Consider the following 67,220-nt stretch of genomic DNA (forward strand, 5'->3'; position numbering starts at 1 on the left):
GATGTCACCATGCTGGGTCACCTTGCAGGCTGGACACCAGTGGGAACAGAGAAGTGAGTCGGATGAGCTGTAGGACACGGCCCCATTAGTGGATAGTGCTCTGGTGGGTGATGGTCAGTGTTAACACCTACTTCCCAGGCTGGGAAAGGCCATTTTACATCATAGGTGCAGTCTCAGAAGTCACTCAGACCCAAGTTCAAATCCTAGCTCTGCTATTTACTGGATCTTTGACTTCGGATAAATCATTTTATCTTTTTGAACCTTGACTTCCTCATCAGGAAAATGGGGGTAATAATAACCCCTATAGATCTCTTCAAGTGCTGTGGTGAGGATTCAATGAGACTGTATATGTAAAACTCATAGCATAATGCCTGACACTTGTAAAAGCTGAAAAAATGGAAGCCTGATATCTTATTCTTATCATTAATATTATTACTGAATGTAAAAGTACCTGATACAGCAGGTTCAATGTTAACTCCCTTTCCTTTGAAAGGAGGGTTTTGTGATTGTAACAGTTATCTATTGCTGCATAACAAGCATCCCCACATTTAAGAGGCCTAATACAACATTTTATTGTCTGTCAGGGTTTGTGTGGGTTAGGAATTTGGGGATGGGTCTATCTGGGCAGTTCTGGCTCAGGTCTTTCAGGGGTTGCAATCAGAGAGTGGCTGTGGCTGAAGTAGCTGAGAACTGCCTGGACGATTCTCTTTCTTCATGAAACCTCAGGGCCCTTCCATGTCATCTCTCCATGTAAGTTGGTTTCTGGGCTTCCTTAAGGTGTAGCAGCCTCAGGGCAGGTGGACTGCTGACATGGCAGCTCAGGGTACCAGCACAAGGGCTTCGGGGAACAAGGCAGAAGCTGTCCTTGCCTTTTATGGCCGACCTGTAGAAGTGATACTATGTGATATTGTACCACTTCCACCGTAGTCACAGGTCCACCCAGATTCGAGGGGAAGGAGTAGAGACCCCACATCTCCATGAGAGGTATGTCAAGGTCAAATTGTCAGAAGAGTCCATGTGAGATGAGAGATCTTGATGTGACTCCATTGGAAAATAATACCTGCCACAGTGCCTTACTCCACGCAGTTGACTAATGGTGGCCATTTAGGCGGTACAATGAGCAGCGGGAGAAGTGGGCTATATTTTGGGGCTAGGGAGGAGACGAGACCCTCCAAACATCTGTGAGCTGGTTCTGTCCCCAGCCTCTTACAAATAAGCCCCAAACCAAGAAAACTAAATAATAGCTAGTTACTGAAGAGTTGCATGTACACGCAGTGCCCGTGGACTTGCCTCCTTTAACAGCCCTCTGGCCTCAAGGCTACAGTCCCCTCCATTTGACAGTGGAGGAATACTGAGGTTCAGGGAGATGAAGAGGCCTGCCCCAAGGCACCCCCAGGCAGGGACAGAGCCAGAATTTGCACCCAGGTCTCCGCGACCCCGATCGAGTCCCCTTCACTACCACAGGCCAAAGGACAGGCCAAGCATCTGGACACGCAGACCCCCATGGAGGAGGTCAGGGTGTGGGCTGCAGCTCCAGGCATGGTGCAAGCACCTGGGAAGAGCAAGAGCAGAAGCTGGAAAGCTCGAGGGGCAGCTTGAAAGAGGAAAGAGAGAGAATCAGAGCTTCCCGTCTTAGTCCGAGAGGCCCAAAGACTTGGAGGGGAACTTGCAGGCATCTGAGCCTCACCTTTAACCAACGCAAAGCTCCTCTCGACCATGGCCACCCCGGGCAAAAGTCCCATGGCCCCTGGAGCGGGTGTAGCCCAGTGGTTGAGTACCTGCCTCGCGTGTATGAGGTCCCCGGTTCAATCCCTGGTACCTTCTAAAGATAAAGTCCCATAGCCCCCACTTAACCCCCACTCCTAAGAGTTAATGCATAAGGGGTGCAGGGTTTCTGTTTGTGGCGATGCTAAAAAAGTTCTGGTAATGGATGGTGGTGAATGAGACAAATCCCACTGAATGCATGGGAGCCAGTGAGATGGAAAGTTTATGTTGCATGTATTTAAAAAAAAGAAAGACTAAAGAGAACGACAATTAAGTGCAATACATGATCATGGACTGGATCTAATAATGGAGAAGAAAATCCCCAAAAGGATGCAATTGGGAGAACTGGGGAAAAAAAAAAAAAGGAATATAGGTTGTATACTTTATGTCAATGTTAAGTTTCTTCAACTCAATAACTGTATTTATGAGGTTAAGTGAATATCCTTGTTCTTAGGAAATATTCGTGGAAGTAATGTGTTCAAGAAGCATGATGTACATACCCTACTCTCAAATGTTTAGAAGATAGAAAGAAAAAAGTTACACAGATGTAACAAATGTGACAACATGTTAAAATTTGGCAAATCTGGGTATCTGGGTAGGGGGTATTGGTTTGGCTATGTATTTTTGCAAGTGTCCTGCAAGTTTGAAATTATTTCAAAATAAAAAGTTAAATAAATAAAACACCACCCACAGATGGAGTGCCCATTACCTCACAAGGCAGTATAATTAACAGCTAAATAGTTGTGAGGAAATTTTTTCATTGGCATTGCTGAGAGAATCTCAATTGGAATAATCTTTCTGAAAAGTCATTTAGCAATTGATAAGTATCCATTTTAAGGACCTTATAAACACAGTTTCCCTTTGATGCACCAATGCTGCTACTGGAGATTTTCTGAGGTAAATAAGATTTGGAAAATGCTCTAAGCACGATAATATTTATTGCAATGGTCTTCTCAGTTGTGCAGAAATCTGGAAATAAGCTTAATGTCCAACATTAGGGGATTGGGCGAATTATTTAGGATACCTCCTATGAAACATTACTATGTAGCCATTTAACATCTTGTTTCAGTGACCTTAAAACTACTCAAATTATTCTACGTGAAAAGATATCATTTAAACCCATATACACAGTGTAATTCCAATTATATTTTTAAAATCATGTATTTATATATTTGTGTGGAAAACAGTCCAGAAAGGCATTCATTGATCCAATGCGCTCTGGGGTAATTTGTTGTGGTTACTTGTATTTTCTACTTCATCAATGATGAACTAGTGATGCTTTTTATCTTAGAATCAGTGGAATGTTTTCTGTTTCAGTTACTTATTGCCGGGTAACAAACCACCCCAAAATTAGTAGCCTAAGACAACAGTCATTTAACCCGTCTTGAGAGTCTGTGGGTCATCCGGGTCTCACCTGGGTTCCCTCAAGCAGCTGCACCCAGCCGCCAGGTGCGCTGAGGTCGGGGCTCAAGCTGGGCCCCCTGGACTCTGGTTTTGCATCTGGACTTCTTTACAGCACGGAGGTCTCAGGGCAGCTTTTCGAGAGGGTAAGTGTTGGCGCTGCGAAGTCTCTTGAGGGGTAACCTCAGAAGTCATGTGACGTCCCTTCTTCCTTATCCTGTTGGTCAAAGCAAGTGACAAGGCCAGCCAGGTTTGGGGGGGGGGGCGGGGAGAGCCAAGAATTGTGGCATTATTTAATCCAGTGCGATTTCTTGGTTTTGCCTTTTTCTTTTTTCCTTTTCTCCCTTTCCCCTCCCCCTCCTTCCTCTCCTTCCCCTCCTCCTTCTGCTTCACCGAGATGAAATCTGCTTTTCTAGAATTTACCCACCTGACTTCCAGCACTACCTCAGGAAGGCACTTGAGACGATCTGTGTTGTGCAGAAGTGAGAACACTTAACAATTGAGCGAAGGGCTGAGACCAGAGGCCAGTCCATCCCAGCTTCTTGACTTCCTTCCTGGTCTCTCCCCCTCCAGCATCCCTCTCTTGGAGGAGAGCTGATTAATCATCTCCACCAAGATATTCCAGACACCTTTGTATTTGCTTGCTTAGTTTCCCTGCCCTACCCCAGATGGCTCCCTCGTCTGTCTGCTCATTGTCTACTTGCTGTCTCTGCTTGTTGTGTCTGCTGGTCTTCTTTAGGAGGCACTGGGAACTGAACCTGGGACCTCCCATGTGGGAGGTGGGTGCCCAACCGCTTGAGCCACATCTGCTCCCTGCTCACCGTGTCTGCTCATCATCAGCTTGTTGGTCAGCTCATCTTCTTTAGGAGGCACTGAGAGCCAAACCCAGGACCTCCCATGTGGGAGGCAGGTGCCCAACTGCTTGAGCAGCATCTGCTCCCCTGTTTTAAAAATGTTTTCTTGTGGAACATATCGTTCATACAAAAGAGGGAATAAAATAGTAGTTATTTACGGTTTAAAGAAAAATAACCGACGGCAGACTTGGCCCAGTGGTTAGGGCGTCCGTCTACCACATGGGAGGTCTGCGGTTCAAACCCCAGGCCTCCTTGACCCGTGTGGAGCTGGCCCATGAGCAGTGATGATGCGCGCAAGGAGTGCCCTGCCACGCAGGGGTGTCCCCACGTAGGGGAGCCCCACGCGCAAGGAGTGTGCCCCATAAGGAGAGCCACCCAGCGTGAAAGAAAGTGCAGCCTGCCCAGGAATGGTGCCGCACACAGAGAGAGTTGACACAACAAGATGACGCAACAGAAAGAGACACAGATTCCCGTGCCGCTGACAACAGAAGCGGACAAAGAAGAAGATGCAGCAAATAGACACAGAGAACAGACAACTGGGGCGGGGGGGGGGGGGGGGCAAAATAAATAAATAAATCTTAAAAAAAAAAAAGATAAAAGAAAAATAACCAACACAAAGTACCCTCCACCCAGGTTAACAGAACTTCTCCAGTACCTTGGCAGCCCTGAAATCACCACCAACCTGATGTTTTTGTTAATCATTCCTCACTATATGTATAAAACTGCATAAATGTATATATCTACCTACCACTAGTACATATTCTGCAATAATGCCTTGTTTTGTTTTGCCTGTTCTTGAACTTTATATGAATTAAACAGTATTCTATACGCTCTTTTGTGTTTTGCTTCTTTCTTTCAACTTCCTGTATGTGTGTGTGTGATTCATCCCAGCTGCGGCATGTGATCGGAGATCACTCGTTTTCATTGCTGTGGATAGTTCCTTGTAGGCCTGTCCCTTGGCATAGCCATTTTTCTGTTGATGGACACGTGGGTTGTTTCCTGGTTTTGCTACAGAGGACACTTTTCCGCGTCTTCTGGCACACGTGTATACCAGAATTTCTCCAGGGCGTAAACCTGGGAGTGGAACTGCTTGTGCATGAGCAAGGAGCAAGATGGGAGAGGTGTCACAATCATTTTCTTAATGCGTGATTGTCTCATTTCGTTTGTCATAACGAGCATGGCTTTCTTTTGTTGTTTGAAGAACATCGAGGCATTTTTTAAAATCTGAAAAACAACAAAATTAAACAATCAGTTGATCAGTTCTGCCCTCTGCCCCTTTCTAGGTGCCTGCTACACCCTCACCCGGCCCCTGCCCTGGCCCCGTAATCAATCAGGATCAGGTGTGTGAAATACATACAGGAATTCTAACTTCGATTTAATTTTTACCAAAAATGAGCTCACAGTATTCACAGTTCTCTGGAACTTGCATTTTTTTATCTTGTTCATTTTGCATGGGTGTCCCTCCTGCCTGGTCAGCACTGGGTGGGCCCCACTGCTGTGACAGCATTGTCCCAAGCACACAGCCTTTAGTGCCCTGCCTTTGACCCTGCCCTTGGGCACGTCTAAAACTTTCTTGGTGACACTTGCTTCGTATTCCGCAGGATGGAGGCGCCTTGACTTCTCAGCCTCCCCCTGGCTGAAGAGCATTTGCTTTGCTTCTAGATTTCACCCCTTACAAAGAATGGTCCCTCCGCACCCTGGTAGATGCGTCCTTCTGTACAGGTGTCTTTATTTCCGAAGGCTGGAACCCCACCAAAGGCCATGTATGTTTTGCAGTGTCAGCAGACTCTGGCACACCTTCCTTAAAAGGCTTAGCAATTCATGCCCCACCCAGGAAGTAGCCAGTTCCCTGCATCCTCACCAGCACCCAATGGTGACAATTTTGGTAACATTTTTCCCACTCGATGGGTCCTGATTGGGAAAGAAATAATAATAACAACCACAATAAAACCCAAAACCCAAAGCTTTCCTCATCATTGCTCCCATTTGTAGTCCTTCCCTGCTGGCTGACAAGTTTTCCACCGCCTAACAGCTGTTGGCATTTTCTTTTGCACGAGTTGCCTGCTTAGGCTCGTTGAGTCTTTTTCCATGGGCCTGTTTCCTTTCAAATAGTTTTTGGTAAGACCGTGCGTGTTAGCGTGACTCTCATCTGCGGTGGGTATTATTTTTAGGTCTTTGATCAGCGAGATGGGCGGCCCCTACTCCCTGGAGGGTGACCTCGGGCAGGTCTCCCCTCCTCTCCTGCTCTGGTTTTCCCTCTTTAAAACGGGGCTAGGGGTCTCCAGGAGCTCTTAGGATGCCGGGAAGGTAGAAAGGGGCATGAGGCGTACGTGCAAAGCACCCGTACACACAGGGCTCCCAGGTAGGGGCTGGGCCTCGGGACCCGGGGCACGTCCACAAGGACACACAATCCCTTGGGGGCAGACCCTGCACAGCCAGGCAGCTGGTCACGCCTGAGGCACGGCCAGGGGGGACGGGGAGGGTCAAAGACCGCCTTCTGGGGCAATGCTGCCACAGCAGTGGGACCCCCTCGTGCTGCCGCGGCAGTCGCAGCGCAGAGCTGGGCATTCTCTGTCTGGGAGTCCTTGTCTTCTCCACCCGGCCGGTGGCCTTGGACCGTGGGCCCTCAAAAACTGGCCCAAGGGAAGCGGACGTGGCTCAACTGATAGAGCATCTGCCTACCACATGAAGGGGCCAGGGTTTGATCCCCAGGGCTTCCCGGCCCATGTGGTGAGCTGGCCCACACGCAGTGCTAACGCGTGCAAGAAATGCCGTTCCATGCAGGGGCGCCCCCAGCAAGGAGAGCCACCCTGCATGAAAAAAGCACAGCCCGCCCAGGAATGGTGCCGCACACACGCTGAGCGCAGAGGCAGCAAGATGACATAACAAAAAAGAGACGCAGTTTCCCAGGGCCACCGAGGGTGCAAGCAGACACAGAAGAACACCCAGCGAGTGGACAGAGAGCAGACAACAGGGGTGAGGCGGGGAAGGGGAGAGAAATAAATCTTAAAAAAAAAACTGGGCTAGGGAGGAGCAGGGCGGCCAGCGGGAGGTGGACAGGCCGGATACTAGGCCTGAGGTCCACCCCTTTGTCCACAGCTGGGAGCAAGCCGAGGGGTCTGAGAAGGTGGCCTAAGGGGGCCGGGGGGTGGGCCTTCCATGGTGCTGGGCACCTCACAACCCTCTCGACTGCATCACATGGTAGGCACGGTTACTGTGCCCGCCTACTGGGCCCAGGGTGCTGAGATCCCATTACCACCACCACAAACCATGGGAAGTGATGAAGGAGGAACTGGATCCAAGCGTGTCTGACTCCCCGCCTCCACGCTCTGAACAATTAGCCCACACTGTCCGGTTAATGACACCTGATTGGTGATTCTTCAGTCCACAGTGGGAACACCTGTGACCAAACGTCAATAGGAAGTGGCTCCCAGAATTCCCTATGGGGCAGCCTTTGACAAAATAGTGCGCTTAGAAGGCATTGATGCTAATGAGTGATATTTACTGAGCACCTGCTAAGTTCCAAGTACTGTGCAAGAGTAGGTCCTGTTGCTGGCCTCTTTATACAGGTGGGTAAACTGAGGCACAGAATGGGGTAAGTCCAGGACCACTCTGTTATCTCATGCCACCACCCCCCTCCCTCACTGGCCTCCCATCTGTCCTTCCAACATTGTCAAGCTCTTTCCCTCCTCCAGGCTTCCAGGCTTGCTGTTCCCCAGGTTTCCCCGTGGCTGCCTCTTCCTCCCCAGGACTCCCAGCTCTGTGTCTTCATGCATTTACGACTCTCTGAAGCCACCACTGTTTCTAAACCTGTCCCTGTGTGCGTTGTCTTCCTCTGCTGGAAGGTGAGCTCCATGGGGGCAGGGGCTTTTGCCCGTCATTCCCTGCCATGTCCCCTAGCCCACATCAGAGCCTGGCATGTAGTTAAATGCCAGGTTTGGCAAGCTTCCTGAAGGAGCCCGGGGCCAGCCCCTCACACCCAGGGGACACTGTTCTAGCAGACCTCCTGGCCTTGACCTGGCCTATCTCCAGAGAGAAGGGGGTCTCTAGAACTGAGAAAAGCCAAACCAAACTCCAGAAGCACTTTTTGTCCAGACCCCTGAGCATCTGCCAGATTCAGGTGCGACCCCCCCCCCTTCGCCCCCCCTTATCTGAAGTAACCTCATCAGAAGGTTCTCACACCCACAGGAATGGATTAAATTAAGGACATGGTCTTCTGGGGGCCCTAACACCCAGCCACCACAAGCAGCACACTCAAGTTTTTAAACTGTGTATTTCTATCTCCTCAGTGTACCTATAACTTGCATTTCTCTCACGGCAAATGAAGTTGAGCATCTTTTCATAAATTTAAGGCCCATGTTCTCATTTTCTAAAAAATCATCTGTTCATGTCTTTTGCCCATTTTTCTACCTGGTTTTAGATTTTTTTCCTCAAATGTTAGGAATTCTTCATATATTAGGGTAATTAGCCTTTTGTTCGTGATATACTGCAAATATTTTCTGTTAGTTGTCTTTTGACTTTGGTTGTGCTGTTTTCTGAGATGCAAAAGATTTTTTAAAATAGAAGTTAAATGTATTAATCTTTTTATTACGTCTGGGTTTTGAGTCATACTTAGAAAGGGTTTTTCCACCCTTATTCCCCCTTATTTTCTCTGAGTACTTAGTTTCATTTTTCATGTTTATATTCTGATCTATTAGGAGTTTATTCTTGTGCATAATGTAAGGAATGGTTAGTGAATCAGAACGAAGGAAAGGGAGAGGAAGAAAAGAAAGGATAAAGAGGAGTTTTGGGACAACTGGAAAAAATTGAAAAAAGGTCCTATATTAGATAATAGTATTAACAATGATAGAGTTGATATGTCTCAACATCTTCAATCAATTCTCATGCTTGGGAAGCAGATTTGACTCAACTGAGTGTCCGCCTGCCACATGGGAGGTCCAGGGTTCAAACCCAGGGCCTCCTGATCCATGTGAGCTGGCCACGTGTAGTGCTGATGCAAAACCCAGGGCCTCCTGATCCATGTGAGCTGGCCACGTGTAGTGCTGATGCACGCAAGGAGTGCCGAGCCACTCGGGAGTGACCCCCGCGTAGGGGTGCCCCACGCACAAGGAGTGCACCCCATAAGGAGAGCCGCCCAGCACGAAAAAACTGCATCCTGCCCAGGAGTGGCACCGCACACGCAGAGTGCTGACACAGCAAGATGATGCAACAAAGACAGATTCCTGGTGCTGCTGACCAGAATATAAGTGGACATGGAAGAACACACAGCGAATGAACACAGAGAGCAGACAACTGGGGTGGGGGGGAGGGAGGGCGGGGAAGAGAAATAAATAAAAAAATAAATCTTTAAAAAAAAATTCTCATGCTTTAGCAAAGAAGCATGAGAGAAAGGGAGATTAATCAAATGTGGCAATATATTAGCAATTGATGACAGGTACGTGGGTATTTATTCCATTGTTTTTGTAATTTTTTCTAGGAGTCCTTAGGTTTGCAAAACTGCAAAATAAAAAGTTCTGCTTCAAGTGATAAGGTTTGCTGGGCTTGCGCGGGTGGAACAGGACGCCCGGGCTCTTTAAACTTGGCCCCGCCCCTATACCTCATCCTGGGCCCCGCCCACCCCAGAAAAGCTCGGCTTAGGCCGGGCGTCTCCCTCTAGGCTCCGCCCCCTTCTGCCCTGGCCCCGCCCCCGGCACGCAAGGCCCGGTCGGGAGAGGCGGGGCGGAATCACAGTCATGTGATCCGGCGAGGCGGGGCGCGGCCGCAGTCACGTGAGCCCGCGGGCGGGGCGCGGTATTTAGTCACGTGATCCGGGCGGGGCGGGGCGCAGTCGCAGTCACGTGATCCCGACCGGGGCCGTCTGCTCCGCGCCTTCATGGTGGCCCCAATGTACGGTTCCCCGGGCGGCCGCCTGGCCCGGGCGCCGGCCCTCCTGGTCGGGCTCTTCCTGTGCGGCCTGGCGGGCGCGATCCCGGCCGCGGAGGGCCGCTGGGGACCGGATGGGCCGGCGCCGCCCGCCTCCCGCAGCCGCTCGGTGCTCCTGAACGCCACCACGGGCCAGCTGCGCCTGGTGGACGGCCGCCACCCTGACGCCGTGGCCTGGGCCAACCTCACCAACGCCATCCGCGAGACCGGGTAAGGGTTGGCCCGACCTCGCGCGGGGTCGGCTGGAGGAGAGGGGGCGTGGGCTCCGGGCCTCCCTGCCGGAGGTGGCAGTTCCCCGATGGGGCCTGCCTCTTGCCCGGTGACAGCGCCCTTGTCCCCCTGAGGGTCAGTTCCCTGGCTCCGAGGCTGCAGAACCCCGATCTGGACCAGGTCTCTGGTTGGGGAGGGGCCAGGCCCGTGCCTCCAGCCGGGGTGAGGGTACCACAGTCCTTCTAGAGGCCAGTTACCCTCCTTCAAGACTGCAGTGCCTCCATCGGGACCAGGTCCCTGGCTGAGGGTCATAAGCCACTCCCATCGGCCGGGGATCAGCCTTCTTCCATTGACTTCGGTCCCCTACCCCACAGAGGCCAGCCCCCTGAGGCACCCCCCCCCCCAGGTGAAGGGTGATAGGGCTTCAAGGGACTCTCACTTCTTTGGTTGTAGCTTGCCCAATGGGTGCCAGCCCACTGCCTCTGATACTCTTATACTCCAGAACTGGAGTATCAGAACTGAGCCTGGTTTCTAGGCAGATCTGAAAGCAGAGGGTCCCTAAATTCACAGACCCAGAGAGGATCCTCGCTAGGGCTCTGCTCCTCCCTGCCTTGGCCAGATACTTAGCACGAAACTAGTGCTGTGTACTTGGCTGTCACCACTGCTGTGTCACAGGGACCCAGGCTGTTGCTCTGGTGTGAGACTCTCACCTAACTCCATTGCCTGTCCAGGCTTCCATTTCCCTACTTGTGGCCCAGATATTCAGGATGCGCTGTGGCTGAGAGGTCGTGGGAAGGACGGGGCACCTGTCAGGCCTGAGCCCATTCATTCATTTGTTCACTCATTATTCTAGTGCTTGGCTTGGGGTCACAGAGCTGAGCAAGGGGGACGGGGCACTGCCCAGTGCAGGAAATAGATTCAGTGTCAGAAGAGAACCCGGAGCTAGTGGGTGGGGAGGACCAGCAGGGTCCAGCCCTAGACCCGGGCTGTGCTGGGGGGGCCCCCCTCCTGGGCCCATCCCAGTGCTCAGAGTGCATTGCCTCCTCCAGCAGGCATGGCCCCTTCTGCTACAGCCCTCCTCCGTGTTCCTGCAGGCATTAGGGAGACACAGGACACTGCGGGCACCCCTTTTCTGGTGCTTTATGGCACTTGGGGGGTATTAGAACGGACAGATGGGAGATTTGGGGGGAAGGGATTTGCTGCAGACCTAGGAGCTGGGAGGGGCTAATCTGGGAAGGCTCCCAGGGGGAGGAAGTCACAGAGCAGCTGGCTTCTAGAGAGGGAACCTGAGCCCTGTGGCTGGCTGCGGAGGTGGCTGACTCCGCAGTCGGGTGCCCCATTGTCTGCTGACTCACTCTTGTTTTCAGTCCTGCCTAGCACAGCCAAGAGGGCATGTCTGTCAGTTCTCTGCCTGGTGGAGTGAGACCCTGTGTGGGCAGGGAGCTTTGGCCCTCGGAGGGCCCCCCCCGGACTGAGTTGCCCTTGAACATGGAGAACAGGGACGTGGAGAGAAGGCTTTCTTGAGTGGAATGGGAACCTCCCCTATGCCAGGTGTACCTGAAAGGCAAGCGTTGCTGGCAAATGCCACCTGCTAGATCTGGGTTTCCTGAGGACTCAGGCAAAATGGAGAGAAACTTCAAAATGAGTCATCCCGGTTGCTGTTTGGAATTAGGTGGCACACAAGGCATGCTCCAACAAAGGCAGTGACTAGGTACTCAGGTGGTTTATTTTCCATAGTAACATTTCCAGCCGTTTAGAATGGGAGATGGGATGTGGAAAGTAAAAGCCCTATCCCATCCCCCCCTCTGTTCTTGCTGTGTGACCTCGGGCAAGTGATTTCATCTCTCTGAGCCTCTGTCCCCACATCTGTCAATTGGGAAGAATAAACCCATATCTTGGGTTCGAGACACTGGAGAACACGTGACACGGTCAGCAGAGTGCCTGGCGGCTACTGTTATTTGCCATAGGGGAGCCAACTCCTGAACCCCATGGTTCCATCCTGCTGGCCCCAGCATCCTTTGCTTTAGGACACTCAGCACTTGGCCTTCCTTCTTGTACTTTCCCTCTTTTTTTCTTCTGGGCAAGCACCTTCTTAAACTTCAAAACTGTGAGCAGCTGTCACTTCTTCTGTGGAGACTTCCCCGGTGACTCAGCCAGCAATGCGCTCCTCAGGCAGCTCCTTGGCATAGTAGTTTCCCCGTTATGTCACCATCTGTTTACCTGCATTCCTCTTGCCCCTGACCATGAGCTTCATGTGTCCTTCCTCCTCCTCTGCCCTCAGCAGGCGACCAGTAGGCTTGAAGGATCGGGTGCGGGTAACTGATAGCCTTCTTCCCAGGAGAGTCTTCTCTTCGGCAGAGCTGTTCCTGCCCCGGAGCCTTTCTGTGGCTTTTTAGCCAACTTCCTGTGAGACAGCCCTGGCTGAGCCTGGCCCTTCCCTGTTCTGTAGCTTCTTCAAGGTGCCTTTAAGTGTCTTCCTCCGCCCTCATTTTTTTAAATAGAAATTGCCTTAAAAAATGCTTCCCCCTCAGTCATAGAAGCTACAGGGTGAATATTTTGTCTCTGGAGCAGGAATGTGAAATCCAGAAGCTTACAAGAAAAGATGGATGGATTTGGCTAACTTCTCTGTGGCAAAAACAAAAGCAAAAATCAGTTAAGAGGAGTGGATGTGGGTCAAGCAGTTGAGCGCCTGCTTCCCACATGGCAGGTTCTGGGTTCAGTTTCTGGTGCATCCTAAAAACAAGACAAAAACAAACAACAAGCAAACTAATGAAACGACCAACTCAGGGGAGCTGATGTGGCTCAGTGGTTGAGTGCTGGCTTCCCATGTATGAGGTCCTGGGTTCAAGTAAATCACAAAGATGTTTTCAATTTTAGTCATGAACAAAGGGCTAATCTGTATCTAGAGGAATTTCACTGGTCAATAAGAAAAGGTCAAAAACAAAAACCCAGTAGAGAAAAATGGGTAAAGAATACAAGCCAAAGAAGTATAAATCACAAAATAAGAAAAGACATGTAGCTTAAACTAAAGGATTAATTTTAATTAAACAAGGTAAAATTTTAAACTATCATCTTGGCAAAGGTAAAAAGGATTGCCTGCTATCTAACTTAAAATGCCCTCCTATCAAACAGGGGCTCATATATTGTAGAGAGGCAGTATATACCCCACTGTACTCTCAAGATTGGCAGCGTTGGAATCAGTTGGGGGCTAGTTAGAAATGCAGAGTCTCGGGCCCTACCCCAGACCTCCAGAATCAGAATTTGCCTTTTAACAAGGTCCTCTGGTGATCTGTAAGCCCAGCGGAGTCTGAGAAGGGCTTCTTAGAGGAGGAGTGGGAGCCTGTCTACCTGGAGTTGTGTGCTGGCTCTGCCTTTTGCAAGCTCTGTGACCTTCAGGCAAGTATACCAGCTAGTAATGGGCAACGGTGCTGTGTAACAAAAGAGATGAGTACAACTATTTGGGGAGGCTGCTTGGCAATGTCCGTTGCAGTTTAAAATGTGTGTCTGACATAGCAGTTCCTCTTTCAGGGATTTGGCCTGACGAGTGCACAAAGACAGACAGACGTCTGTGTGAGCAGCTGATGCGCACTGCTTTGGTTTTCACGGTTGGAAGCCGGCTTGCGTGTCGAGCCTGAGGCCCGGCTTGGCGAGGGCCCCTGCCGCTGACCCAGCCCGTCCCCCTCTCTCCAGGTGGGCCTTTCTGGAGGTCAGCACCAGCGGCGACTACAATGACAGCCTGCAGGCCTACGCAGCGGGCGTGGTGGAGGCCGCCGTGTCTGAGGAGGTAAGGCTGCCACGGGGGCGCCCCCCCACCTGCTCCCCAGGGGCCTTGCGGGGGCCCAAGGCACGTGCATGCCGGGCCTGCCGCCACCCCCGCTGCCTGCTCTCCATCTCGCCGGGGGAAGAAAGGCTTTTAAAAATGACGTTTTGTACAATTAGATACATATAAAAATACACAACGTTTTGTAACGTGTGACACACAGTCGTAAAATGAAGCCTTCTGCTCCCCTGTCCCTCCACCTCCCAGGGGCACCCTCCCCCTTAAATGAGGTGACGGTCTTTCCTCCACTTCTTATTTGTGTTTATTGAGCTGTAATGCACCATACAATTCACTGAAAGTGGACAGTTAGTAGTTTCTCGTCTGTTCGTAAGGTTGTGCAACCCTCGCCACTAAGTCCAGAACATTTTCCTCACCCTGGAAAGACCCCCCGTTCCCATCAGCAGTACCCCCATTCCCCTCCCCCCGCCCCGTAACCACTAACCTATTTTCTGTCTCTCTGGATTTACCTGTTCTGGACATTTCAAATAAATGGCTTAGTTTGCATAGCATGATGTCTTCAGAGTTCATCCCCTTGTTAGCATGAGTCCAAACTCTGCATTCCTCTCTACGGCCGAGGGGTTCTCTGTAGCGTGGAGAGACCACATTTGGCTGATCCGTTTGTCCGTCGATGGGCACTTGGGTTGTTTCCCCACCTTCGCTTTTTGTAAACTAGTTTTACTACGTGCGTATACCTTCCTAAACAACGTACTGTTTTGCTTTCCTTGGTTTTGAGCTTGATGAGAATGATAGTCCTCGATACCGGCAGTTGTATCAGCCCCTCTCCCGAGGGCGGCAGAGGGAACCGGGCCCCTTTGGAAAGCAATCTGGCGTTAACGTGGACTGGACGCACACGCGCCCCGGGCCCGGCGCTCCCCCTCCTCAGCCGTGTGCACGCACGTGACCAGGGGTGTGCCCGGATGTTCAGCGCGGCCCACGCGCACACCCCGGTGCCGCCAGCAGCGGGAGGGGTAGAGAGGCCGCGGCGCCACGCAGTGGGCCCCGAGCGAGCCCCGGTGGACCTTGGCTGCGTAGTGGCGAGCTGCAGGAAGCCTGTTGCAGAGGGCAGCCTGCAGCCCCACCCCCTTCTAGAAGCCTCGCCCCCACCCCGGGACCAGTCGTGGTCTGGATGCCCTCCCGGCACGCTTAGAGCCCGGGCAGGTGGGCAGATGCTGGGCAGGGCCGGTGCTGTGCGGGGTGCTCGGCGGCGAGGGAGGTGAGTCCACCTCAAGGGGCTCGCAGCCCGTGGGGGACACTGAGGCAAGGGCAGGAGAGGCGCTCGCATGAGGACTCGTGGGCCCGCAGGCCAGGCCTTGCCCCTCCCACGGGACGGTGGGAAGGCTGAGGCTCAGAGAGGTGCGGGCCCTGCCCCAGGCCACACAGCTGCTCGGCAGAGCGGTCAGGATTCGAGCCTGCGTCTGTCCGACCAAGGCCCTGCCCCTCCCTGGTTTGCTCTGCCACCCCCTGCCCCTGGGCTGCTCGTGGCCGTTGTGTCTTGCCCCAGCTGTGTTCTCCGTGCCCAATGCAGAGCCTGGTACAGGCCAGGCACTCAGGAAATGCTGGTGGAAGTGGCCGAAGGCTGCGCAGAGGAGGTGGTGTTTCACTGGGGCCTCAAGGGCTGGGCAGAACAGGGCGCACTCACCAGGGTGGCGAGGGAGCCAGCCCTTGAGCCAGCAATCCCAGGCGGTGGGTGCTGCCACCGTCCCCTTGTGTCGGGGATATTTCCAGTGGGGTGAGGGTGTGGCCGGGAGTTGCCCTCCAACCTTAGTCCAGGGAGCTCAGCGTTTTGGGAACTTAAAACTCCACATCCTTGGGGAGTGGATGTAGCCCAGGTGGTTGAGCGCCTGCTTCCCATGAACAAAGTCCCAGGTTCAATCCCAGGTGATCCTAAAAACAAAGCAAGCAAACCAGCCAACTCAGGAGAGCCGACGCAGCTCAGTGGTTCAGCGCTGGCTTCCCACATCCGAGGTCTTGGCATCCCCCCCCAAGAAATCCACATCCTTATGTGGTTTCACATCTCTGCTTTCCTTTCATTCCTGGGTCACCTCAAGAGAGTTACTCTCCTTCCCGTGCCTTGGTTTCCTCTGCTGTACAGTGGGATAGTGACAGTAAAGCCTGCTTCGTGGGCCTGCACGTGCCCGTCACATAAAGCACACCCTCTGGGTAGTGGCTCTAGGCCACGGAGGCCCCTCTGTAGACTGGCACTGTCACCTGACCTTGCCTCCACGGCCGGACTGGGCGTGTGTCACTCCGTGCCAGGCTGGGCTGGGCCCCCTGGTGCTCCCGCAGCAGCTGCCGGGTCCGTGGGGGCAGGCCGGCCACCGAGGGGGGCCTCCTTCGCAGATCTGGGGTTGGCTCTGGCGGTGGGGTGAGCAGGCTAGCCCAGGCTCGCTTACGTGGCCCCCAGAGCCGGGCCTCCCGCAGCCGGGCACAGGGACGTTTGCTGCTGTTCACCGCTGTGACCTCAGTCATTAGAACTGACACATAGTAGGTGCTCAGAAATGTTAGCTGGCCGACCGAGTGGATGCGCGTATGGGTTGGGGGTCCTCCCTGGTAACAGAAGGGGCATTGTCTAGAAGAGACTTTGGATGCCTAAGGCTTCTGGAGGCAGGGGCCTTCCAGAGGTGCTGGGTCCTGGCAGCAGGTGGGGGCTGCGTGGCAAGAAGGCCTCTCTGGGGACGGAAGGCACCATGGCGGCCTCACCAGGAGGCCTCGGCTCTTTGGGGACCCCGAGGGGGGTGAGGGCCCCGAGGCTGAGCGGGGCGCCGGCGGGGGCCTGGGGGCCGGGCGCGGCGCTGGGCCCCGGCCCCGCCCTTGCCCACCGCCGCTGCCCCACAGCTCATCTACATGCACTGGATGAACACGGCGGTGAACTACTGCGGCCCCTTCAAGTACGAGGCCGGCTACTGCGAGAGGCTCAAGCGCTTCCTGGAGGCCAACCTGGAGTGGATGCAGAGGGAGATGGCGCTGAGCCCGCACGACGCCTACTGGCACCAGGTGGGCACGGCCGCCGCGCTCAGCGGCCCGGGGAGGGGGCTGCTTCGGGGCCTGGCCCCTCCGTGGCGGCCGGCACCCCGACTCCCGCTCCTCTCGGCCGGCCCTTGGGTCTGTCCAGCTGTCCAGTCGCTCGTTTCCGTCATCATCTCCCTCCCTCCTGGCTGACCTGCCGGTCATCTGTCTGGCGAGTCTCCCCCTGTCCGTCCTTCCGTCCGTTGACCTGACTCTCCTCCAGCCGTGCCTCCTAGTCCACTTGTCCGCCCAGCCCATCCTGCCTTCCCGCTCTCGAAGGCTAGACATGTAGTTCATTGTTAGCCCACTATTTTACTTGCACATAAGGGAAATCACTTGAAAGATTGCTTGCTTTAATAAGCTGAAAGAATATTTTTAAAAGAAGACATGGGGAGAAAAAGGAAAAGAGCAACAAAGTTTGAGCACAGAAAATATAATGGTGCAATTATAAAAACGTTCTGTCATGAATTGTGACAAATCCTTTCGTAACAAATGTTACAAATACCAATTGTAACACTAAGGCAAATTATTAGTAATAGGGTGGTATGTGAGAACTGTGTATCTTATGTGTGATTTTTCTGGAAACCTACAACTTCTCTCACAAAAAAGTTAAAAAGTTAGGGCACAGTTTATTTTCCTTTCCCTCCCTTGGGCGAGCTGCTGATTAGCTGGCGGCTAACGGAGGGGCCCCACGCAGAGCGTCGTGCCTTCGGGCCGCTGATAGGTCCTCCAAGAAAAAAGCCATTTATTTATGGACTCCCTGAAAACCCTCGGGTTTAACTGAAGTTCTGGCGACCGGCTCTCGGTGTCCGTTAGCGCCTGCCCCGGCTTAGGTCAGGTTTGCTCGTTTCTTCAGTAGCGTTCACCGCTGCCCGCCCGTCCATCTACGCAGACCCTTACGAGGGCAGGCTGTGCCCCCCCGTGCGTCCCTCCACCGCCCCTCTGCACCTGGCTGCTCTGCTCGCCGACCCCCCCGCCCGCGCGCGCCATCTGCATCCGGCACCCACCTGCCTCTCCAAGCCCACTGTCCGCCCTCCCATGCGCCCACCCTGTCGCTGCGCCCTGTTTGGTTGCCTGTCTCTTGTCTGCCCGTTTTCCTTCTGAGAGCTCCCTCCCGCCCGCCTTCCCAGCCATCCCTCCCACCCTCCCCTCCGCTCCGGTCCCACTGTCTTTCCTGTGGTCTTTCCTGGCGGCCGTCTGTGTGTCTCCCGTTCTGCCCCGTGTCTGCCTTGATGCAGCAGGTCTGCTCGCCACCCCTCCCTGTCCAAGGGGAGACGAAGCCCCTTCCCTTCCTCCGCCATCCCCCCCCGCCCCCTTCAGCCCCCTCTCCTGTGCTCCGCCTCCCTGACCTTCTTCCGTCCTTGAACGGGCTGGGTTACGGCCCATCGCAGGGCTTCCCAGCACGCTCTGCTTTCTGCCTGGAGCCCTCTGCCCCCTGCACTCGGCCCGCCCAGCTCCTGCTTATCCTCTCCTGCCCCCGCGCTTCCCTGCAGTTCTTAACATGCTCCCTCTGACGGGGTACTCAGAGCCTGCCTTTTCCTTTCCAGCTCCACCGGGAGCTCCCGGGCAAGGAGCACGTCGGGTCCGTTCACTGCTGTACCCCAGTGCCTGGCTCAGTGCCTGGCGCAAAGCGGGCCCTTTGTAAATGGTGGTTGAATCTGTAGAGAGAGGAACGAGCCCATCTTGTTATCCATCCCCTCCCTGCACCAGACTGGACGTCTGTCCCTCTCTGTTCCCTCCCAGCCACATAGCCGATGGCTTCTCTGTCCTCCCCTTCTATTAATTTAGCAACTCCCCATCAATCCAGTCTCACCCCTCTGTCTGTCCGTCCCTCCCTCTTGCAGCTGCTTATTAAGAGCCACGGCCTTGTGAGGGACTTGTCGATGACACTGCATGGTTACAGGATGTCGAGGCAGAACCTTGACAATGGGGAGAAGGCAGCAACATGGGGCAGGTGCCCCGAGGCAGCGGTGCAGCCAGAACCTCCTCCGAACAGCGGTGCACTTGGCCAGGGGCCAGGGCGGGCTGGAAGGCTTCCTGGAGGAGGTGGCTTTTGAGCTGGGCTCTTACATGGGGAAGATTTAGAGTGGTATAGGGCAGGGAGCCTAGACTAATTAGCTCGAGGCAGGAAGGGGCTTGGCACGGAGCGCCGTGTGGTGGCACAGGGGGCCAGTGCCCCCGGAGCTGGCGCGTGCCCCGCGGTCTCTCCCGTTCTGTCTGGAGCCCCAGGCGCGGGCCCCTTCCCTGGAGGAGAAGGTGTGCGCCGCTGGACGGGCCTCACCTGCCTCTGCGCCGCCCCCAGGTGCGGCTGACCCTGCTGCAGCTGAAAGGCCTGGAGGACAGCTACGAGGGCCGCGTCACCTTCCCGGCGGGGAAGTTCACCTTCAAACCCCTGGGGTTCCTGTAAGTGCCGCCCGGGCGGGCGGGGCGGGGGCGAGGGCCGCGTCCCCCAGGCCGGCTCGGCGCCCCGAGCCTCGGCTCCCTGCTCGGGGCGGTGGCTGTGCTGCGGCCCCCCAGCAGGCCCGGTCACTGCCGGCTGTCCCGCCCTCCGCAGCCTGCTGCAGATCTCCGGGGACCTGGAGGACCTGGAGCCGGCCCTGAACAAGTCGAAGGCCAGGCGCACCCTGGGCTCGGGCTCCTGCTCCGCGCTCGTCAAGCTGCTGCCCGGCCAGCGGGACCTCCTGGTGGCCCACAACACCTGGAACTCCTACCAGCACATGCTGCGCGTCGTCAAGAAGTACGCGTTCCAGTTCCACGAGGGCCCCCGAGGTGGGTGGCTGAGGGCGTGTGCGTGCGCACGCGTGTGTGTGCGTGTGTGTGCGTGCGTGCGTGCATGTGTGTGTGGTTGGGGCAGGACGGGGGGCGAGGAGGTGCGTGTACGTGTGTGTGGATGGGGTAGGGGACGAGGTGCGTGCGTGTATGTGTGTGTGGCAGGAGGGTGGGCCTTGGCACCCTGCCCACCTCCCTCCCTCGCACACACTGGGGTCACGGTCGGCCGCTCGGACGTCATCTCATTTCTTACGTGGCTGTTGCCTTTCATCTTTTATTTCACAAGGTGTATCAGTTAGCTATTGTTGCATTCAACCCGAAGGGTATCGGGAATGAAAGACGAGAGAGAAGGGATCAGGGGATCTGCAAGTCAGTGCCGACAGCCAAGTGTGTTTCTGCTCAGCTGCATGCTATAGAGCAAGCTTGCATACCGAAAGCCCATAAAGCAGAGACTGGTTTGTTGTTATCGTTAGAAACAGAGACAGGCCTTAACTCTTCAAAGCAACTTTGTTCTTTCCACTAAACTGGCCTGTTGACCCAACAGATCTTAACCAGAGACACTCCTGTCCTGTCGACCAAGGGAGTCTCAACAAAGAACATTCTTTTCTTATTCTGTTTCCTGGGTTACATCATACCTTATTTTCTTCAGCCAACAAGTCATTACTTCCTTCAAGCTATTGCTACGTAACAGATCATCCCCAAATTTAAAACAGCCGCCGTTTACCCTCGCTCACACGTCCCTGGGTCAGCTGGTGGCTCTGCTGCTCTGGGCCAGGCTTGGCTGGCCGGGATGGCCGCGTTCGCGTGCTGGGGCTGGCGCTGTCACTGGGGTGGTGGGGGCATCTGAGCTGCATGGTCTTTCATCCTCCAGCAGGCTCGCCCAGGCTCGCTCCTGTGGCATCTGGGCAGGGAACTGGAAGACCTCTTGAGGCCTGGCTGAAACTGCCTTCACATTCTGTTGCCCAAAGTGAGTCACATAACCAGCCCAGCATCAAAGGGTGGGAAAAATAGACCCCAGCACCTGGGGAGAGAGGCTGCAAAGCCACTGTGCCAGTGGGGGCTGTCGGGGAAGGGATGGTAACCATTTTTGCAAACTATCAACTCTGCAAGGAAGGCAGGAACCAGTTCTTCCCGGCAAACGCAGACGCTTGGCAGCTAAGGCTGGCGTCTCCCTGACCCCAGACCCCCGTGTCACCTCCGAGCTTGCTGCCATGTCATGTCTACAGGGACTCCTTGGCCAAGGAGGTGGCGAGAGAGTGGGAGGGTGCATGCCCTCATTCACTGCTCCGGGGAGTCCACGCAGGCACGGCCACTTGGGAGAGGAGTCAGGCTGGCAGCCCGGGACACTCCGGTCTGTCCCTCCCAGGATCCAGTGATTCTCCCGCTTAGGGCTGCCCTAGAGAAACAGCTCTGTCTGCACGGGGGCGTGTACGGGTCAGCAGTTGCGACAGTGGGGTTATTTGGAAATAACCTAATGCCCATTCATTTAAATTTAAGAAAACTTCTCGGTTTACAACGTGTAACATTTATACAGAAAAGTGTGCAGATCCTAAGTGAATTTTTAATCTTTGCACACCGAGCATACCCATGGAGAGCGCCCAGATAGAAGAGAGCCTTGTCAGAAGCTTCCTCCTTCCTCCCGGCGCCCCAGCCACCCCAGGGTAACCTCCGTCCTGAGCTCTACCCGCGGGTATTAGGTCTGCCTGGGCTAGAATGGCGTGCGATTGGAGTCGTGTGGTGTGTGCTCGTCTGGCCTCTTTTGCTCAGGATAGTGCTGTGATAATCAGTCATATGCTATATGTAGCCACAAATCTGTCATCATGGCTGTATAAAAGTATATATTATAATTGTAATACCTTTTAAAAGCCTACATAATTCATACATGCTATAGAAAATTGGAACTTAGAGCAGAACATATAGTGAAAATCACTCCAACATCCCACAAGAGATAATCTCTACAAGCATTCGGTTATGTCTTCTTCTAGACTTTTAAAAAATGCACCTCAATTTTCTGTGTGTTTTATTTCTCTTTATTACAGAGTAATTTGTGAATATATTTTTGCTCACTGTCACAAAGCCATGTAATGCAGATATAGAAATCCATCTTCCTTGCCACCCTCCTTCCCAAATTCCAGGCTCCTCCTAAGAGGAAACCATTTGGGTTTGGATCCATGTACATCTTTTGAATGCACTTACCTGTATTTTTCCTTTGCTTTGCTGTTTTCTGTCTGGTGTATACTTTTTAAACATAAATCGGAATGTACCGTATGGATTCCTTTCAGCGTCCTCCTTTGGCTCAACAGTCCCGTTGGGAGAGTCTCGAGGTTGCCACGTACACTCCAGCACATCCCTTTCCAGCTGCTGGGTGGATTCTCTATGGGGCTGCGTCACTTCTTTTTTTTTCCCACTCTTCCCCATTGGGGATTTGGGCCATGTCCAGGGCTTGGCTGTTTCAGTCAGTGCTGCAGCAAGCAGGGACACGCAGAGCTGTTTCCTAGCAGGAGCACAAGTGTAACAGCCGGGCACATCTAGAATTGCAGTCGCTGGATACCACCAAGTTGCCTCCAAAACGGCTGGACCAGTTTCAGCTCCCACCACCAGTCCGGGGGTGTCTTTCTTTCTCCACAGCCTGGTCAGCACTGGGTCCTGAGGGTGCATTTCTTGCCCTTTGGAGGGGTGATAAATGAGTCAGGTGGCTCTGGTGTTCTTTGGTACTGACTTTATTGAGCTACAGCCTAAACGCACACATTCAGAAAAGTATGAGGGGTTTGGGCAACTGTGTGTACTCGAATGAGCAGCACCCAATAAAGACAGCGAACATTTCCATCACCCCAGGAGGCTCCCCGTGCCCTTGCAGTCATTCTCTCACCCGCCGCCAGGCAACCACTGATCTGATTTCCTTCCCACTGGCTTCGTTTTGCCTGTTCCAGAACTTCATATAAACCCGCTCTAGTTTGTTTTTGTTCCTCGCCCCCCCCCCCCCCACCATGGCTCCCTTTTCTCTTTGCTTGGGTTTTTTTTTTAACTCATTGTTTTGCACTTGTCTGCTCGTTTTCTGCTCGTTGTCTGTTTTTTTTTTTAGGAGGCGACAGGAACCAAATCTGGGATCTCATGTGGGAGGCGGGCTCTCGACTGCTTGATCCACATCTGCTCCCTGCTTGTTTGTTTTTGCTCATTGTCTGCTCATCGTTCTTGCTCATTGTGTGGTCATTGTTTGCTTGTCTTCTTTAGGAGGCACCGGGAACTGAACCCGGGACTTCCCGTGTGGGAAGCAGGTGCTCAACTGCTTGAGCCGCATCTGCTCCCTGAGAACTTTGATATGTGCAAAACGGCCTGGGGTGGTAAATGACAGGAAGGTCCGAGGCCCCAGCCCAGGCCCCCAGCCCGCGCGGCCGGTCTGACCAGCACCCTCCCCCGGGGCCCACTCTCCACAGGGGACGACCGGCTGGTTCCCGGCAACAGCCTGCTCTTCTCGTCCTATCCGGGCACCATCTTCTCCGGCGACGACTTCTACATCCTGAGCAGTGGGCTGGTGAGTGGCCTCACGGCACTCCTCCCCCGGGGGTGCTTGTCACCCAGGGCTGGGTGCTGTGGCGGGGGAGACAGGTGCAGCCTCCACCCGCCATCCCGGGCTGCAGCTCGCCTTCCTGGCGCGCCCCCTGGAGGCCCAGTGGGAAGCCGGCACTTAACCACGGAGACGGCTCCCAAGAAGGCCTTCCTGAAAATGCAGATGACCAGGCCCCCCTGGGGCTTCCCACACCTCCGGCTCTGGGAATACGGCCTGGGGCCCTGCATTGTAACCAGTTCCTCAGCAGCTGCTGCTCTTGGGGCCTTTGGAAATGCCCTTGGCCCCCAGGACCGCCCCAGAGGCCTCGTTTTGTTTCTGAGGATTGAGGAGAAGCCGCCCCCACCCCACCCCACCCCACCCCTTGACCTTGCTCTCTCTCACGCTAACTTCCCTCTTGCTTTCCACAAAACCCCTCTAACCAGGGCAGGTGTTATGAGTAAATGCTGTTTGTGTTCTGATGTTTATCTTTTTTCAGTCCGGGGCCCAAACTTGTTTAGAAATCTGTTCCTGGCACCCCCTCTCCCACAGCCAAGGCAGCAGGCCTTGCAGTTGCCGGGGCAACCACCACAAAAGGGGGGAAGCCTCTTCCGAAAACGCGGGCAGGGGCGCCAGCTCCCTGAGGAGGGCGGGGCCGCGCTCTGTCTCTTCTCTCCCGGCTCGAGGGGAGTGTGGCATTTATTCCCCTCCAACTGTGGAAGGAGGCCCGGGAAGGCCGGGCGGCGGGGAGGGTCCCCGGGAAGGGCCGCTGAAACGACCGGTCCTGCCCAGGCACCTGGCAGCCCAGGCAGGAAGCTTCTCTTAGGGGCCGCTTGAGCTGTCAGGCGCGTTTCCACCTCAGGCTGTGAATTAGCCTGGGCAGTGGGCGAAGCGTTCCTTTCCGGGCACCGTTATTTCAAGGCTTGCTTCTGCAGCGGTCCTTTAAAGAGCCCACTTAGAAAACAGCTAGAACAGAGCAGGAGGGCGACTGCTCTGTATAACAAGGGAGGGAAGGGAAAACGGACTTTGGCCCAGTGGTTAGGGCGTCCGTCTACCATATGGGAGGTCCGCGGTTCAAACCCCGGGCCTCCTTTACCCGTGTGGAACTGGCCATGCGCAGTGCTGATACACGCAAGGAGTGCCGTGCCACGCAAGGGTGTCCCCGCGTGGGGGAGCCCCACGCGCAAGGAGTGCGCCCATGAGGAGAGCCGCCCAGCGTGAAAAGAAAGAGCAGCCTGCCCAGGAATGGCGCCGCCCACACTTCCCGTGCTGCTGACGACAACAGAAGCGGACAAAGAAACAAGACGCAGCAAATAGACACCAAGAACAGACAACCAGGGGAGGGGGGGAAATTAAATAAATAAATAAATCTTTAAAAAAAAAAAAAAAAAAAGGGAGGGAAGATGCTGCCGTCTGCAGGCGCGGAACAAGCAGCTAGGAGTTTGGGGGTTGGGTCGTGGCCCCCCACGTGCCCGCTGTGGCCTGCGGAGTCTCGGCTCCTCGGGCCTCGGTCGAGCGGTCAGCACAGGGACATCACCCGGCCTGTGCTCGGGAGGGCTTTGCGGGCTAGTGGGACGGTGGTTGCAGCCCCTGCCTAAGCTGGGGGACCTAACTGGCTGGGAGATGGTTGGCGTTACTGATTTAAGTTCATTGTGCCTAGAGCAGCTGGTCCGAGTAGACCAGTGATTCTCAGCAGGGTGTAGAGGGGTTGGTCGGCCTTCTAGGAGAACGTATTAGCCTTTCTGGAGGCATATGCATTTGTGCCACAGGCTAACCTTATACTTAGGACCTCCCATGTTGCTAACACGTACAGTGGAAATTCAGGTGCAACAAAGTTGTCTTGGCTGTTAGTTTAGAATGCATGGTTAAGAAGTGCTCACTTAGGAGCTGTGATGGGTACAGTACCGCCACTTGGTGGCAGCACGCCCAGCTGTCACACAGGCCGTCCTCAGGGCAGGGCCCCCTTCTGCTGTCCCGCAGGTGACGCTGGAGACCACCATTGGCAACAACAACCCGGCGCTGTGGAAGTACGTGCGGCCCCGGGGCGGGGTGCTGGAGTGGGTGCGCAACGTGGTGGCCAACCGCTTGGCCGTGGACGGGGACACATGGACAGACACCTTCAAAAGGTTCAACAGCGGCACGTGAGTGGGCTCCTGGCCACCACCTGCACCCCAGCCTCAGACCAGCCTCCCCCTTCACACGCAGGCCTCGGGGCCCTGCGCGGCGACCAGGGCCACGCAGCCCGCGCTGTCGGAGGCCTCGCCGGGCTCAGCGGGCGGGAGGAGCCCCGAGTCTCTCCCTGGGCTAGATGGGGGCAAAGGGGGCTGGAGGAAGGAAGGGGTTTCCCCTCCCGTGCAGGCTCCTCCCAAGGAGGAGAGGCCCCTGGGCCTGGGACAGGAGGGGACCTGGGCAGTGGGGGGCTCAGGCACCAGGAGGGTGGGTGTGGGCCCCTGAGGAGCGACCTTTGCCCTGAGAAGCACTGGGGATCCATGGAATACTCTGAAGCAGGAGAGTAGCCTGACGAGAGCGGTTTGTGGCAGCCTGATTAGGCTGATGGCAGACACCCCCGCTGCCCCCCCCACCCCGCCTTGGGATTGCTGGCTGGGGGGCACGGGGGGCCGGGAGGCTCGGGCAGTGGCTCCGAGCTCTGGGCAGCCCTCCCTCCTGGGCACGGCAGGTACAACAACCAGTGGATGGTGGTGGACTACAAGGCGTTCGTCCCCGGCGCGCCCAGCCCCGGGAGCAAGGTGCTCACCGTCCTGGAGCAGATCCCGTGAGTCGCCTGGGGGGCCTCGAGGCAGCGGGGACAGCCCAGGTGAAGGCCTGCAGGGAGGGGGACAGCAGGACGGTGGGGCTGGCAGGGAGGGCAGCCCTGGCCGGGCACGGCCGCGGGACCTGCCCTCCTGAGCGCCCGCCCCGACTCCTCTCGTCCCAGGGGCATGGTGGTGGTGGCCGACAAGACCGAGGAGCTCTACCGGAAGTCCTACTGGGCCAGCTACAACATCCCGTGCGTGCGCCCGCCCCGCCTCCCGCTGCGGAGCAGTCCTCCCCCGCGCGAGCCCGAGGCCCCCCGCCCCTCCTGTCAGGAAAGGCCTGGCGGTTTTGGGGTGCACCGGTGAAGCGGTGGGGTTGCCAGGCCCCGGTCCTGACCCCCCACGGCCTGCTCGGCTGGCGCCTCCCTGCTGCTCACCGCGCTTTGCCCGAGGTACCTGCTGGTTCCTCGCAGCCGCTGGACGCAGAGGCCACCGTCCCTGTCCCCACTGCCCCAAGGTTCCCGAGCTGGCGAGTGTGGGGCCCGGGTTCAGGCTTCATCTGTGGGGCTGCACAGCCCGGCTGGGCCCCACGAAGCCACCAGCACACACCAGCGACGCAGGCGCTGCTGGCCGGGGCGGCGAGTGACGGCGGCCTGCACGTGCCGGCGCGACGCCCTCCGCCTCCCCGCAGCGGCCCCCCGTGCCGGCCGTGACGCCCCCTGTCCCCACCAGGGCCTTCGAGTCGGTGTTCAATGCCAGCGGGATGCAGGCGCTGGTGGCGCAGTACGGGGACTGGTTTTCCTATGACAGCAGCCCGCGGGCCCAGATCTTCCGGCGGAACCAGTCCCTGGTGCACGACATGGAGTCCATGATCCGGCTCATGAGGTGGGTGCAGCGGGGCCTGGGGTGGGGGGGCATGAGCCCGGAGTCACGTGACCACACCTCGCCCCCTCCCAGAGCGGCCGCCGGCTGCACCAGGGCTCCTGCTGGCTGAGGCCAGCGCCGGCTGTGGGGCCTCACCGTGCAGGGGAGGACACTGAACAGGGGCAGAGCGTCACCCTGTGCTGGGTCCTGCAGGAAGCAGGCCCCAAGCTGCACCCCGCTGTCCCCAGGGAGCGCCCATCTCCCTCGCATACTCACCAATGAAGGGGGTTCAAGGGGAGCTCGCCCAGCCCGGCAGGGGCCCAGGAGGCTTCCCTGAAGGAAGGCCGGCCGAGGAGGGGCCGGGCTGGGGGGCGGGGAGCAGGCTGCTGGCGGGGGCTGGGCCGTGGACACGGGACGCTCCCTCCCGTGGAGGTCTGACGTTCCCTCCTGCCCCCCGCCGGCCCCTGCAGGTACAACGACTTCCTCCACGACCCGCTGTCCCTGTGCCAAGCCTGCAGCCCCCAGCCCAACGGGGAGAACGCCATCTCGGCCCGCTCCGACCTCAACCCCGCCAACGGCTCCTACCCTTTCCAGGCCCTGCGCCAGCGCTCCCACGGGGGCATCGACATGAAGGTGCCGCCCGCCCCCGGGGCCTGGGGACCCGAGGGGGAGGGAATGGGGCTCGGGCCTCCCCGCGGTCGGGGCGGCCGGGCCCCTGTGGCTGGCGCTCAGCTGCCCGCTCTGCCTGGCCCCCAGGTGACTGGCGCTGAGCTGGCCAAGGCCCTGAGCCTGCTGGCGGTCAGCGGCCCCACGTGGGACCAGGTGCCCCCGTTCCAGTGGAGCACGTCGCCCTTCCACGGCCTGCTGCACATGGGCCAGCCTGACCTCTGGAAGTTCTCGCCCGTCGAGGTCCGGTGGGACTGAGGCTACTTCCGCCGCCCGCTGGCCCGTCCTACCCCTGCTGGGGGCCCAGCCCCTGCGGCACCCCGGAAGGAGGGCTGCCAGGGTCACAGGGTCTGGATGATCTGCTCCCAGGGCAGGGCACGCCGTGGGGCCCAGAGCTGAATCGCACTCGCTTTCTCTGCAGACGAGGGGTGTGCCACCCCCGCCTGCCCTGCTCCGCCCCCTGCTCTCTCGGCCTCTCGCTGCTTCTCTGGGTCCCTGACTCAGGGCTGCCGCCCCCTGAGGCTGGGGAGGGGTCCTGGGCCCTGGCTCTGGGGTTCCCACCTGCCAGGCCTTCTGGGCTCTCCCACCTCGTGGCCCCAGCCCCTCGGCTCGCTGGAGAACTGCCTCCTTGCCTCCCCTCTGGGTGGCTTCCTGGAGGAAGAAACTTGAAAACAAATCAAAAACCAAAGTTTCCTGCGACCCTGAGAGTCCCTCTTCCTCCAGGGGCAGGCGGTACCGTCCCACCCCTCCCCCAGCGCCCTCCCCCACTGGCCTGGGGCAGCCCCCCCCAGCTCCCCGCGGGGCCCCAGGCCCCAGGCCCCAGGCTGTGCACATTAAAGGAGAGCGGCCCAGGCCCTTTGCTGTGCTTCTTGGGCCGCGGAGAAGGCAGGCCGGCGCCTTTCTCCTCCCGGGTGCGGGTTCTGCACTGCCCGCCCGTGTGTCTTCTCGTCCATCCCTCCATCCAGGTGTTTCTTGAGCAGCTGTCACGTCCTTGGCCCTGTGCTAGCACCCTGGTAACACCAAGGCCTTCCCAAGTCCAAGACAGAACAGGGGCCCCCCTGCCCAGGCTGACCTGGCCCTGACAGTGCAGGCAAGGCGCACCCAGTGCTCTGGACTGGGGTCAGGGCAGCACACAAGCCCTGGGTTCGAATCCTGTCCCTGCCTCTTGCTAGCTAGGAGGCTTACCTCGTCTGTGAAACGGGCTAAGGATGGGACTAGCATGTCCCTCGTGGGGGGGGGGGGGCACATCTGCTGCCAGGGCGGAGGCTGTGACGCCCACAGGGCCTCACGCTCAGTATTCAGCGAGGCTGGGGGGTTCCCTGATGGTGAGAGGCACAGGAGAGCCCCCCCACCCCCCTGCGAAGTTCACATTTAGCTCGGGGAAACAGAGTAAACAAAATAAACAAATACGTGGTAGTCAGAGGCTGCTCAGTGCTCCGGGGCAAATCCAGCCAGCTCGGGGGCTGGGGCGGGCGCTCCTCCTGCCCCGCGTCTACAGCCCCCGCCGCCCGGGCTCTGGCCACCTGCGGCCTTAGAGACCCGCCTCCTGCTGGCGCAGCCGCCCGCTCCTCAGGCGCTGCCGCTCCCGGGTCCTGCCGCCCAGCACAGCCCTGCCCCGGGCAGGCGCGGGATTCAGGGGGCTTCGGGGCACGCGGGCCCTGGTGGAGGGCACCTCCTGCGTGCGAGGAGCCCGCTGCACCACCACCCGAGGGCAGGGCGTCCAGGAGCCCGTTTGACAGATGGGGGCGCAGAGGCTCGGGGCGGTGCTGGCCCACGACCCGGACGCTGTGGGGAAGGGCAGCTCCAGTGTGGCTCTAGAATGATTTTGGTTCCCCTCTGCCTGCCAGACAGGGGGACGGTCGTCGAGCCAGGGTGGCTCGGAACCGGATGCTGGGGTGCCATGCGGTCACCCCTAGGTGGGCTGCAGCCCGTCCACAGAGGCGGGGTGCCCTGAGGGGGGATCCCCACAGTCCACAGCCTTGGGAGGCAGCTCCAGGCTCTTCCCTGAGGACAGGCTCCAGTCAGCTGGTGGGTGCCAGCCGCAGTGCCCGCTGGGAGCAGAGGTGCCTGGGCCCCCTCTTGGGGGCAGGACGTGGGCTCTGGAAGCAGCCCTCCTCGCAGGACGTGAACTGAGTAGCCTTTCAAGTGTCGCCTACACCCCTCCCCCAGGAGAAATTCTGGGGCCAAGGGGCTGGTTTGGCTTCTCCCTCCCGGCCAGCCTTTCCTGGACTCCCTGCGCCCGGGCTGCTTACCCGCCACGTGCTGGGTGCTGCACGGTCCCTTGACTGGACGGCAGTAAAGGGCTGGTGACCGCTGCGGGCCTTCCACTCCCCGGGAACCTCGGCCCCTGCTTCCGGGCTGGGCCAGGCTGGACACTGCAAGCCGGGGGACATCTGAGGGGGCCCCTTGGGGGCTAGGGTGGTTCTCAAACCAGCCAGTGGACTCGGGCCTCCAGAAAAGTGCCCTGGGGGCTGAGCCAGGTGGCCAGGGGCGTTCCTGAGCAGCAGGGGGACTCTCTAGGCCCTTAACCAAACAATTCCCTTTTCATCTGTCTTATAAGCAGCTGCAGCAAACTTTCACTAGAAGAGAGGGTTCTGCTTTTCAAGGGTTTGTATGACCTTAACTTTAAGTTCCCCTTCTTCACTTCAGACATGAGTGTCCGGTGGGTGTCTGATTTACACACCCCCAGGGATGGGGAGCTCACTACCTCTGCTCCCAAAGTTCTGTGGTTCTGTGCTAGAACCATACTGCTACCGGAAGGAGATCTGCCTCCCAGTAGAGGCGGCTTTGGTCACCCCGCGCCCCTTACTCAGCTCCAGTTCCCTCGCCTGCTTCCCCTGGTGCAAGGATGTCCCTGTGCCCCACCTGCAGGCCAGCTGGGGCCCGGCTCCTGGCCTCCGGGAATGTCCCAGCCTTCCCCACAGCACCCTGAGGGCAGGCGTGGCAGGGCGGAAGGAGAGAAGGAAAGACCGCAAGGCTCTGTGTCTCATAAATACATGTATTTTTATTTTCAGTGAAAAAGTGCGCACATTAGAAAAATGAGTAACGGTGGAGCTGGGCGTCCCAGGAGGAAGGATGCGATGGCGCCTCGCCCCGGGGGGCGGCCCTGTCCACCTTCCCAGGGAGCAAGCCTGGGGCGGGCTCCTGCGGGGACCCGGGCCCCCCACACCCACCCTGCTCTCGGACCTGGCGGGTCACCCGCGGGTGGTCGTCGTCCAAGCAGGGCTGGCTGAGGACGGCGGCCGCAGAGCGGTCACGCCGAGCGGCTCGAGCGGCTCGAGCGGCTCGGGGCCCGGCCCCGCCAGGCACAGGCTCGCTGGCCGCCCGCCTTCCGGCCGCCGCACGGGGCTCCTCCCGGGGAGAGGGGAGCTGCCGGCCACGGGCTCCAGGCCGGCGCGGCGGTGTTTACGGGGAGGCGCTGGGTACAACTCCAGCCCCCAGGGGTGTCCGGGCCGGGGCGCCGGCGGGCCAGGGCGTCTACTGGCGCAGCCCCTTCTTCATGCCCAGCTGCTCCTTGAGGGCCCGCAGCTGCGCCAGGCTGATGTTGCTGCCACCGCAGACGATGACCACGACCGAGGACAGGGGGGCGCAGAGCTTCCCCTCCCCCTGCAGCTTCTGCACCACGTGGCTGTAGACGGCAGCCAGGGCCGCCCCGCAGGCCGGCTCCACCAGGATCTTCTCATCATCTGCCAGGAGAGGGGCGCGGTGAGGGTGGGGGTCCGCACTGCCAGGCCGTTGGTAGAGTTTGGGGCTTTGAGCCATTCGGCCCTCAGCCCTGGCCACAGACTCCTAGACCAAAGCTCCTCTCATCATTTGAGACTGACCGTCCCCAGGCCCAAGCCAGGGCTAACCCTGATAAAAGTGATGGGAATTGCCTGAGCAGTATGTTGAGAAGGATTCTGAGGCATCGTCTGAGCAAGAGTGCTTTGGCTGACCACCCAACTCTTAGGGGAACGGAAGGATTAAGTGGCAGCACAGATTTTCTGTTTGGTTTTCCCAGTCCTATCCTAGGCTGATCACAGAGTATGAGTTCCACCTTCACTAGAGACCCAACTCGGAATCCAACTCTGAGCCCCATTCTTTCCTTTATTACACTGGCTGCCGGGAAGCTCAGAACATTAACACTCATTTTCTTTCTGCCTCTCGCGGCTGTCAGCTTTGCTTCTTCGTTTGTGGCTTTGTCTTTCTGTTTTTAATCATTGCCTTGGATCATCTTTCATTAATGGTGCCTCTCGAGGCAGGGAAGGGGAGGAGGCAGCCCGCAAGGAAAGGTGGGGGACGATGGATCCCTCGGCTCGCGAGCGCCCACCCACGGAGGCGGGGGCCAGCGTCAGGTCTGGAAGGCCCCGGCACGTACCCACGAACTTCTCGATGGCAGCCACGGCCTCCTGGTCGGAGACGACCTCGGAGAAAATGGGGTGCTCCCGGGACAGCTTCAGGGCCTGGGCCCCCACAGTCTTCACCCCCAGGGCTTTGGCAACACTGGGAGGTGGGGTCAGCGGGGAGAGGGGCGGGAAGCGGCGGGGGGGGGGGGGGGGCGGGGGGGGGAGAGAGACAGAAAGATTTGATAAGCGGAGGAGGCCGGCACAGCCGGTGGGAGCTCCCGAGCGCAGGAGGCAGCTGGGAGCCTTTAAGAAGGCCTGGATCGGGGTCTGCATCGGGGTAAAAACTATGAATTCTGTCCAGGTTGAGCCTGTCCAAATACTACGAATTTTGTCCAATTTGTCAACTCAGTCACAAATGTTTGACACTTCTCCCTGCCTTCACCATGCTGCTTAGCACTGCCCGCCTGCCCAAGCCCTGCCCCTTGAGGCTCGGGAGTAAGGCCACCTCCTCCAGGAAGCCCTCCAGAGCTCCCTCCTAAGTGGAATTCGCAAATACGGGCCTCCCGCCCTCCCCCCCAGAGTAATGAACACAGTAGGTACTTGTTGAGAAAATATTGCCAGGCACTTCACAAGCCTTACTTAATTCTCACAACTCTTGCTCTTAGCAACGCAACTTAATGGAAGGGGAACGGGCAGAGAGGGGCACAGTCACTTGCCCAAGGTCACGTGCCTGGGACGCGGTCGTGCGGGAGAGCAAGCAGGACCCGTACGGCGCAGGCACCCGCACCCAGCCTCCGTGGGTGCCCCCCGCCTCGTCCTGGCTCGTCTCCTCCACTCCTCCCCTTCTCGTCCACAAACACGGGCCGGGGCTGCTCGTCCCTCAGCCCGGCCCGAGGCTCACAGGTGGTGCTCAGCAATGATCTCGTCAACCCGGACAAAGCGGGGGCAGAGGCCAACGCGGCAGCTCCAGGGCGCGGGGCTCGGGAAGCCGGAGGAAGCTCCCACCAGGACTCGGTCTCCCCTAGCCGCGGCAGAGACTTGTCTACCCCAAAATCTATTCTGGCTGCTCACATGGATGCCTGGTGTAAAGACATTTCCCAGCTTCCCTTGCACTTAGTTAGACCTTAAGTTCTGGCCAAGGTGCCACAAGTGAAGTATTAAAAGTATTTAAAGAGGCACAGCTTTCTGCCCCTGCCTCCACCTTCCTGCAACATGGAGTGTGGATGTGATTGTTGGTGCTCAAGCAGCCATTTTGGCCATAAGGCAGAAAAGTGAAAAAACCTGAGCCCTTGGCTTCCTGGAGCTGCCATTCTGCCCTGGGCTACCACCTCTACACTCAAAAAAGAATTATATATATATATAAAGAGAGAAGTAAAGCTCAATCTTGTTTAAGGAACTGTCTTTTGGGGCCTCTGTGTAAAGCAGCCAAACCTTCTAATTCTGAACCATCTATCAAAGGTTTGGGGCCAGGAAAAGAACTTGAGAACAGGGATGTTTACTCACCACTCTCTCCCCAGGACCAACCAGCGTCCTGGACAGAGCAGGGGCTCGGTAAAGGGCTGGTGAGTTAGTGAGATGAGTTTTTTAAAACCCTGCCTCAGGGGAACTCAATAAGAGATGATACTTTTAGTGTGAGAAAGCATGGTAAATGATGAAAGAGTCGGCCAGACTTGGGTTCGACTCCCAGCTGTGACACTCCGGGCAGGAGCCCGAAGCTCCTCTTCCCCTACAGTGGGGCTGACGTCCGCGCTGAGGGGCTCCCCGAGGCACCCAGCTACGCACCTGGTGATCTTGGGTAGGGAGACGAGCTTGCCGGCGGCCGTGGCCGCGTGGAAGCTGTGGGCGCCCACGGTCTCCATGGCGATGACAGGCACGTCCCCCCAGCCCACCTCCTGCAGCCCCTGGACCACGCCGCACAGCAGGCCCCCGCCGCCCACCGACAGCACGATGGCACCCGGCTTGGCGCTCAGCGTCTCCTTCAGCTCTTTCACGATGGACGTGTGGCCTTCCCTGGAGGGCGCGGGGAGGGGGCACGGCAGGTCAGAGCTGGGTAGCCGGGCGGGGGTCCCCAGACGTGCCAGCTGGGGTCTGCGCTGGACTGTCCCCGCAGCTGATGGGCCTTGGGACCAGCTCCCACCCCACCCCACCCCGATTCCCATCCACAGCAGCTACATCTCTTTGCCCAGGGGCTTTCTCTGGCCACCTAGTGGCCTGCAAACGTGGCCCCTGGAAGCGTCAGAGTCCCCGAGAGTGGCCCTCAATGGGAGATCGGGGTCAACGCCTAAAGCCCGAGCTCCCCCCTGGGGTGGGGTGCCTGAGTGCCTGCTCCCCGGGGTCGCTGAGGGACCCCTACCCCTACTCCCCTACCAGGTTTCCTGGAATCGCCTCCAAGATAAACTGCTCCCCCTGAAATCCCGGTCTGCAGGGACCCAGCCCAGCCCCCCATGCGCGTGTGTGTGAGCGCGCAGGCGCCGGGCGTGGGCCCGTGTGCGCATGCGCGTGCGCCGCGGGCACGCCACGTGCTTCTCCGTGACGGGCGCACGCCGCGCCCACGCTCCGCAGGACGGCGTGCCCGCGCGCCTTGGCGGCCGACCCCCTGCGCCGGGCGACCCCGCGCCCCACGTACCAGATGAGGGGGTCGTCGAAGGGCGGGATGTAGACCCAGCCCGGGTTGTTCTTCGCCAGGGCCTTGGCCAGCTCGAAGGCCTCGTCCAGCGTCTGCAAGAGCACAGGCGGGGGCTGGGCACCCTGCCGCGCGGACGCGCGCCCCGGCCGCCCCCGGGCCGGCACTCACCTCGCCCACCACCTCCACCATGGCGCCCTCGCTCTCCAGCCGCTTGATGGTGAGGGCGGGCGTGGTGCTGGGCACGACGATGGTGGCGGGGACGCCCAGCTTCCGGGCGGCGTAGGCGGCCGCCATGCCTGCGTTGCCCGCTGCCGGGCCGCCGGGTGGAGAGCGTATCAGGACGGGAGGGTCTGGGGGCCCCAGCCGGGACGGCCCACCCCCGCCGAGGGCTCTGGTCCCGTCCTGGGCCACTGCCAGCCTCCCCCAGAATTGCAAATTGGAAATGCTGCCGAGGGGCCCAGAGAGGCGCAGGGCCCGGCCCGGGGACACACAGCGGAGGAAGGCGGTGGCACGCAGCCGGCAGGGGGCTCACCTGAGGAGCAGACAAAGTGCTCACAGCCGCGCTCGGCCCACTGCGGAGACACGCGGGAGGCGGGGGGGTGAGGGTCACGCTCCGCCTGGGTGAGCGCCTCCCACCTGGACGGCCTGCCCCCGGGATTGCGGTGCGCACCACCCTCTCCTGCCCGCACACGGGGCTTGGGCCGTCCCGGCCTCTCAGACTAGCTTCCCTCCTCCCCAAAGAAGGAAGAGGCCTGGGGGCGCGAAGGAGAGGCAGGGGAGGGGCGGGGCCTGGCAGGGGGTTCGGCGGGGCCCCTCCCGCTCGCTGATGCCCCCCGCACGTGCCCCGCCACGTGGAGGACGGAGGCCTGCCCCCCCCGCCCCGACCGAGGGAGGGGAAGACCCCCTACCGTCTTGCAGAGGTGCCCGATGCCCCGGATCTTGAAGGAGCCGGAAGGCTGGGCGCTGTCCATCTTGAGGTAGACGCTGGTGCCCGCCACCTTGGACAGGGACATGCTGTCGCGGACGGGCGTCTTCACGTGCAGGGGCTCTCCGGAGGCCATTGCTGGGGAGAGGAGGGAGGCCCGGGGGGTCAGCAGAGCGGCCCAGAGCCCGGGCCGTGGGGCCGGGGGCGACCCCTCCGCTCACGTTCCGGGGGCCCGAGGAAAGGCGCGAGGACCGCACCACCAGACCCGGGGTCAAATCCCAGCTCGGCCACTGACTTGCCGCGTGCCTCGGAGGAGTCCCCGCCCCTCCCAGCCTCGGTTTCCTCGCCTGTAAAGTGGGGGTGAGGCTCCCTCACCCCTTTCCTAGACACACTCCAACCTTTGAAAAGCATGAGGGGGAGGTGGGTTTCCAGGAGCTGACATGAATAAGCTGCAAGGCGGTTAAGTGGCGAGAAAAAGGCAGGAGACCAGGTGGAGCCTGTGTGTGCAACAAGGCAGGACACGCACGATTCTCTCCACGGAGAGCTAACCCGTCTGCCACGTGTAAGCCACGTGTAAGCCACGTGCACGCGGGTCTTCTCTGTTCACACGCACAATCCACGTGGTCCCAGCGCTCAGAGCATCTCGGGAAACAGACACAAGGCACTGGCAGGGTGGGGGCGTCCGGGGAGCCCCGGCCTCTGGGCACAGCGTCGCCTTTGTTCTGTTAGTTTTGTTATAGGCCTACGTGGCCTGTTTAAATACGTGCTATTTTGGTTGAAAAACTAACCTTTGGAAAACCTCGTTAGGAAAGACCATCGTTATGATATGCATTTGAAAACTGTTTATAGAGTGGTCACCAATTGCCAGGCCTGGTTTTAAGTTTTGCAGGCATGACCTCCCTGGACCCTTTCAAGAGCCCCAGGGGTGCCTGTGCACCCACCTGTCCTGAGGAAAGAGGCGCGGCCCGAGCCTCTGGGGCAGCCAGCCTGCACCTGCCTATCTCATCTGCTCCTGTCTGATATGCTCGAGAGGCGGGGCCCAGGTTTTCTCGAGGCGGCCCCCAGGGCCTGCGATGGCAATGGAAGTGACGCCCCATGACTTCCCAGCTGGGCCACCTTTATCAGTGGACCCTCCCAATCGTGAGGCCACTGCTGGGGGGGGGGGTGCACTTGGCTCCCCGCCCGAGCCGCTGCACCACTGCTCCCAAGGCCACGGCGCCAAAGATGCAGCCCCCCCCCTCCCCCCGCTCCCCGCTTTCACTCCCGGAACCGAGCTGCCACCCTGCCACGGGCCGAGGCTATGGGCAGGGGCCACAGGCGGGGCGCTGCTGACAGCTCCACTGAGGTCCCAGCCCACAGCCAGTGTCAATGCCGACAGGAGTGGGAGAGCCTTTGAGGTGACCCCAGCCTGAGGACAGGCCCTGAGTGGGAGCTGCTTGGCCGAGCCGCTCGAGCCCCAGAACCATGGCGGATAAGAAACGGCTGTTGTATGCCCTTGAGTTTTGGGGGCCTGTTTGTGACCCAGCATGAAGAGCCAGCCTGTTACAGGGACTGGCCCAAGGTCACGCAGCTGACGCGTGGGGAGCGGGATTTGAACTCAGGCAGTCTGGCTCTAGAGCCAGGCTCTCTGGGACTCCCAGGCGTGGCTCAGGCGTCCTCCGACTCCGGGCGAGTGGGAAGCTGAGGGGACCCAGAGCCTGCCCGTCTCTCCCTGTCCCCTCCCTCCCAACTTGGGCTGAGCCAGAGAAGAGCAGCAGTGGGTGGTTGGGTGAGGGACCCATCTAATCCCCCTCACCCCACCCCAGGAGGCCAGGCCAGGGCCACCACCCACCCCTCCCTCTCCAAGACGCCATCTGGCTCAGACGTCGCCCCTCCCAGGCTGGGCCACATAGCCCTGGGTCAGGAGGAGAGTTGGGGCGGGGCTCCTGGGCACCCCACCGGCCTTGACACCCCCAAATAGGAGACCCCAGTCTGTCTGGATCAGCTGACAGGGCCTGGCAGGGGTCCTCAAACAAGCACCACCTCTCCCCTAGATCTATTGAAGTCAGAGACTGGGGACACCCCAAAACAGGGGCACCTCCAAATCAGCCTGGATTAACTTGGCTCCCAGAGGGTGAGCACTCAGTGGCAAGTAGGAGGAGCCCACCAGGAAGACCCCTTTCGGGTGGTCCTGGAGCCCCTCCCACACCACGCCAGGCGGCCGGACACCGCTGTCTGCCTACGCAGCACCCTGCAGCCAGAGGTCACCCGCCCGTCACTGAGCACATAGTAGGTGCTCAATAAGTACGAACAGTTATTTTGTCTGGGCTGGGTCCATTCAGTGCACTGTCTCATCCCACTGTTCCAACAGTGAGGAAACTGAGGCACCGAGCTGGCTGCGAACCCAGGCAGCCTGGCTCCTGAGAGTCCGTTCACGCCCAGCTGACTCTTTCTAGCTCCCTCCTTTCTCCTGGAGGGTCTCTAAACCCCTGCTGGGCCCCGCACTCCGGGTGTGGGATGGGACAGAGGATGGCAGTGGAGCCACTTACCTGGCAGAGGCAGTCGAGCTGGAGGCTGGGCAGAGCGGGGCAGAGGGGCCGGAGGGCCGGCGTCCACACAGGGCAGAGGGGCTGGAGGGCCGGCGTCCACAGCAGGCAGGGACGGCAGGCAGGCTGTCTTCCGATTTGTCCCAGAAGCTCCCGCACGGGGCTTTATTCCCTGCATCGCCTCCGGGGCAGCCAATGGGGGCCCAGGACCAGGCACGCCCCTGCCGGTCCCGCCCCCTGGCCCGGGGCCTCCAGGAGCGGAGGGGGCAGCTGGCTGCGCTCCTCCCGCTGGCAGCGTCCCCCTGCGCCCCCCCGGCCCCAGCCAGTCTCCCTTCCCCTCCGTCCTCTCCCCTTCCCCGTCCTCTCCCCTTCCCCGTCCTCAGGGACTTTGCCCGCAGAGGGGGCAACACCTACACTGCCAGGACCACATGGCCCTCACGGAGCCCACAAGAATGTGCAGAAAGCCCCTAGCATGCGCTTGGCACACGGTAGGCCTCCAAGAATCAAGAAAAATGCCACTGAACCCCTAGCAAGTGTGAAACCACAGCAGCAGGAGGGTGCTGTTGTTATCTTCATCTTATGACAAGGGAAACCGAGGCAGGGAGGTGGTCACCCCCCAGCATCACAGGGCGATACCAGGGGGCAGCTGGCGTTGGCGCCCGGGCAGCCTGGCTCCCGAGCCTGCAAACCAGGCACGGTTCTTTCCTGCCTTCCCCAGTCTTTCTCTCGCGGGTCGCGTTTGGCATACAGAGGTGGCATCAGGGATGCCACTTGGGAGCCACGCAGGCACAGGTTCAGATCCTGGCTGTGTGTTTGCTGACCGTGTGACCTTGGGCCAGCTTCGCCCCTGTCTCCTCCCTTGTAAAACGGGGGCGATCGTGACCCCTCCCTCCCGGGATTAAATGAGATGCTGCTGTGTTATGTAAGCGAGTGTGCGGGAAGCACTAGCAGTCCCCGTCCTCACCACCGTCATGGGACTAGAGAGGAGGTCGCGCAAATGAACCGTGCCTCGGCCTGGCCAGGCCTCCCTGCCTCAGCGGCGTCTGTCCTGGGCTTGGGAAGGGGTCTGTCTGTCCAAACGTGTGTGTGCACTCGCATGGCCCGGCTGCCTCTCCCCCCGGCCCCGTCAACAAAGCTCTCTTGTCGGGCCAGCCGGGACGAGAATACCGATGAGATGAGGGCAGCCGGGGAGCAAACGGCCGCACAGCCGGCCGGGCCTCGGTGCCGGGCACGCTGTCCCTTCTTGCCGCCCCCTCAGACCTTCTGCCCGCACTTGCAGCCCCCTCCCCAGCGGGCCGTCCACGACGAGTGTTGGGTCACGTTGTGGCAGAGCGGGGCCGCGTGTGACAGAGTGGGGAGCTCACACGTGGACCAGGGCCCCTCGTGTGCACCCGAGTGCATACAGCTGGCACGCGTGTTGCCCCGTGTTTCCCAAACGGGCTCTCGCCCAGCCCTCAAGCGCAGGGGAGTGGGCCTTTTGAGTCCCAGGCTACAGGTGAGGAAGCACGACCAGGTGGGGAGACTCTGGCGGGGGCTGGATGAAAGTGAGGTCACCCAGCTGTGGTGGAATGCAAACACGGGGGGGCTGTGTCCTCCGGTGGGGACCAAGGAAGGGGCGGGGTCCCAAAGGGCACCTGGGCCAGCCTGGTCACATCCAGACGTCTCAGAGTCAGGCTTTTGCCACGGTCGGGGATGGGGCTGAGGGGAGGCAGCTTGTGGGCAGCGTGGGAGTCACCTGTGGGCTGAAGGGCGTCGGGACGCGGTACCTTGGCGAGGGGTGGGTTGGAGCAGGGCGGGGCACGTGGAAGGCACAGTGACCAACTCCTTCCTTAGACTTTTTATTGTCCCATTTGTGTCAACAAGGGGACCTCCCTGTGATTTGAAAAACACTACATTAAACCAGTTCTCTAAGAACCAGAAGTGGGGGAGATAAAATGCATGTCACTGTTTTTGACATCTTGCCTGGGCACACTTTATAGAAGAGCCTTTGGGGGATATACTCCTCATACTACGCAGTTCACCCATTTGACATGTTTCCTTTCAGAACGTTTCTCGTCACCTCAAAAAGAGCCGTTATCCCCATTCCCCCTCCCCCAGCCGCTGGCAACCATGGATCTCCTTTCCGTTCTGGAAGTTCATAGAAGCGCAATCTCGCTCCGTGGGGCCGTTGGTGCCTGGCTCCCTCCCGGAGCTGCGGCGCAGCAAGATCCAGAACTCAGCTCCCTTTTAGGGCTTGTTGGTGCGCCGTGGATGGAGAGAGCGGCTTGTGCACCTGTCCAGCCGCTGGTGGGCACTTGCCGCCTTTACAGAGACCCATGGGGGCCGCTCCCATGGGATCGTGTGCCCTTCACTCAGACGGGAGGACGGAGACCCCACGAGGGCCAGGGGCTGGCCGAGGCCTCCGTGGGGGGCGAATAGAGCAGGACCAGATGGCGCAGTGGCGTGATGGTCTCAGGGGAAGGCTGGCCACTGTCACCGCCCTGGCGACAGGCGTTTCCTGCCCGTGACTCTAGTGTCCAAGACGGGGCTGTTTCCTGAGAGGCCTCGTGGTTGAGAGCATGGACTGGGTGGTTGGACGGGCCCACGTTCCAACCCAGCTTTTGCTGTGTGACCCTGGGCAAGTCAGCTAACCTCTCTGTGCCTCCGTTTCTCCACCTAATACCCACACATGTTAGAGTTATTCTGTGTCTTAATTGACGGAGGCTGTACGGATAGTGGGCATCTAGCTAATGGTGACCTTTTTTTTTTCTCCTGGTGCCCAAGAAGCCATTTGCACCCCCAGTTCTGGGCACTGAAGCACGAGGGGGCTCCTCTCCCGCCCCGGCCGCCTCTGAACCTCGTGGAGCCGGGGAAGAAAGCGGAAATCCTCCGCCCCCCCGAACCCTGGAAAGCCCAGGCCCAAAGCAGAAGGCGAGGGCGGAGCCCGCGGGCACAGGCAAGGGGGCGCGGCCGGGCCCTTGGCCAGCTGCCCCCGGGCCTCGCCCCCCGGGCCCGTGACGTCACCCCTCCCTGGGGACGGCTGGGTCAGCGTGTCCGGGGACAGGAGGTGGCGGTTCTGACAGGTGATTCCCGGGCGCGGGGAACAGGCCGCTCTCGCTCTGTTTGCCTTCCCGGCCGGCACCTCCCGGTCAGCCCAGGGCTCCGGCTTCCAGGCCGCTTCCGGCCGTGCCCCCTGGGGTGGGCACCCCTGGGGATGGCGAGAAGGAGAGGAGCGGCGGCCCGGGGCCTGGCCGGGAAGAAGGGGTCCGAGACCAGGGGTTCTGCGATGGTTCGGTTCCGTCAGCGTCGTCCGGGCTCTCCCGGCCGCCTGGCCGCCTCCCCCAGGTCCACCTCCACACCCGGCTTTGGCTCCCCTGCCCTCACGGTCAAGGCCAGGCTGGAGCCTCTTTGGGGTCCACGGCCCAGCAGCCCCCGAATCAAGCCCTGGGGGAGCCCGGCCTGTTTCCCGCTGGGCTCCGCGAGTCTGTCCACAGCAGCTCTGTCCGTCCAGTCCCCTGCGCCCCAGCTCTGGCGTGCTCGATGCCCCTGTCTCTCACTTTGCCTCGCCAAGCCCTGCTGGCCCGGCCTTCAGACCTGGGACCCGGCCGCTTCCCAGCGCCTTCGCCGCAGCCCCCCGGCCCCAGCCTCCAGGCCTCGGGGCTGGATTCTGGCAGTAGCCCCTTCTGGGGCTCCCTGCTTCCCTCGGGGTTCCCCGACTGTCTGGAAGAATCCTGTCCAACCCATGTCACGTTGCTTCTCCTCTCAAGCCCCTCCCACGGCCCCCGCCTCACTTGGAAGAAAAGCCGAAACCTTGACAGTGACCTCTAAGGCTCTGCTGGGCCTGGCCCGGTTACCTCCCTGCCCTCCTCTCCCCCCTCTTTGCCCCCTCCCACCCTGCTCCAGCCTCAGGGTCCTCCTTGCTGTCCCAGCATAAGGCAGCCACGCCTGCCTCAGGACCTTTGCACCTGCCTTCTGCCTGGCTCGCTCTTCCTTCAGATGCCAAGGGGCTCACCTCCCACGACTATTTTCTTCAATGTCGCCTTTATAGAGAGAACAGCTTTGTTCCCGCTACCTAAAACTGCACAACGTGCTTCTGTTTCTTTCCCTGACACTTGTCATATTATCCCCTATTTCCCTTGTTGTCGCCAGGCTCCCCCCATAGCCTGCAGGCTCAGCAGGACAGGGACTCTGGCCTGTGTTGTCCACTGCTCAATCCCCAGGGCCCGCCGCAGAGCGGGCACTCAGTACACAGTCCTTCATTCACTGCTAAGTGGGCCGAATAAAAAAACTATTGGAGAGCATAAAAATAAGAAGGGAAAACCCCGAGTGGCCACCTACGCTGTGTGAGGACAGGCCGGGGTGTCGCTCAGCCCCTCGCGGGCCTTCCGTGATGATCCCAACTCATCTCGGAAAGTTTCTTGGCTCCAAGTAGGGGCAACCCTCCTTTCCAGGGGGAAGCCCACCCCGGACCCTCAGCCGGCCCCCCTTCCCGGCCGTAAGCCCGGGTCTGTCTGTGCCTCCAGCCATGCGCTGCCTTTACTGCCCAAAATGCAAAAGCTCCTTGTTTGGCCCAAAACGTCCGGGAAGGGCCTCCCACCTGCCGCGTTGCCAGCCCTGACCTCGCCCGCCCCTCGCGTCCCCGCCGTTTCCCACTGCTTTTGCACCCCTCCTTCCCCCGCGCACAGCGTTTTTATTTGGGGGGCCATTCCTCCACATCCCTTATTGCTGGCTAAACCACACGGGGCAGGGGCCAGGGCTGGACGGACAGACGCCTCCTCCCCCTCCCGTGTGCGGCTGGAAAACAGTTTTGTGTTTTTGTGTGTAGGTGTGTTGTGTGTTTTAAGTAAAAAAGATTATACTAAAAAAACCAAAAAACAAAAACCCCCTAAGTGTTCTAAAGATCCAGTAAGGCGCCTCCAGCCCGGTGATGGTCGCTGCGCCCCGAGGTTGTCCCTTCTCTCGCCCACCTGTCCTTGGCACCCTCCACGCCACCTGGCCCCTGTTTGGATAAGGCTCCCCGCCACCCCTCTTCCTCCAGGGAATGGTTCTCAAACCAGGGCAAACCCGGGCGGGGTCTGCCGGGAGACATTTTCGGTTGTCGCAGCTGGGGGTGCTACTGGCGGGCAGTGGGTGGAGGCCCGGGCCGCTGCTCAGCGCCCACGCCGCAGGGACAGCCGCCTCCGCCAGGCACGAGCGGGCCTAAGCGTTCACAGAGCCGAGGCTGGGCAGCTCTGCTGTGGGGTGAAATGGAACGAGGCCGACACCTCCCTTGTCCTCCCCTCTCTGCTTCTATTAATATCACGGAACTTAACCTCCCTTGGACAAAGTGTCCTCCCTGTAAAAGACCTTTGTTTTATATTCAACTGTATGTCAACTAACTCTCCCTCCCCCCAGCAAAAAAGAAGCTCAGTGATTTTTCTCTGGGTCAAAGTGTAGTCACATCTTTTGTTTGTTTTTGTTTTTTTGTCTTTATTTTTTTAATGTTACATTAAAAAAATATGAGGTCCCCATATACCCCCCACCCCCTCACCCCACTCCTCTCCCCATAACAACAACCTCCTCCATCATCATGCGACATTCACTGCACTTGGTGAATACAGCTCTGAGCACCGCTGCACCTCATGGTCAATGGTCCACACCATAGCCCACACTCTCCCCAGTCCACCCAGTGGGCCAGGGGAGGACATACAATGTCTGGTAACTGTCCCTGCAGCACCACCAGGACAACTCCGACCCCCGAAAATGCCCCCACATCACATCTCTTCCTCCCACTCCCTACCCCCAGCAGCCACCATGGCCACTTTCTCCACACCAATGCCACATTTTCTTCGATTACTAATCACAATAGTTCATGAATAGAATATCAGCAAGTCCACTCTAATCCATACTCTATTCCTCCATCCTGTGGACCCTGGAATGGTTGTGTCCACTCCACAGCTATATCAAGAGGGGGCTTAGGCGGCAGACTTGGCCCAGTGGTTAGGGCGTCCGTCTACCACATGGGAGGTCCGTGGTTGAAAACCCGGGGCCTCCTTGACCCGTGTGGAGCTGGCCCATGTGCAGTGCTGATGTGCGCAAGGAGTGCCCTGCCACGCAGGGGTGTCCCCGCGTAGGGGAGCCCCACGCGCAAGGAGTGCGCCCCATAAGGAGAGCCGCCCAGAGCGAAAGAAAGTGCAGCCTGCCCAGGAATGGCGCCACACACATGGAGAAATGACACAAGATGACTGCAGCAAAAAGAAACACAGATTCCCATGCCGCTGACAACAGAAGCGGACAAAAGAAGACGCAGCAAATAGACACAGAGAACAGACAACTTGGGGGGGGGAAGGGGAGAGAAATAAATAAAAATAAATAAATCTTAAAAAAAAAAAAAAGAGGAGGCTTAGATTCCACATGGATGCTGGATAGTGTAGTCACATTTTGTCTAGGTTCTTGATTCTGCTGCAGAAATGAATCTCGAGAGCACGTCGGGTGAGTTAGGCCAGTGATTTACTAAGGTAGGAAAGGAAGCGAAATGGGAGAAAAGGACAGACCATGAGTCCCAGGTAGAGGGAAGGGGCTGATGAGTGATAAAGCAGGTTGATTTACAGACGGCAGTTTCCCATTCTCGATTATACATGCCCAGGTTTTCTTTGCGTGGCCATCGTGGCAGGGGGAACATGGCGCGAGCAGGACACAGAGGGCAGGAGTGGGCACACGGAGGGTAACAGGACAGGCATGGGCACAGGGTGAAGGCAAGAGAGGGCAAGGGAGCGAGAAGGCGTCCTGCTGGCTTTTTATTATTTATTTATTTAAGATTATTTTATTTCTCTCCCCTTCCCATCTGTTGTCTGCTCTGTGTCCGTTCGCTGTGTGTTCTTCTGCCTCTGCTTGCATTATCCGGCGGCACTGGGAAACTGCATCTCTTTTTGCTGCGTCATCTTGCTGCGTCAGCTCTCCGAGTGTGCAGCGCCATTCCTGGGCAGGCTGTGCTTTTTTTTTTCACGCTGGGCGGCTCTCCTTATGGGGTGCACTCTTTGTGCGTGGGGCTCCCCTACACGGGGGTGCCCCTGCACGGCTGGGCACTCCTTGCACACCGCAGCACTGCGTGTGGGCCAGCTCCACACGGGTCAAGGAGGCCCTGGGTTTGAACCCTGGACCTCCCATGTGGTAGGTGGGCGCTCCATCAGTGGAGCCACGGCCGCTTCCCCCTGCTTGTTTTTAAACATTAATTATTCCGCCCCTTTGCTGATGGCGCAGGAGTCCCAGCTGTTCGCTGTTCTGACTGGTCATCCCACCCGTCAATCCCCCAGGAGGGCCCAATGACAGAGTCCTGGGGGAATGTCCGGGGCTTCTCTGGCTTCTGGAGGAAGTCTTGTCCTGAACGGCAGAATCTCGGGAGGGTCTTTCAGCAGCCATCTTGGGTGACTGAGGACATGGGGACTTCTTGCCAGGGTCCAGATCCGCCTATCGGATTTCCTATCCAGCCTGCTTCAGAAGTAAGTCGGTCAAAGCAGGCTTCCCTTGTTTGGGACTTAATTTCCTTAGCCTCTGCCACCCGCGCCGCAGGACTCTGCATTTAGCTGCTTCATTCCGTTCCCTGGCTCCAAGGCAACCTCACGCAATTCGGGGAGACTTTTTGGCTCCCTCCTCCGAAGGTACTGCCTTGCAGCTCCCTGTCACCTCCAAATGTGATAAACAGACTCTTGGTGGGCCCTTATGGCTAAAACCGGCCCTGCCAAAGTCAAGATCCTGGGGTCACAGTGGACCTCCCCCCTTGGGTTTATCGTCAGCCCGTCAATCAACGGGCAGTAGACGGAACTGGCCAGGCCCTACCGAGGAAGGATTTCACCCAAAGCTAAGCAAAATATCAAGGTATTTGCGGCAGACTCTGTGTGCAACAAATGAAGACTTCTTTATTTTCCCCTACCCCAGCTTCAAGTCTTTTAAATCAATTTTATTGGTACATATTAATAAAGCAGACAATTCATCCAAAGTGTCCAATCAATGGTATTTGGTATAAGCACATAGTTGCGCATTCATCACTTCGATCATTAGAGCATTTTCATGATTTCATTAATAAAAAGCAGACAAACAAGTAAACAAGAAAATGCTTCACCTCTCAATCCCATCTCCCTGCCATGACACAGCTGTTCTGGCTATTCTTGCACGATTCACTTATTCAGCAGTTTTATTGAGGTATATCCACAAACCATACGATCCATCCAAAACCAGCTTAAAGTTTATTTCAAGCAGATCCTTGGGCCAATAGGGTCTTTCCCTTCTCCCGCAGGGCGCAGGGCCCTTCCGGGGGCCCAGGCGGGGCCCCTCCCGCCCTTCTCCCCCGCCCCCCTGCCCTCCCTCCCAACTCCACCCTGCCCAGGCCCGCGGTGGCCTTGCCGGAGCTGGGGCCCCGGGAGGCTCTCAGCGTCTTCCCGCCCCCCTTTTGGCCTCAACGATGAAGGACGCCCCCTCTCTTAGTGGGCGGGCGCCGCCCTCGGGGGCAGCAAGCACAGAAGCCTCTGCAGAGCCCCACGCCCCGGGAACGCGCAGGTGCAGGGGCGGCCGCAGCCCACACCCCACGGCGGGTGCCCAGGGGGCACGGGAGGGCCCTGGGCGCCCTCCGAAGGCCAGCCTGCCGAGAGGCCCTTCCCGTCCCGCTGCAGGCCGGGGAAGGGGCGAGGGGGCGAGGGCCGCTAGGGACTGACGGGCGGTCCCTGCTTTCGCCCCTTCCTCATCCAGGGTAGCGCCAGTACCTTCTCCAGCTGCTTCTGTCATCTTCCGGCGTTTCACCATCTACGTCCAAGCTGACCTCCTGATTCCCTCTCTGTTTTTAAACAGATAGGACTTGGGTAAATTGAGCCCTATTTTCACGAGGTTGAAAAAGCCTAACTACTGAAAATTTAAAAAAATAAATAAATAAAAGCCCAACTACCAAAACCATCTCTGAGGAGACTTTCTGCAAAAGCAAATCACCCCTTTTGTTTTTATTTTGTATTGTATTTTCTTGATTTTTCTTTGCAAATAATCTTTTTGTTAAGAGGTATCATTACTTCCCACGACTTTAGCAAGTTTGGGTATGAGGATTTTTTTTTAAAGCTATTTATTTTAGAGTAGCTTTAGATTTACAGAAAAGTAAATCTAAAACAGCAAAAACGGAAAAAAAACTTTTCTATCCCCCACTCCTGTTTACCCTGTGATGATTCTTTAAAATTTCTTATGGTGGTCACATATATTGAAGACTTCCCATTTTAGCCTCCTTTAAGTATTCCCTTCAGTGGTGTTAATTCCATTCACAGTGTTGTGCTGCCCTCAACACCATCTATTACCAGAACTTTCCGTCCCCCCAGCAGAAACTCTGTATCAGTTTCCCCGCTTACCAACACCTGACATCTAAGGAGGTGCATCTGTCACAGCGATTGAGCTGAGACGGATGCACTACACAGTGTAGGGATTCCTTAGTTTTCCCCTGCTGTCATTTTTCTGGTCCTGGTTGCCACCCGGGACCCCATGTGACATTTATCCGCCGGTCTCCTCGGGCTCCTCTTGGCTCTGACAGTCGCTCAGACTTCCTTGCTTTGACCGTTTTGGGGGTGCTGCCTGGGTATTTTGTGGCACGCCGCTCGACGTCGACGGGAATTTGCCCGGTGCGGTTCTCACGATTAGCCTGGGCTTAGGCCCTGGAGCTGCAGCCCCCTTCTCCCCACTTCCCATCAAGGCTCCGGGCTCTCCGTGCGACCCAGGGCTGCTGATGTTGACCTTGAACCCGGCTGAGGTCGTGCTTGCCCGCCTTCTCCTCTGTAAAGCTCCTCTTCTGAGCATGGAATTTTAAAAGTGTCGCATCTCCTGCATGCTATACTCTCCCACTGCTTATTTTGGGTATTTTCTGTCCTGGTTTGACACTTCCCTTTCTGTCTGCATGTGACGGTGGAGAGAGCGTAGTGCCAAAGTATTTTCCAAATCCCCCCGCCCCTGGTGACAGGGGCCCCCAGAGTACAGGTAGGTGCTCTAGCCCAGTGCTGTCCAATACGGTAGGCACGCGCCACCTGTGGCTCTTAAATTAAAATTAACAAAATCAACACTTCAGGTCCTCGGTGCAGAACCACGCCGGGGGCGCATGGCTGCGTCTGGACGGCGCGGAGGGAGAGCCTGTCCACGCTCGCAAAGCCTTCCACCCGGCGCCCCGCTCTCTTTTCATTCTTCTAGTAACTTCCTCTTCCAAAACCACACAAGTAACACATTTTCATTTTAACCAGTGACAAATAAGACGAAGGAAAAAATCTCCCCTAATTCCTCAACCCGCTTCGCCCCCACCCCCCGATAACCAATGCTATCAATATTCTCCAAGGCCTGCGGCGTTCGCTGTTAGACCGCCAACCTGGCACTTCTGATCCGTGGTCTTTAGAAAACACACTGTATATTTCTTTTACTTTTCTCACATAGACTGCATCATGAACATTTCATCAGGTCAGTAGATTTGGATCAAATTTATTCTTTTTAATGGCTGCCTAAAACTCCATGTGGAGGGTATATTATGACTTATTTAACCATTTCCCAAAATTCCAGGGCATCCAAGCTTTCAGGATACTTGCTGCTCTAAACAGCGTTCTAGTAAACACCGCCATACGTTTCTTTTTAGAGAACAAATGCCCCCAAATAAGATTGCTTGGTCAAGGTATCGATATTTATCAAATTGTAATAAATATTGCCAGATCTATTCCCCAAAAGGCAGGAGCAATTCCCAACTACACCAGCAACGTATGGGCATGCCTGTTTCCCTCACACTCATCCGCTCTGGTTGCTACTGCCATTTTGCTTTACAAAATGATTTTGCCAATTTAATAGGTTTTTAAAAAAATGGCATTCTATTCTTGCCCTATTTTGCATTTTTTGATGCTACATCTATAATGCTTTATTGCATTCATTTACAGACAGGTTTAACTGTCCTAGAGGGTGGGAAATGTATCTTATTTGCTCCCATCTCTCTCTAAAGGGCTGAGAGTTTAATGGGGTTGAGTGATGTTTGCTGAATGCGTAAATGAATGGCTTAATTCTCAGTCTGGCTTAGGTAGATCAGAATTTTCTTTGACCCAGGGGGCAGATGTCCAACTATCCCTTCTTTTCTCTGAGCCTCAGTTTCCCCACCCATACAACGGTGAGATGTGGGGTCCTTTAAAGTTTGGGCTTATTTGCTGGGCAGCCCAGGGCTAGTCACTTAACCTTTCTGTGCCACGGCTTCTTCCTTGGTGACTGGGCTCCTTTCGCTTTAGGAGTAAAAAGGGAGGAGGAGCGTCCTCTGTACAAGGGTCTCAAACTCGAATATCTCCCAGAGCCAGGCAGGGGGCTGTTGGGCTTTGGGGGTGCAATAGGGAGAGGTGGGGACAGCGGCAAAAGGATCATGCCCCTCTGCAGAGGACGGTGTGCCTCTCCTTCCCCCCCAGTTTGAGACCCTTTCTGCTCTAGAATGATTTTATTCTTGGCAAAGTCCAAAGAGTCAGAATGTGGCTCAGACACGGTATCCCCTTGGGTGGCAGAAGACCAGGGTCCAGATCCCAGCTGGGTCCCCACGAGCGGGGCTGGGCGCTCGACCGCCCCAGCCCCAGGCCTCCCATCTGTTTATAGAGGCCGAGCATCCGCGGCTGGGAGGCTGGGGACGCAGAGGCCGGGGTCAAGCCCGCACACTGCGCAGGGCGGAATGTCCAGGCTGGAGGCGCCATCCCTCCTCTCCATGTGGATCCCGGTCCTGGGGACAGGAAGGCAGCGGGGTGGGAAGGTGACACGGCCAGCGGGGTGGGAAGGTGACACGGAGCTTAATGAATAACCCCAAGGACTGGCCAGAGCGGGTGTTTGGGAGGCCGAGGTGTCAGGGACAGGGGCTGGCTGACGAACGTGACTCTGGGTGGGGACAGATCAGTGACCCAGGTCCACCTCTCCTGTCGCATCTGCTCGCTGATACGAGCACCCCCCTCCCCACCTCCTCCCCTCCCTGGGGCAAACCAGGAGCTTTGGAGCCCAGCCCAGCCGTGTGCGAGCCTGGACGCTGCCACTGCTGTGTGACCTTGGGAAAGCAGCTTGGCCTCTCTGAGCCTGTGTCCACAATTGCAGGCTTCATTACAATACCCACCTTTCCAGGTGCTTAAAGACTCAGGTGAGATAATTGCGTCAGGTTCCCAGACTTCAGACATTCGGGTGCTGCCTTTGCCATTTTTGTCCCATTGTCACGTCAACTTCTTTAAAAAAACAATAACAGCGGCAGGAAACACAGGTACTTACTGCTGTCCTAAGCGTTTTGCATATATTACCTTAAATAATCCTTACATCAACAAAAAATACTAGCCGTATTTTATCCCCGTGTTGCTGTTGAGGAAGTCAAGGCACGGCTGCTGGTAAGTGGCAGAGCTTGGGTTGGGGCAGAGCTTGGCTGGTGGTCAGCGTTCCAGCCTCTAGTTTGCACCACTGGGTCAACTCCGTGCTGGAAACATTTGCTTAATGTTTACATTTGCTTAACGTTTTACATTTACATAGCCTTTACCTAATAGTTTTCTTTAGACAGACCCCTCTTTAAACTTGATGCCTGGTTTAGCTTCTTCCTAAGCGCGGGGTTTGGTATTATATTATATACGTGACAGGGGCATATACATACATTCCCTCATGCACAAGGAGACGAACACCCAGCTAGCTTAAGGAAGCAAACGCTGGGGCAGGCTGCTGGGCCTGGAGGGACGTGGCCCACGGCAGGCACGCAAGAGGCGCAGCGGCCGTGCTTCCTGCCCAGGCCGGAGCCGAGTGCGAGGCCCGCCTCCTCCGGGAAGCCCAGGCTTGCCCCCCGCCCCCAGCTGCCCCGCGGGGACCTTTTGTCCTCCGTCCTCCAGGAGTTGTCCAGGAGTTGTCCCTGGCTTGCCCCGAGGCCACCTCGGGGCACGAGATGGGCTTCTCCACGCCCGGGTTCCCAGCACCCAGTCCGGGGCAGGACCCCTGCCAAGGAGGAGGGCAGTTTTAATGGCGGGGACGGGATGACCTTGAGGGACCTTAATAAGGCTCGTGGCTGAGCCGTTCAACTTGACCCCAAGGCCCAGGAGTTAAACCTCAAACCCGGGGAGGTGACGCGTAGGCCAAGGAGGACAGATGGGCTGCCGGCTCCCATTTTACAAGCGGGGAAACCGAGGCCCAGCGGCAGACATGCCTGACTCAGCTTCCCCCAGCGAGATGGTGACCAGCTGATCACGTCACCCTCCCTCACCCCAAAGCCTGCTGTGGCTCCCTAGCACCCCTGGATGAAGGGCAGGCTCTGAATTGGCACAGGGCTCCCTGCGGACTCTGGCCCCCCCCCAGCTCTCCTGCCCCACCCCCCTTGCCGCCCCGCCCTCCTTCCCTGTCCCCTCAGCTGTCCTTGGAATGCACTGTTTTTCAAATCCAGACCTTTGGACTCTGCATTCCTGATTCCTGGCCCAGCTCAGACCTGCCCTCCTCCAGCCCCCTTCCCAGCCCCCCGGGGCCAGGCGAGGTACCTGCCCCCCCCTCCCCCTGCCAGGTGAGGTACCTGCCCCCCTCCAGCAGCCTTCCCAGCCCCCGGGGCCAGGTGGGGTACCTGCCCCCCCTCCCCCTGCCAGGTGAGGTACCTGCCCCCCTCCAGCAGCCTTCCCAGCCCCCGGGGCCAGGTGGGGTACCTGCCCCCCTCCAGCAGCCTTCCCAGCCCCCGGGCCAGGCGCGGTACCTCCCTGGCTCCCACCGCCCCCTCTGATAGCAGTGATGGTAATTGCTCCTCAGTGGCCCCTTCAGGGCTCGGCCAGGGCAGGGGACGTGCTGTCCTGCCCGAGGCCGTGTCCCAGGGCTTGGCACGTCCCTGTTGACTGAATGAATGAACCGTCTGCGTCACTCATCTGAGCAGCGCTGGCTTGGGTTCCCACATTGGATATAAAACAGCAGTGCTGGAAAGGGCCTTCAGGAAAAAAACACACCTTCCTCACGTGACACATGATAATAATCGGTCTCTTGCCCCCACCCCCCAACCCCTGTCTCTCCTAAGCTGACCTCAGCAGGGGCCAGGGCACGTGGTTGGTGTCTCCAGTGGACTTGGAGTGAGAAGATTTGGGGATGTCTGTGTCACCAAAGGGGTGGTCCAGGGTGGGGGCGGAGGCCGTCTTTGTCTCACTGTCCGGGTGGCTTCAGCTGAGGGTGCCCCCCCCGTGCCTCGGTTTCCCCATCTGTCAAATGGGACCAGGTAATGCCCTTGGGCTGCACAGAGCGGGGCAGGGGGGCGTTTGTGCTCCTCCCCTTTCCTGTCTCCCCAGCCCGCGCCTCCCGGCTGGGAGCTGTCCCTTTAACGTGGGCGGAGAGGCTGGGAGCCCAGGGAGGGGCAGGAGGGGGGCAGGGCCGGGCGGTGCACTGCTGCGGGGACTGCGGGGCAGAGAGGTGAGGGGCGCTGGGCCCAGCCGGGCGTGAGCGGGGGGGGGGGGGGGGGGGGGGGGTGCTCTGCGGCTCTGGGCGGGGAAGCGAGGGGCAGGGGAGCCGGGGGACAACCAGGGCGCCCTGCGTCCAGTCTGTCCCGGGAAGAAGCCACCGGGGCCCCTGGGGCGGGAGGCAGGTGCTGCTGGCCAGGCGGCAGGGGCCAGGCGGGGCTTGGCAGGCCCGGCACCCGGCACGGTGGCCTCCGGGGCAAGGCTTCAGGGCCGGGGGAGCGGGGAGGCTAGCCGGGGGCCTGTCCTCCAGTTCGCCAGCCAGGCAGGCAGGGCCCGCGGGGAGCAGGACTCGCGGGGCGCTGTGTGCCCTCGGCGTTGCCCTCCGCCCAGGCCTCCGGCCCGACCGCGGCCCCGCAGCTGCCTCCCGCGCCCGCAGCCCGCAGCCCGGGGCACCCGAGCCCTGGCCTTCCCCGGGGAGGCGGGCAGGCCTGCGCCCTGCTGGGATCTGCGCTGCCCAAGGCTGTGGCAATGGAGCTGGCTCACCTAACTGACGCCTACTGTTTCCTTGGGGGAGGCCGGATAACCGAGAGGGCTGGGGAAGCCTGGGCGGCTGAGCTAGGGGGATTCTGCTCCTAAGGATACCTGGCAATTAATTATGAAACGACTACACCTTTAATCATCAAAACAACAACAATAACAATAATAGTGGAGGTAGAGCATAGTGGTTAGGAGCGCAGACACCAAAGCCAGGCTGCCTGGGTTTGAATCCTGGCTGTGCCTTTTGTAGCTGTGTGGCCTTGGACAAGTTACTTAACCTCTCTGGTGTTTCAGTTTCCTTGTCTCTCCAATGCAGTTAATAGCACCCATCTCATAGCGCTGTTGCGCGGATTAAATGAGGTCATATATGAGTTGCTTCCCGCTGTGCCTGGTGCCCAGGAAGTCCCACACAACTATTTGCTTGTATTTAAATATCTTGCAGACTCAGGACTTTTAGTCTGTGGCCTCCCTTAATCCTGGCAAGAGCTTGTGAGGCATGTGCTCTTCTCCACGTGTGCAGTGTGGCTCGTTGGTTCTCATTTTTCATGTCTCAGCTCAGTGGTCACCTCCTCCAAGGAGCCTTTCCTGACCTCCCTGCCCGAAGCACATCCCTTTGTCGTTCTTTTTCATGGCTTCCTACATACTTGTGTCCCTCTTAAACATTTTCACCCTTTTCGAATATTTTGTTTGTTTACACGGTTATTTGTTAAATGTTCTTCTCCCCACCAGACTGCAAATCAACTCAAGAGCAGACATCTGTCTTGTTCACCGCAGTATCACCCAGTGCCCAGGACGCCGCACCTTGTGGGTGCCTTATCAATCTGCGAGAGTAAGGACGTGTGTGCCCACTGTTGGACGGTCCCAATGAGACTCTCCAGAGGACACAGTCCATGTCTGGCACATAGCAGGGGCCCCCAAATGGTAGCTGTTATTATTATCCATCTGCACCACAGCCTGAGAAACGGGGATGGTTATTATCCCCATTTTACAGAAGGGGAAACCAAGGCACAGAGAGGTTGAGACACTTGGCCAGGACATACAGCCAGGAAGTCAGAGCTGCTTTCTACCTTCGGTCTCTGCTTGACCCCAAAGGCCACACCCTTGGGCTCCAGGGTTGAGGTGAGGCTCAGACCAGGGTATGATGGGTTTGGGGACGAGTGGGGACCCGTGCCCCTTCTTTGTATGCCCAGCCCAGAGGTGCCCTTGATGGGAATGAGCCTGAGCGGACGTGGCCCACGCTCCGCCTTGCCTGCGGAGGCCCAGGGCTGCCCCGACGAGGGCAGGGGTTTGGATCTAGTGGTGGGAGAACTGGCCGGTACCCATGTGGGGACTCGGGCTAAAGGTGGACTAGAAGCTTGGGTGCGCGCACGTGGCATGGGGTGGGGGGGCAGCGTGGCCACAGAGCGGCCCCTGGCGGCTGACAGGGGAACTGCAGGGGCCGGCCCAAGACTTCAGTTTTGGTTCCTTAAAAAAACTCGTATGTTTCCTTCGGCCGCTACGCACTGGTCCCTTCCCTGGCTCACGCTCCCCTCCCTCCCTGGCTTAAAACCTCCCGAAGGCTCCCCACGAGCAGAAGGAGAATCATGCCCCCACCCCGCGCCAGCGCCCGCCCTGCCCGCGGCGCCCCCGCAGCCGCCCCAGGGCACTCTCGCCCAGAGCCGGCTCCGGCTCCCTCTGCAGGGGTGCCCGCGCCCTTGAGAGCTCGCAGGGCGAAGGGACTGGACAGACCCACCAGCCATCAGGGCGCGCAGCCCAGACCCGCGTCCTGCTCCAAAGGGTCCAAAGCCAAACACCCCCGCCAGCCCCGTAGCCCGCGGGGACAGCCCTGGGACCTGGCACGATGACCAGGCGCCGGGCGCTCAGAAAAGCGCTGTTAGTATTTTTAGGTGCGATAACAGGATTGTGGGGCCTTTTTTTTTTTTTTAATTAGCATTATTGAGGTATAATTCCCAGTCAAAATGGTTCCGTTTTAAGGGTAGAATTCAGTGTGTTTGGACAAATGGGTAGCTGTGAAGATCGTGTGGCTACACGATCCATATTGAAATATTGAAATATTGACCGATGAAATAAGACAGGAGGAAAATGTGATGATAAAAGAGGAAAAACGTAGCAATACTGGAAGGGGCGCTGGCGCGTGGGTGAAACAAGAAGGGCCGGGAGTCGGGGATCGTTGGGGCCCTGCCCGGGAGCTCACGACACGGTTCTTGCTATTTTTCCATCACAGAAGTTTGCTTTTTTAAAGCTTCCCTCCCTCGAGAGGCATCTCCTGACCACGCTAGCTAAAATGCGCCCATCACTCCCATGTCAAATTCCGTGATTCTGTCACACAAAGCTTGTCCGCTCCTGGTGCCAAAACCCGGAATGGCCTGGCACGTAGCAGGCGCTCAAAAAAATGGTTTTTGGGTTCATCGATGCTAAGTGCCCCCGCCCCTCTGCGTTCGTGACCACGTATTGGCCCCGGTCCAGCCCCGGGCCAGCCGCAGCCGCAGGAGGAAAGGGCCCTCGCCGAGCCCAGGTGGGGGGACAGAGGCCCAGAGGAGCCAGGCCCGGCCAGGGCCCCCCGGAGCGGCAGCGGGCGGCGGGCGACCGAGCCGAGGGCTCTCACCTGCCCTCCATCCTGGCTAAGGGCCCGTGGCTGGAGCTGCCCGGCTTTGGCGTGTGCGTCCTCCCGCAGGCCTTCCGGGTGGCGGCTGGGATGGGGGACCCCGGCAAGAGCGAGCCCTTCCACGTGGCCACGCCGCTGCTCGAGAGCTGGGCCCTGTCCCAGGCGGCGGGCACCTCCGTCCTCCTCAAGTGCGAGAACGTGCAGCCGGCCGGCTCCTTCAAGATTCGGGGCATCGGGCATTTCTGCCAGGAGGTGAGGGTGTGGGGCAGGGGGGAGGAGGGCGGTTGTGCGGGAGAGGGGAGGGGAGGGGAAGGGCGGGAGGGGAGGAGGGAGGCTGTGCAGGAGGGGAGGGGTGTGGGCTGGGGAGGGGGAGGGGAGGAAGGATGTTGTATGGGAGGGGAGGGGAGGGGGTGGGCAGGAGGGAGGGGGGAGTGCCGGGGGAGGGCATAGTGAGGTCTAGCTCCCGCCGCCACAGACCCCCTGACACCTGCTCGGTCCCCCTCCCTGCAGGTGGCCAGGCAGGGATGCAGACATCTGGTGTGCCCCTCAGGTGACGCTGCTTTCTGCTGGGGGAGGATCCCCGGGACTGGGGTGGGGGAGCAGTATCTGGTGAGAGCAGCAGCAGGTGTCTGGGGCTCAGCGTCCACTTAAGAGTCCAGCCTCATCAAGGTCATGGCCTGGGAGAACCACCTCCTATGTCCTCTCCCAGCGCCTTGCCCATCGTTCAGGGTTCTTGGTAGCAAGGGATGGAAACCCAGATCCAGAAGGTTTAAGCTAACGGGGACTTTACAGGCTCCAAGAGCCAAAGAGCCCTGAGATACGTGGCTTTCAGGCACGGCTGGATCCAGGGGCCCTCCTCTATAGCTCTTCTCTTGGCTCTGCTTTCCTCTATAATGGCTTCATTTTTATACAGACCCTGTGGTAGGAAGACGGTTGCCTGAAGTTCCAGGCTTGCCTTCCTAGTGCAATCCTAATGAAAAGAGAGCACCCCTTTTTGATGGTTCCCCTAAATCCTAGAATTGATCTTTCTGGCTCAGCCCGGGTCACGTACGCACTCCAGAAGCAATCCTGGGAGAATTCGAATTCTATGATTGGATCGATCTAGATCATGAGTCCCCCCTGGAGGGGGGGAGGGGTGGCAAATAAGAGTGGGGGAGGAGTGGCCATCCAAGGACAAAGAAGGAGGGCGATGTCGCTAGGCTAAGGCGACGCTGCCCGCTGCGCGCGCTGCCGCCTCCGCAGGGGGCAATGCAGGCATTGCTGCGGCTTACTCGGCGCGGAGGCTGGGCATCCCTGCCACCATCGTGCTCCCGGAGGGCGCGGCCCCGCAGGTGGTGAGGAGGCTGCAGGGCGAAGGGGCCGAGGTGCAGCTGGCTGGGAAGGTAAGGACCCGGAGGCAGGGACTGTGCGGAGGAGGCTGCTCCCTGGGGCTGTCTTCGCTTGGGGTGGCTGAGCTGAGGGGTGGGAGTGAGGGGCGAGGCGGGCTGGAGGCTGGGAGCCCCGCCTGGGCGCTCCCCACCCCGAGAGGGCCTCCCGTGCTTGGGCGCAGGAGTGTCTGTCTCCCTACAACCTCACGAGCACTTGATATTCACTTTTTACATTTTTTGACATTTGGAAACACACACACACCAAAGTAGAAAGAGGGTGGCAGCATTTTTTTTTTAACCCCTAAACCAATCTATTGTGAAAGATGTCCCCTGCTAAGGTCATCACTGGTTCATTTTGTTACCAAGGAAACAGAGGCGTGGCCACAGGATGTTTCTCCCCTCCTGGCCAGGGGGCAAAAATCCTCCCTGGAAAACAGACTTTAAAAAACTCTCAGAACTAAAAATAAAAGCCATACCTCGGTACCCAAAAGCTAGTCACCAGTTTCTAGCCTCCCTCCCTCCTCCTTCTACCCACCCACTTATTCATCCATCCCTTTGTCTTTCTGTCCATCACTCTTCCCACCTCCCTTCCTTTCTTTTCTTCCACTCATCCTGCCATCCAGATGGCACATGCCTGCACTGTGTTAGACACAAAACAACCAGGTGACTACAACAGAGCGTGATGAATGCTGGGATGGGAAAAGCTCGGGGACCTGTAGAAGAACAAAGAAAGACAAAGTGCATCAGTCAGCTATTGCTGCTAAATACTGCTGCATAACAAACAGCCCCCAAATATCCGTAGCTCACGGGCAGCATTTCCTTCTCTTACTCCACCCCTGCTGCTGTCTGCTTGGGTCCCTCGAGGTCCCGTCTCTCCAGTGGCTCAAACTCTACTGGCCAGTCTGTCAGCTGGACAGCTGCTGGTTGTCCTGGTTCTGGCTGGCAGGAGCCACGCTGACCTGCTCCCAGCTTCACATGCCAGCCCGCCTGGGAGGGCGTCCCGTCGGGTCCACCCGGAGGCCTCTGTCCTCATCTCAGGAGCCTGCCGGGCCCTCTCCCACTCTGGCCCCACCGTGGGCCCCCCCCAGGCCTCGGAGACGCCAGGCCCCCGCAGCGGCTCTGCGCTGACACGTGTCTTCCGAGCGCCCTCGTCTCTCTAGGTTTGGGACGACGCCAACCTGAGGGCTCAGGAGTTGGCCGAGAGGGACGGCTGGGTGAACGTCCCTCCGTTTGACCACCCCCTGATCTGGTAAGGCCGGTGCCCCTCCCCCGCGGCGCTCGAGTGGGGCCCTCCCCCAGCCGGGGTCCTGCTGCGGGACACCAGGGGACGCAGGCCCAGAGGGGACAAGGGCACCTGCAGGCAGGCAGGCCTGGGCTGGACACCACTTCTGCCACTTGTGAGCCGTGTGGCCTGGTGCACGCACCTCGGTTTCCACGTCCGAAATGGAGACAAGACTAATAAGTCCCCGTTAGCGAGTGTGCACTTGGGCCAGGCGCCAGGCCAACGGCTCTCCTTCCTCTACTCCGTTTAATCCTCCCCAAAGCCCTCGAGGTGGGTGCTGTTATCCCTATTTCACGGGTGAGGAAACCGAGGCACAGAGGGGTCAAGCAATTTGCTCACCAACACACAGCTAACCCAGACCTGGAGTGGGGCCGGTCCCAAGTGACATGCGGGTCCCCTCTGAGCCACAGGCACTACTGGTGCCTCTTTCCCAGGCTGTGGGGGTGTCCAGGAAAGCGCCTGGGGGGGTTGATGGAGTGGAGGGGAAAGAATGAGCGAATGGAGAAATGAGTCAAGGGAAGGACTGGGGGAGCTCAGCACGCAGGGCCTCCTCTCCGCCCGCGGCGGGTGGGACGGGGGGCTCGTGGCACGCGACGCCCCCGCCCCCTCACCCAGCCTCTCCCTCCCACCCCCTCCCCAGGGAAGGCCACGCCAGCCTGGTGCGGGAGCTGAAGGCCGCGCTGGGGGCCCCGCCCGGGGCGCTGGTGCTGGCCGTGGGGGGCGGGGGGCTCCTGGCCGGGGTGGTGGCCGGCCTGGCGGAGGTGGGCTGGCAGCACGTGCCCATCGTTGCCATGGAGACCCGCGGGGCCCACTCCTTCAACGCGGCCATCCAGGCCGGCCGGCCGGTGACGCTGCCCGACATCACCAGGTAGGCGCGGCTGGGGCTGTCCCTGCCCCCGGGCCTCCCGGTCCCCGCTGGCGGGGGTGGGGGGGATCCCCCCCGCGGGTCCCCTGTGCCTCGGGACCCCAAGCCCGGCGGGGTGGCTCTCAGAAGGCAGTGCCGCTAAGGGGGACCAAGACGCGCGCCACGGCCGCCTCTCACCCGCGGAAAGGCCCCTTTCACCGGCGCGTCGCCACGAAGGCGACCCGAGCGTGTGGCCGAGAAGTCAGGCAGTGTAGACCAGCCCAGAGCCGAGCAAGGCTGAACGTCACCCTCGGTGCCACCTCCAAGGAGGTGCGCGGCTCAGACCTGCCTGCGCTGTCGCCACGCTTCGCTTTTAGTATGTGGCTGCGTGGCTGCGTGCCCGTGAGGAGGTACCCGGCGCGTCGCAGGTGCCCACGGCTGCTTGTGGAACGAAGGAGCGAATCGCGGGCTCGTTTTGAAAAGTGGGGATTACACCCTTCACGCAGTGTTTTCCCGATGAGGGTGACACGCCTGACACCGGCTTGGCCCTTTGAGCCCTTCGGGGCCCCCGGGGCTCGCAGAGCCAGGGCTGCAGGTCCCGCGGGCACGGCCGGCTCCGGTCCGCGCGGCCACCTCCCCTCTTCTCCCGAGCTCGCCCGTCGTCGGCTCCGGGCCTCCGCGCTGCGCTGTGACGCCACCTGCCAAGACCCTCCTCCACATCTGAGCCCTCCCTGCCCGGGCGGGGCTGGCCTCACTGCAGGATCGGGGTGCGGGCTGGGAGGAGACCCCCCAGCTCCTCACCCCACCCCGCCCCACCCCACAGCGTGGCCAAGTGCCTGGGTGCCCGCACGGTGGCTGCGCGGGCCCTGGCGTGCCTGCAGGAGTGCGAGATCCTCTCGGAGGTGGTGGAGGACGCCGAGGCCGTGAGCGCCATGCAGCGGTTCCTGGGTGAGCGAGCGCGGCCCCCGCCCGGGGGCCACAGCCCCGCAGAGTCCCTAGAGTGTGGGCGTGTTCTCTTTCATTGAGTCATCTTCTCAGCACCTGGTGCGGGGCTGGGTATGCAGCAATCACACAATAAGTGCATGTCGAGTGAACAGAAGAAACGTGCCGTACTGTCTCTAGCCTCCAGGCTGTCATCAGTGCTGTTCCTCTCTCTGACATGCCTGTCCCTGGCCCCGCTCCCAACCGTCCTTATGTGACTAAGGGCTGCTCAGCCATCAGGACACCTCCTCCAGGAAGCCTCCCCTGGGCTCTCACTGCCCCCTGCCTGGGTTAGGGGCCTCTTACGTGCCAATCCATCTGTTTAACACCCGTCAGTTCCCTTCTGTCTCTGTCACTAGACTGTGAGCTCCATGAGGCCGGGGGCCTGCTGGATCTTGCTCGCTGCTGTGTCCCCAGGGCCTTCCTGGCACAGGGCTTGGCAGGGATAAATGTTTCTGGCATGAATGGGTGAATGTATGCGTGGCGGGAAAGGTGGACAGTGGTTAGATGGATGGTAGTTGGGTAGATGGGTGGGGCCATGGATGATGAATGGCCGAGAAACGGAGGGATGGATGGGTGGACACACTGATTAACGGAGGTATTGATGGATGGACAGACAGCCAAATGATGGCCAGGGAGACGGATGGAGGGGCACGTTGATTGATGGGCACACTGATGGAGGGACAGACAGGCTGATGATGGATAAGGGATGAAAGGTGGACAGCTAGAGGGATAGGTGGTCAGACTGATGGATGGACAGGAAGTCCGACACATGACAGATGGGGAGATGGATGGAGGCAGGGGTGGGCGGATGGATGGGTGACATCGGACCTGCTGAGCACCCACTGGCTCTTCCTCCCCTTCTCCCCGCCCCCGGCCCTGGGCAGACGACGAGCGCATGCTGGTGGAGCCTGCCTGCGGGGCGGCCCTGGCCGCCATCTACTCGGGCTGCCTGGGGAGGCTGCAGGCCGAGGGTCGCCTCTGCCCCTCCCTGGCCTCGGTGGTGGTGATCGTGTGTGGAGGGAACAGCATTGACAGCCGGGAGCTGCAGGCGCTGAAAGCGGGGCTGGGCCTGAGCTGTGTGTGAGCCGCCTCCTGCAGGAAGTCCTCCCGAGCAGCTCCCTACGGGTGCCTGCAGCCTTGGCCAATAAACCAAGTCGAGTCTGAACTCCCCTGGGCCTGCTCCTTCCACCTCCCAGAGCGCGCCGAAGGCATGGCAACCCTGAGGCAGGTTTGCCGATGGGACAGCCCTCTCCACACCACGCAGCTTGCACCCGGCCATGCTGAGCACCTCGTGCACCTGCCTCCCCTGGGGTGCACCTGCTCAGGTCGACCAGGCCAGGGGAGTGAGGGGAGGTTCTGTCCCATGCCGGAGGTGACTCTATTTGTTGTCTTTTTTTACTGTTCACCAAGGTACTGTGAAGTAGGAACCAGGATCACCACCCCTGTTTCACAGATGGGGAAACCGAGGCACGGGAGGTTACATAACTTGCCCAAGGTCAACCAACTGGAATGTGGCCTGGCCAGGTTCAAACCGTGCCTTCTTTATTTTCTTTTAAATGTTACATAAAAAAAATATGAGGTCTCCATATACCCCCACCCCACCCACCCCAGCCCTCCCACATCTACGACCTCTTCTGTCATCGCGGCACGTCCACTGCACCTGGTGGATACATCCTGGAGCACCGCTGCAGCGCATGGACAGGGGTCCACACTGTAGTCCACACTCTCCCCCAGTCCAGCCAGCGGGCCACGGCAGGACACACAACGTCCAGCATCCGTCCCTGCAGCACCACCCAGGACAACTCCAAATCCTGAAAATGCCCCCTCTTCCTCCCTCTCCCAACCATCAACAGCCACCGTGGCCACCCTCTCCGCATCACTATTACAGTTTCTTCCATTACTAGCCACAATAGTTCCCCAGCAGAACACCAGCAAGTCCTCTCCAGTCCACACTCTATTCCTCCATCCTGTGGGCCCTGGCATGCACACCGCGCCTCTTACTGCCACGCTCTTGCTGGGACTCAGCTGTCTTCGGGTGGGGTTAGGTGGTGGTGGGGTACTGGGGAAGCGGGTAGGACCCCCAGGGCAGTCTGGCCGCATCTGACCGCAAGGAGCGGCGGGTACCGGCGGGAACTGGGCAGCTCCCCGGGCTGGGAAGTCTCTTAGGAAATGGGTCGCGCGTTAGAGTGTCTCGGGGCCACCAGGGGGCAGCAGAGCGTCTTCCACGGGGACGGCGGGCCGCAGTTCAAGGCTCTGCCCCCGCTGGGGGCGCGCCGGAGGGTGCTGGGGTCCCCGAGATGGCTCCGGCCCACCGGGTCTTGTCCAACCCCTCACGGCCCTTCTGGAAACGAGGCATCCGCCCAGGGCCGCAGCCCAGCGCGGACCCCAGCCCCGGCCCGGCCCGGAACTCAGCTGGGCCGCGGGACCCTCTCCTCGCTGGGCGGCAGGTGGCCCCCCTGCGCGCTGGCCTCTGCCCCCCTCCCCGCCTTTGCCGGAGCTGCGCCCTCCGCCGCGTCCCTCCGCGCATGCTCTCTGCAGTGGAGGCGCAGGGCGCTGGGGGGGAGGGGCGCTGGGGGGGGTGCTGGGGGGGAAGCGCGGGGTGGGGGGGGTAGCGCAGGGGAGGCGCCCGGGCGCTCGGGCTCCCTCCGCTGCTTCCGACGCCAGGGCCGTGCTCCTTTTGACCTCCCGCGTGGGTGCTGAGCGCCAGGGTGCCCCGGGCGGCTTTCCTTGGCCTCCGGCTGTGTGGACTTCCCCGGGAGAGAGACACCCGCGAGCCTGACCTCTGCCCCTGCTCGCCCGCCCAGGGGGCCTAGCGCCCAGGACGCGCCCTTCCGTGCCTCGGTCTTCTCGTCTGTGAAACGGGGTGTTTGGAGCAGGCTTCTGACTCTGGACCGCACCCATGCAGGCTCTCGGCAGATGCTAGTTCTTCCAGTTGCCTGAGCACTCCTTCCCCCAAATGGGGGGTGGGGGAGAGGAGCTAGCCTTCCTTGAGCACCTACTATAGCCTTTAACAACCATTTCATTCAATTCCATTTTGCCAGTGAAGAAACGAAGGCACAGAGCAGTTGAGTCGCTTACCCCAGGTCACACAGCAGAACTGAAAACCAAGTATGTCAAAATCTGAAGCGCATGCACCTGCCACTGTGTTCCGTGGCTCTCACAGTTGGTTTTCTTTGCTTCAGCTGGGTCCCCTGGCTGCCAAGCCCTCTGCACTTCTGAATCCTACACAAAGCCCAGTGTGAGTCAGCCTCCTCCCTGAAGCCTCCCTGGAGTGCTTCATTCAGCCCTGTCTCCCCCGCCTCCCGCTCCTCCGGGGTGCAGCACCCGCCTCGGTTCCAGGTGCTCTGTTTCCCCGCAGGGCCTTGGGCCTGCACCCACGTTCCAGGTGCTCTGTTTCCCTGCAGGGCCTCGGGCCTGCACCCACGCTCTCCGCCCATTGGCTGCATCCCTGGGAGACTTGTCAGCTGCTGTTTGTGCCCCTCCAGGTCTCGGCAAGCTGGAGATAAGCAGCCAGCGGGGCTGTTGGGCCTGTCTAGATAACATCACCGGTCGGTTAGCTTCCTTTAGCCCTTCCTGGTTGACACCCAAGGCATGCGGAGTCCAGGGAGGGAGGCACAAGAAGAGAGCAAAGAGCGAACGTTGGTGTGACTTGATGCAGCAGAGACGGCCCCTGGGGCCAGAGGAGCTAGGACCCTGCCTTCACCTGCTCTGAGGGCTCGGTTTGGGGAAGGGGGAGCCTGGGAGGAGGGTCTGGGGTGGGGCCTCCCTGCCGTGCCGTGCCCAGCCTCTCTGTCCCAGCCCGGGCCCCTCTCCTGGGCCCGGGGCCCCTTTGGCTCCCTGGGTGGCTCCTTCCCTGGCTGACCCTAACACCTTCTCTCCTCCCAGTCCCTCACCCCCCGCCCTCCCCACCGCCACCCTGCAGGACCGCACCTCCAGCCCCACAACCAGGGTTACTGAAGGCTTGGCGTCCACGCGGGAGAGTGCACATATGCTCGTGGGCTTATGCGGGAATCACGCCATTAACCGAGGCCTCTCTGATTTCCTGTGGAGCCCGTAGTGCTTCACATTTTTGTATTTGGAGCTTATAATCCAGTCACTAGCCAGACTCATTAGTCTACGGAGAAGTTGGGGGCTATACTTAGGGAGTGGTGGGGATTGGAGCTCATGCTCTGTGGAGGGGGTAGCCAGTGCTCAGCTCCAGCCGACTGCAGAGCCAGTGGCTGCTCTTCTCCCAGGTTGAAAGTGGTAGCTCAGATTCAAAGCAATTGGGGAAACGCTGTGTCCTCAGTGTACCCACATTTATGCATTAAAGGCTCTGACAGGTCCTGCTGGGAAGTCACTTCTCTGAATCCAGGGGAGGAGCCTGTCACCCTGAACTGAGCCAATCCAAACATTGTATTTACCCTGGCCACAGTGATTGGTTCAAGCGTGGGCCCAGGAGTCAAGCTATCCAATCAGAGTGGCCCTCAAGACTTAAGCCGGGAATGGGGCGGTGCCCATGGACTGCTCTTTTCCTGAGCCGATGCATTTCCCTTTCTGCTTAAGTCTTGGCTTCCTGTCACTTGAGACTGCAAGGACCCTGGCTGGTGGCATAGGAACCCTGGCCTCTCGAATTTAATGGACTTTTTCTCGGCTTTCTTAAAGATTTATTTATTCATTCCCCGCCCCCACCCCCTTGTCTCCTCTCTCTGTCCATTTGCTGTGTGTTCTTCTGTGTCTGCTTGTCTTCTCCTTGGGCAGCTCCAGGAACTGATCATGGGACCTTCCAGGGTGGGAGAGAGGCAATCATTCTCTTGTGCCCCCTCAGCTCCCTGGTCTGAGTCTCTTATTGTCTCCCCTCTGTGTCTCTTTTTGTTGCGTCATCTTGCTGCGCCAGCTCTCTGCACGGGCCAGCACTCTTGTGCGGGGCGGCACACCGCACGGGCCAGCTTGCCTTCACGACAGGAGGCCCCGGGCATCGAACCCTGGACCTCCTGTATGTAGATGGGAGCCCAGGTGCTTGAGCCACATCCACTTCCCTCTTTCTTTCCAGTGCACTTTTGATTCTCACTCCTAGGAACCGGGAGTTGGTGCTGCCTGCCCTTAGGAGAAGAGCGAAGAATCACTGCAAGAGCCGTAGCTGACGAGTGGTGGGAGGGGGCATTGTGTGAAGTTAGGGGGACGCCGGAAATCCCTCCCTTGGAAGTGGCCGGCGTGAGCAGTGGCTGGGGCGGGGGCACCCCGAGACGCCTGCAGCACCTGGAGCTTAAGCTCGGGCTGGAAGCTCAGGCCGGAGGAGCCCCGCCCTCTAGCCGTCCCCCTTCCTGCGGGGCTTGGGGTCAGCATTGCTGAGTTAATTTCCTGGGGCTGCTGTGACACGGTACCATGAACTGGGTGGCTTAAGACGACAGACGCTTATTCTCCCTGCGCTGGAGGCCGGCTCCGGGGCGGGTCCCATGCCTTCCCTCGGCTCCCGGCGGTGGCTTGCCAGCAGCGATGGCCTTCTCTGCCTCCGTCGTCACGTGGCCTTCTCCCTGTCGGTCCGTCTGTCTGTGTCCAATTCTCCGCCAGTCCTGTTGGCTTAGGGCCACTCCCATCCAGTCTGGCCCCACCTTAACGAATCACCTCTTCAAAGACCCTATTTCCAAACGAGGCGGCGTGCCCGGCCGGGGTTCTACTTGGCCGTGTCTCTCTGGGGTTCGACTTGGCCGTGTCTCTCTGGGGTTCGACTTGGCCGTGTCTCTCCGGGGTTTGACTTGGCCGTGTCTCTCTGGGGCCCATGTTCAGCCGTCTCAACAGTGCTGAGCCGCGCCCGAGCTTCCCGGGGGCCTGGTGGTCCGGGGGTTGGGGGAGGCCTGGAGAGGGGCGGCTGCCCTCGCCAGGGCGCCTGGGAGGGGCCTCGTCCCGCTGCCCTGGGGCTGCGCTGTCCTCCTGAGGACAGAGAACCGTTGTTGGGGAGCTCCTCCAGGGCTTTCCGGGTGAGACTGGGCCCCCAGTGTCCCATGAGGGGGCGAGGGGCCCCACCCACACCTGCACACCTGTTCCCGTTACTCTGTCTTCCTGGTTCGTCTCAGAAAGGAATGAATGAGTGAATGAATGAATGAGTATCATTAGGATCAGGGCAGGCTCTGCCGCTCAGGAAACTCGAATATATGAGAATATTTGGAGAACTACTGAGAAGGTGGCAGGGGCACAGCCCGGCGCCTGGCTGGGGTGGGCATCTGCGGGGTCACCTGGTCTCTGGCTGAGATGGGTCCTTCCCCAAAAGAGAGGCCTCTGGGAGGGGAAGCGCCCCGGGATCCACGCATGCATTCATTTAGCAAATGTTTATTAAGCGCCGACTAAAGGGCAGGTGCTATTCGAGGTACTGGCGACACAGAGGGGATCGAAACACAAGGCCCTGCCCTCCTGGAACTTACGTTCTCATGGAGAGAGACTGTAACCAAAGCCCCCAATGAGAACCCAGCATGTGAGCGACTGATATGTGCTCTGTGGAGGTGAGGCAGGGAAGGGGAGGGAGCTGGCGGGGAAGGGGTAGAGACTAGCTTAGTTGTTGGAATATTTTAAAACAACCCTAGACATCACCTTGTTTTATTCATAAAGTATGCTGGGGGGACATGGATGTGGCTCAAGCATTTGGGCTCCCGTCTACCATATAGGAGGTCCCGGGTTCGATACCCAGGGCCTCCTGGTGAAGGCAAGCTGGCCTGTGCGGTGAGCTGGCCCACGCAGTGAGCTGACGCGTGCGGGAGTGCTGGCCAATGCAGAGAGCTGGCACAGCAAGATGACACAACAAAGAGACTCAGAAGAGAGACAATAAGAGACTTAGCGAAAACCAGGGAGCTGAGGGGGCACAAGAGAATGATCGCATCTCTCCCACTCCGGAAGGTCCTAGGATCAGTTCCCAGAGCAGCCTAATGAGAAAACAAGCAGACAACAGAAGAACACATAGCAAATCGACACAGAGAGCAGACAATGGAGGGGGGAGGGGAATAAATAAATCTTAAAAAAAATAACATATGCTGGGATCTCTAGCAGATAAGGGAAAAAATGATGTAACATAAAAGCACATATCACAGACCCTTATCATACCCAGCACAATTAACTAATAATTCCTTAATATCATCTAATTGCCACGGTGTGGTCACTGCCCCACCCCCACGTGGCGTCGGAGATGCCTCGTTAGAGCTGGTCTTTTGGAATCAGGATCCAAACAAAGTCTTCACGGGGCATTTGGTCGATATGTTTGTTCCTTGTCTCTTAATCGATTAGTTATCGAGATGGGGGGGTC

General features: G+C 58.7%; 3 protein-coding genes and 1 long non-coding RNA gene across 10 annotated transcripts; 2 read left to right on the plus strand and 2 right to left on the minus strand.

Moving 5' to 3' along the window:
• Window positions 1-9,808: 9,808 nt before the first annotated feature.
• PLBD2 (phospholipase B domain containing 2) lies at window positions 9,809-28,989 on the plus strand. The gene is made up of 12 exons (XM_058281399.2): window positions 9,809-10,151; window positions 13,842-13,935; window positions 16,807-16,965; window positions 19,280-19,380; window positions 19,532-19,746; window positions 23,181-23,278; window positions 25,271-25,431; window positions 25,968-26,063; window positions 26,226-26,297; window positions 26,776-26,928; window positions 27,378-27,540; window positions 27,664-28,989. The coding sequence occupies exons 1-12, from the start codon at window positions 9,892-9,894 to the stop codon at window positions 27,829-27,831; spliced, it is 1,740 nt and encodes a 579-aa protein (XP_058137382.1). The 5' UTR covers window positions 9,809-9,891; the 3' UTR covers window positions 27,832-28,989.
• Window positions 28,990-30,557: 1,568 nt separating this feature from the next.
• Window positions 30,558-38,167, minus strand: SDS (serine dehydratase). Its single transcript, XM_058281400.1, has 8 exons — window positions 37,978-38,167; window positions 35,433-35,587; window positions 35,057-35,096; window positions 34,693-34,832; window positions 34,525-34,616; window positions 33,681-33,908; window positions 31,931-32,055; window positions 30,558-31,259 (listed from the first exon to the last, which is right to left on the minus strand). Exons 1-8 carry the CDS (start codon window positions 38,150-38,152, stop codon window positions 31,051-31,053), a joined length of 1,164 nt encoding a protein of 387 aa, XP_058137383.1. The 5' UTR covers window positions 38,153-38,167; the 3' UTR covers window positions 30,558-31,050.
• Window positions 38,168-47,366: 9,199 nt separating this feature from the next.
• Window positions 47,367-51,836, minus strand: LOC131274565 (uncharacterized). 3 transcript variants are annotated; one of them, XR_011646496.1, is made up of 4 exons: window positions 51,647-51,836; window positions 50,251-50,404; window positions 50,057-50,162; window positions 47,367-49,675 (listed from the first exon to the last, which is right to left on the minus strand). It is a non-coding gene; the product is annotated as an uncharacterized lncRNA (long non-coding RNA). The 3 variants fall into 3 exon arrangements; XR_011646495.1 differs by lacking the exon at window positions 50,251-50,404 and having other exon boundaries at window positions 51,647-51,829; XR_009181818.2 differs by lacking the exon at window positions 51,647-51,836 and having other exon boundaries at window positions 50,251-51,188.
• Window positions 51,837-52,044: 208 nt separating this feature from the next.
• On the plus strand, window positions 52,045-61,115 carry SDSL (serine dehydratase like). Of its 5 annotated transcripts, XM_058281402.2 has the most exons (10): window positions 52,311-52,344; window positions 53,598-53,697; window positions 53,860-53,987; window positions 55,543-55,725; window positions 55,984-56,023; window positions 56,716-56,855; window positions 58,001-58,089; window positions 58,763-58,990; window positions 59,790-59,914; window positions 60,835-61,115. In XM_058281402.2, the coding sequence occupies exons 4-10, from the start codon at window positions 55,564-55,566 to the stop codon at window positions 61,032-61,034; spliced, it is 984 nt and encodes a 327-aa protein (XP_058137385.1). In that variant the 5' UTR covers window positions 52,311-52,344; window positions 53,598-53,697; window positions 53,860-53,987; window positions 55,543-55,563; the 3' UTR covers window positions 61,035-61,115. The 5 variants fall into 5 exon arrangements, with proteins under 5 accessions (XP_058137388.1, XP_058137384.1, XP_058137385.1 ...); XM_058281404.1 differs by lacking the exon at window positions 53,598-53,697 and having other exon boundaries at window positions 52,324-52,344; XM_058281403.2 differs by having other exon boundaries at window positions 52,325-52,344; window positions 53,598-53,987.
• The last annotated feature ends 6,105 nt before the right edge of the window (window positions 61,116-67,220 follow it).

This window comes from Dasypus novemcinctus, chromosome 19 (genome assembly GCF_030445035.2).
Source record: "Dasypus novemcinctus isolate mDasNov1 chromosome 19, mDasNov1.1.hap2, whole genome shotgun sequence".
Classification (NCBI taxonomy): domain Eukaryota; kingdom Metazoa; phylum Chordata; class Mammalia; order Cingulata; family Dasypodidae; genus Dasypus; species Dasypus novemcinctus.

Excerpts from the sequence above, each read along its gene's own strand:
- SDS (XM_058281400.1), bottom strand. The coding sequence starts at position 38,152 with ATGCAGGGAATAAAGCCCCGTGCGGGAGCTTCTGGGACAAATCGGAAG. Across the intron at positions 33,909-34,524 it reads TTCGACGACCCCCTCATCTG|GGAAGGCCACACGTCCATCG; the intron begins GTACGTGGGGCG and ends CGCGCCCTCCAG. Across the intron at positions 31,260-31,930 it reads TGCCATCGAGAAGTTCGTGG|ATGATGAGAAGATCCTGGTG; the intron begins GTACGTGCCGGG and ends CTCTCCTGGCAG.
- SDSL (XM_058281405.2), top strand. The coding sequence starts at position 55,564 with ATGGGGGACCCCGGCAAGAGCGAGCCCTTCCACGTGGCCACGCCGCTG. Across the intron at positions 55,726-55,983 it reads TCGGGCATTTCTGCCAGGAG|GTGGCCAGGCAGGGATGCAG; the intron begins GTGAGGGTGTGG and ends CCCTCCCTGCAG. Across the intron at positions 58,090-58,762 it reads TTTGACCACCCCCTGATCTG|GGAAGGCCACGCCAGCCTGG; the intron begins GTAAGGCCGGTG and ends CCCCCTCCCCAG.
- PLBD2 (XM_058281399.2), top strand. The coding sequence starts at position 9,892 with ATGGTGGCCCCAATGTACGGTTCCCCGGGCGGCCGCCTGGCCCGGGCG. Across the intron at positions 13,936-16,806 it reads AGGCCGCCGTGTCTGAGGAG|CTCATCTACATGCACTGGAT; the intron begins GTAAGGCTGCCA and ends GCTGCCCCACAG. Across the intron at positions 26,929-27,377 it reads TCCATGATCCGGCTCATGAG|GTACAACGACTTCCTCCACG; the intron begins GTGGGTGCAGCG and ends CGGCCCCTGCAG.